The sequence below is a fragment of the Martes martes genome, assembly GCF_963455335.1.
Source record: "Martes martes genome assembly, chromosome: 8".
Taxonomy (NCBI): domain Eukaryota; kingdom Metazoa; phylum Chordata; class Mammalia; order Carnivora; family Mustelidae; genus Martes; species Martes martes.
The window spans coordinates 6609162-6679027 of NC_137895.1; the positions used below are offsets into that span (position 1 = coordinate 6609162).

Genomic DNA, 69866 nt, shown 5'->3' on the forward strand with positions numbered 1-69866 from the left:
CCATGCACACACACCCTATCTGTTCTGTTTCTCTGGAGAACCCAGATGAATACGGCTCCCATGACTCTTCTAACAAGAAATCGCCCAAAACTGGGGAGACCGACAAGTCACGGAGGCCAGGTGCCCCCGCCTTGAGCCAGGCCGGGCCGTGTTTGGGCAGAATCGGGCCTCGGGGCTCAGGGCAATGGTGTAGACGGCTGTGGCTTCCCAACTGCAGTTCTGGAACGAGTCCTGCGGACCGAGGGTCCTGGTCCTGGAGCCCCGTGCAGAGTGGGCCCAGCCCAGGCCTGCTGCTGTCCCCCAATGGGACGCACAGCCTCGTCGCCGTTAGACAGCCTTCCTGCTGTCACGTTCAGGGCGAGTTGGAAATACATATAATGTTTTGTGATAAAGAAAATAATCAGGGTATTTTTTTTTGTTTTAAGATTGGGTTTTTTTTTTTTTGGCTTTTAAGGTTGATTTACCGATTCCTCGAGATTGGGCCATCCTGCTTCGGGACCGTGAACCCTTTCCTGGGCTGTTTGGAGCCACTCCTGGTCCTTTCACTGCTCTTGGGCATTTCTTCACGTCCGTGGAAATAAAAGGAAATGAAACCAAAACAGTGATTTGACATTTGGAGGGAAAAGGCCCGGAATGGCAGGAGGCTGAAGTGACCGAGAACGTGTGTCCGCTCCTCAGGGGTTGACCTTTGTCACCCCAACACTGCTGGCAGGGACCCGGAGCCGACGAGGCGGTGTTCTCCCCAGCCACACCTTTTAGCGAGGCTGACGTGGAGGTCATGCACAGCCTGACTGGTGGTGACAGTCACAACCTGACCAGGCCCCAGGTGTTCACACGGGAGAAATGAAAACGTCTGTTCACACGGAAACCCAGACACGGACGTGTCTAGCAGCTTTGTTCATCATCGCCGCAATCCGAGGACAGGCCCCATCCTTCGCCGGGCGGAGGCACAAGCCAACCGTGGTGGGCCGCACAGTCACCTCAGCGATGTGACGGAATCATCTAGAATAAGAAGGAATCCATGCGACAGCTTTGGTGGACCTCGGAAGCATCCAGACTCGAAAGGCCATGTGCCTGCCGTGTGATTCCACTTCTCTGACACTCTGGAAAAATGCAGAAGGAGAACAGATCCGTGGCGGCCAGGGACTGGGGGAGGAGCTGACCGCGAAGGGACAGAGAAGGGAATTTGGCGGGAAGGGGGTGCGATGGAGTGTCCTTTATATGGACGGTGGTCGGTGGTTGTGTTTACGCATCTGTCAAAACCCCGAGAACGACACCGAAGAAGAGTGCGTTTTACTGCCTGGGAATTTAAAAATAAATTTTTTAAAGTTAAAAAAAAAAATCATTGTTTCCAAATAAAGGAAGAAGAAAGTTGGGATACATTCAAATTTAGGGATTTTCAAACACATCACATTTTGGCATTTTGGAGTTTTTTCATTGGAGAGGGAGGGGAACTAGGGGTCAGAGCCCGTTACTGAGCTCTGGTGGGTGGCCGGGCACAGGCTGGGGACTCGTGTGTGTTTCCTCATTTAACCCTAACAAATTCGGGAAGGCAGATTATTACCCCACTTGACAGATAAATAGACTGAGGTTCAGAGAACTGACTTACCCCCAAGCCAAAAGGAAGATAACAGAACACGGATTGGAAACCAGACCCGAGGGTTTTATGGGATAATGGGTATGTGCTCGCTTCTGTTTTCCAGGCTTTTTGTAATGTCATGTGGGCTTTATTTATTTATTTATTTTTAAAAGATTTTGTTTATTTATTTGACAGAGATCACGAGTAGGCAGAGAGGCAGGCAGAGAGAGAAGGGAGGAAGCAGGCTCGCCGCTGAGCAGAGAGCCCAATCGATCCCAGGACCCTGGGATCATGACCCGAGCTGAAGGCAGAGGCTTTAACCCACTGAGCCACCCAGGTGCCCCTATATATATTTTTAATTTAAACTCAACTAACATACAATGTATTATTGCTTTCAGAGGTACAGGCTTGTGGTTCACCAGTCTTCTATAACACCCAGTGCTCATTCCATCACGTGCCCTCCTCCATGCCCATCCCCCAGTTACCCCCTCCCCACCCCCTCCCCTCCCGTAACCCTCAGTTTGTTTCCTGTGATGAAGAGTCCCTTATTGGTTTGTCTCCCTCTCTGGTTTCATCTTGCTTTATCTTTCATCTCTCTTCCCCTAGGATCCTCTGTTTTGTTTCTTAAATTCCACGTATCAGTGAGATCATGCAATAATTGTCTTTCTCCGATTGACTTATTTCGCTTAGCGTGATGCCCTCTACTTCCATCCACGTCGTTGCAAATGGCAAGATTACACTTTTTGATGGCTGAGTAATATTCCGTTGTATATATGTCCCCCCCACTGAATGCGCCGGATCTCGTCTGTCCCTCTGTTCTTAGAAGGACAGCAGCCGTTGGCTTCAGGCCCACGCTAAACCCAAGAGGACTTCACCTCAAGACTTATCTGCCAAGACCCTTATTCCAAATAAGGTCACGTCCACAGGAGCAGGGCTTAGCACTTGAACATATCTTCTGGGAAACACAACCGAGCTTAGCTCCTCCATTCAGTGAGACTTTCTTAGTGAGGGCGGAGGCCAGGCTGAGCCTTGGTGCTCGCTGGGGGGTCTGCAGCCCTTCCTGCCGCTGGTCACCCTCAGGGGCTTGGGGAGGCGCCCCAGAGGTGTCACTCAGCAGCAGAGAATCACAGATGCGCCCTCGTTCACGAGCCCCATTGCTTCCCCCTCCTCCCAGCAATCTCCCCAGCTTAAAACAAACTGACCCGGAGAAACGAGGGGCGGCGTCGGGGGAGGCATTCTGGACTAGAAATGTGCCGGCCCAAACATCCTTTTATGAGTAGGGGGGGTTCTGCCAGTGTTTGCCTGCCCGGCATCCTCCCGCACCCCCAGGAACAGCCTCGATGTTATGGGGGGGACTCCTGTCCTCCCAAGGCCACTCGGCAGGGAGGCCGGGCCCCCACCCTCAGCTCCTAACCGTCTGCCCCCTCCTGTCCTCCTCCACTGCTGGGTGGAGCAGATCCTTATGTGGCCGTCCCCACCTGAGTTCGGGACCTGCCAGGCGCAGCCCCAAGCGAGATGCCTTCCAGTAAAGAGAGAAGGACCACCCTCTCGCAGTAGAAACAAACAGGCCCAGATCCCCAGCTGTGGCCTTGTACATGCGCAGAGTCAGGAGACCCACGGAGACCCACGGCAGGTGAGCCGGAGGCTGTTGACACTTTTGGGGAGAGGGACTGGGGGTGGGAGCGTGGGGGTGATCCGCTTTCCTCTATAAGCCTTTGTGTATTGCACTTTCCCAGCTCTGATGTCATTCTGGCTCGTAGCAACCCATGCTGGGCCCTTGGTGTCCTCCCTGCTCTGCTCGGCCTCCTCCCTCACCCTGAGCCCTGGTCCGGAGCCCTGCCACCCACAGCCCTGCCTTCTAGGACCCCTGGTTCTCTGGCCCTGAGGCCAGCACGCCCCCAGGTACCCCTGGTCTTTCCCATCCCTCGACCAGTGGACCCGTGGCCCTCCTCGATCGTGACTCATGAACTTGGCAGTTTCTCAGATCCCCGCTCTCTTCTCTGAGAACAGAGGGAAATGGGATTCTTCTCAAGAGAGAAAATGGTTGAAAAAATGCTCGGTAAAACTGGGATTTGTCAGCAAAGGAGAAAACTTCTTATTAAAGATGCCGGATGCAGAGCCCTTAACCCGCACTCTCCCCTTTACGGTCAGGAAGGCTGAGGAGGGCTGCTCTGCATCCGGGATGTCAGGACAGGGAGAGAAGGCTTTATCCTGCATCACCCAACACCCCACTCCTACCCCGTCCTCACTGACCTCCAGGGGGCACTAGATCTCCACCCAGTAAGGACAGGTCCCCTGCCTCTCCCCGAAACCGGCCCCCCCACGCACCCTGCCCGAAGGCTCTGGCAGAGGGGTGGGGGGCCGGGGGTGGGGGGTGGGGGGGAAGGGCTGGCACAGAGCAAGGTGTTCCCCCATGGCAGGTTGGGGGTACCCAATACCCCAATATATTATCAGGCTGCCACACTTCTAGTCCTGCAAGATTCAGAACATCCCTAAATCCTCCATTTTCGGAAAATGGATGAAAAGCTGATCAAACAGACTTTGATGCCAGGATGAAGGGCCGAGTCCTCCGTGATTGAGTCGGAGGCAAAGTGTGGGCTGGAGTTCTCCTCAGCGGGAGGAGGAGTCTCCCGTCATCTGTCAAGCCTGCAGGGGAGAATGAAACGGGGGCTCTCTGTCTCCTCTTGGAGCCTGGAGGCTAGCATGGCGTGGGCCGGCTAGGCAGGGCGCGCAGTCCAGGCGAAGGCAGGCTCAGGCCAGGGCGATGGGGGTTCTGGGCCCGGCTTGCTGGTAAACCATAGTCCAGCTTGGAATTTGGCTCAGAGTCCTGACTCAGGAATACCACCCCTTGTCCACACCTGGGGAGGCGGCTGAGCTCCCCGCCTTGCACCCAGCAGAGCCCTGCGGGGCAGTATTCCCCAGGCGGGAGCCTCTGCTCGCTGGGGAGGGTAGCCCCCTGCATACCCACGCTCTCTTACAGCCCACAGGCCTACTTTGCTGCTCCTTATGGCCCTTCCTCTTTTCCGCCTGGCCCAGCGGGGCCACATGCCCTGCTCTCGGGACTGCCTGGCTAGGAGGAAGGAAGGGCTCCGAGGGCCCTCGTGACTTGCCCAAGACCCCTCAGGTAGGAGATGGCAGGCCTGGGCCTTGAACCCAGATCCCCTGCCTGCACGTCCAGGCTCGGGCTCCCATAAGGCAGAGGCCACCCCACCTGCCGGCTTGTTCGAAGGTTGGGTCTTACTTAGGAGGGAGAGCGAAGACTGGCAGGGGTGTGGCTGCGGCCTCTTCTGGACATTTCTCTCTGGAACAGCCAGGTTGTGGCTTGGCTCCGCCTGCCGGATGCTCCTGCTTAGTCAGTGCCTTTTGGTAAAAACAAATCCTTTTTCTTTTCTTTTCTTTCTTTCTTTCTTTCTTTTTTTTTTTTTTGGTCACTGACTTGCAATATGTAATTGTTCACATGGTCTTACGTTTCTGTAAAGTTTATAAATGCTGGGCTTTTTTTTTTTTTTTTGAAGATTTTATTTATTTATTTGAGAGAGAGCATGAGCGAGGGGTGGGTGCAGAGGGAGAGGGAGAAGCAGGCTCCCCGCTGAGCAGGGAGTCCGATGTGGGGCTCGATCCCAGGATCCCGGGATCATGAACTGAGCCGAAGGCAGACGCTTAACGACGGAGCCCCACAGGTGCCCGAATGCTGAGCCATTTAAACCCCAGTGACGCCTCTTTCCATCTGACTCCCTTCCTCCCCACCTCTCGTCCAGGTGGGTGCTGTGGGATTGGCCATGGGGTTTGGGGGGCAGGGTGATGGGGGAATGCATTTGGCTCGGGCTGGTGGGCTATTGCGTGGTTCACTTGCCTCCACGGTTCGGTCACTGGGCAGTGGGGGGTACAGGGGATTTCCAGGAATATTCGCACCGATGAATAAAGAAGAGGGAATCCAGTGAACCCAATAGAAAAAGATTTACATTTCCTCCTTATTTGACACGAAATCACGCCCTCGAACAAAGACTATACAAAAGTCATTCTGGGCGCCTGCAAAGAGGGTGTCAGAGCCGCGCTGGGCGCCCCGCACTGTCCATCCCAGGAGCCTTCGAGATCCGTCCCTGCAGGAGAAAACGGGACGTGCCCTGAATTCTTCCTGCTCACGAACGAAGGAAACTCGGCCAAAGTTTGTGTTCTCTCTCCAGAAGGGGGGGCGTCACGGAATCCTCGTCCGACAAAGAGGCGATCAGAGGGAACGAAATCACAGGGACCATATTACAGAGGCCGTGAGAGGGTCATACAAAAGATCCCCTTTTCCCGAGTTGCTGGATTGTTGATGGTGTTTGTCAGTCTTCTAGAATTTGTAACCTGTGAGTTCTGTCCTCATTAGAGGAGGAAATTAATATTCAGTTACACCTGATGTGGGCTTTGTAGTTATGGATCTTCTGTTGTTGCAGTGAGAGCCCCTCGAAGCTCCGTAAGCCTCAGACCCCAACTTTAACTCTGCTGAAAACAGGTGGTTTGAAGGGAGCTTGGTCCCGCCACTGCCTCCCTGACTCTGGCTGACTTGTTTCTCTCGGCTTGAGTTCCCTCCCTACCCTGCCCAGCACTGAGTCGTGCCTCTCATGGCCATGAGGTCACGTGTGAAAAGTGCCCGTAGTCCTCCTGAATCCGTAGCAGATGCCGGTTCTTGGTCCCCTTCCCCAGATGTTTCCCTGCTGTCCCACGAGGATGGTTTCGGTTCCTCCCGTGGGGCACACTAAGTGTGGGTGGGTCGTCCTTGCCTATAAACTGAGCTTCCCAGAGTCTGAGAAACATTTTTTGTCTTTTTTTTTTTTTAAGATTTTATTTATTTATTTGAGAGGGAGAGAGAGAGAGAAAATGAGCAGGAGGGGGAGGGGCAGAGGGAGAGGGAGAAGCAGACTCTCCCTGAGCAGGTGCCCTGTGGTGGGGAGTGCCCAGGGCTCCATCCCAGGACCCATGAGATCATGACCCGAGCCGAAGGCAGACACTTAACTGACTGAGCCACCCAGGGGCCCCTTGGAAAGCCTTTTTCTGAATCAAAATCACCGTGGACTATCTCAGCCATGGAGGCAAGGCATTGGGCTAAGAGAGAGGGAGGACGGAGGGGAGGACCATCTTCCGAAGAAGTCTCTCCCCAGCCAGGCCGTCCTGGTGGGCCTCTTCCAGAAAGAGCAGGGCCTTGCCATGGGGGAAGCCAATGTCAGCACTGTGGGTTACCAGGAAAGAGGACCCACATCTGGGGGTTCCCATATTCCTGGGGCAGGAAAGGCTTCCTGGGGCCTAAAGGGGGTGCAGCAGACGGTCAACCAGCAACTTGAGGAAATGGGGGACCCAAAAGGAGCTAGGCGCTTTGAGGAGGCTTCTCAAGAATAAGGGAGGGACAGGGTCCCCCTGACCGCTGCCTTGGCCAGACTCCACCTGGGTACGAGGGACGTGCAGGCTGGACGCGACTTCTGTGGGGAAGGGTCTGGAAGGCAGCTCGGGGGAATGAACAGGACCAGGGAAGTCTCGGCCTGCAGAAGGGGAGGCTGGGGGACCACACGTCCATGTCCTCAGCGGTGGCAACAGAAGGGAGAAGGGCCTGTGGGAAAAGCCCCAAGGGGAGACTGTTCATCTCGGATGGGGCTGCTCTGTGCGGAGAGCCTCCAGGCCCTGGGGACAGGAGCAGAAAGGAGCGGTGGGGGAGGGCCAAGAGAGGGCCAAGCGAGAGGGAGGGGAGGTGGCAGGAGCCCCTGGCCAGGACGCCAGGAGGCCCGCTGAGCCTGTCCACCACCCTCCCCAAGTTCCCTCCACCATGTTCCCCAAACAGACGAGGCCTCCTGACCCTGCCCTCCCTCCCCCTCAGCTTCCGCACCACCGTGTCCCTGAGGGTGGTGTTTGTGACGGGAGGGGAGGGCTGGGGCAGACCCGAGCTTAGGAGCCCCGGCAACCCTCAAGCAGGCGCAGAATGTGACCGAGGGAAGAGCCCCCCTGAGAGGCCGGTTCTCCTGTCACTCCAGATTCCCACAGGTCAGCGAGTTCTGGCCTACGCAGGCCCAGATTCTGCTCCCAGACTCTGACGTGCACTTTCCACAAGTCATGACCAAAGTCATTCATTGATTAAGAACGTGATTAGAAGTCCCTGTGGGGCCCGGTTCACCTCTGCACCAGAAAAAGGGCCTCCCACGGGACCCTTCTCGATTTCTCATTCTTGCACTTGGGAGGTACCGGCGCCGCCGCAGGAGGAGCAGGTGGGGGGCTCGGGGAGGCGGCAGGGAGCTCACAGTCCAGCCAGAGAGTGCGGACACCCCCCAAGGTTGTCCCAAGGCAGCCCCAGCTGGCAAACTGGAGCCAGACCCCAGCTCTGCCCTCACGGGCTGTGCGATCGTAGAAAAGTGACTTCCTGTCTCTGGGCCTCAGTTTCCTCATCCGTAGGAGGGAGCCACAACAGAGCTGACCCGGTGGGGTGGCTGCGAGCAGGCCCGCATCCGGCGAAGATGACTTCCCAGTTCCTCCTGGGGATGCGCCCCCACCCCGCCCTCCCTCCCCCCTCCACCCCCTTACCCTCCCCCTTGCCTCCAGACACTGGCCAGGCCCAGCTGCTGCTGGCTGGATGCCCCCCTCCCCCCGTGGGTGGTGGTGTCACAGGAATCTGTGGGTGAGGAGTAAGGGGACCCTGACGTGGGTCCAGGTGACAAAGGGCCTCCTGGCTCCCCTTCGGTCGGCAGCATGGAGCAAGGAGCACAGCCCCTTCCCCTGGGGGCTCGGGGACACTCCCATCCCCTGTTCCCTGGGCGTCTCTGGAAGGTGCTGACACAGAGAGGTCTCCACCGGGCAGGGCTGCTGCCTAAGGAAGACTTTCTTCCCAGTCAGATGCAAAAAGCCTGAAAATACTTTCCTTTGGCCCTGGGTGGGGGTAGGGGGCTTTCCGGGAGCGGGGGCGTGGGGGGGGGCGCATGGGGAGGCTCCAATGTCACGGGACCACAGGCCCAAGGCTGCTGCTTTCTCTTCCTCCTCCTATCTGGACCCAGAACAGCCTGTGGTTACTGTCGATCCACGCGTTCTCTGGAGACTTCTGGTCCTAGAAAGACAGGCAGCATCTCTTGGGGGCTGCCGGGCGTTTTGTAGCACGGGATTTTCCCCCCAGTGACTGCAGGGAGGGTCTCCACTTCTGAACGAGCCGTGTTCCAGAGAAAAATCTTTCCACTCAGAAACCCTATCATAAATGATGCCAGGGCTTCCGTGAACCAGAGCCGGAAAGCAGCTCAACTCAGTCGTGGCTGAAAATCTGTACACGCGAAATGAAAACAGTAGAAATCGATACCGGTGGTACTACCAGTAATTTTTTAACAGAAAAATAAATGGTCTTATTTATCTGACCGTTGTCACTGGACAGCAAAGGTAGTTTCAGGAAAGGATGGGGAGGAGGGAGGCCTTCCAGGGTCCAGCTCCCCCGGGTCCCTCTCCCACCGCCGCTACTTGGGACCTAAACGCCCCAGTCCCTCAGGCTGGGTCATTCTCTCCCACTCCTGGAAGCTTCTCACTGAGCCTTTGTGAATGCCCTGGCCTTGGCGTCCATGGCAGGCTCGGCCTGGGTTCCCATGGGTTTGTGACTCAGGTGTATGGGAGTCAGGTTCTGCCCTAGATGGAGGGCAACGCCCCCGAGAGGTTTGTTGAATGAATGATAGAGGGATTCAATGTTTCTGCTGGGTCATTGGGGGTACTCCTAGACTCCTCTAAGAATTAGAGGTGCTGGCCTGGCTTTTTTGCTGTCTCTGGAACCAGGGTCTTCTGCCTGTGACCCAGGTCTCCCCAGGCATGGGGTATTTAGGAACAAAATGGCCTAGCTTAGTACACTGAAGGAAGTGGGAGGAAGAGAACCTTCTGGGCAGAGGGAGAGGGAGAGGGAGAGCAGGAGAGGCCAGAAGCTCTCCTGAGGAATGACGCCAGGCTGATGGGGGAATTCCCGGAGATTCCCCTGCCCCTGCCCAGCCCCCTGTCCCCAACTCTGAAGCCTTAACAGGGGTCAGATCCTAGACAAAAGTCCTCTCCTGTCCCTCCTCCTGTTGCCACTCCCCACCCTTCCCAAGTGTCTCCCGCTGCCCCTCCCGGACCTGTCGCCTTCCACAGGTTTCCTTATGGCTAACCACACACCCTGGGTGTCTGTACCTGCCCCATGGGCCCTCGCTGGACCCACGTTGCTCTCTGCCCGTCCCCCAAGCCCCACAGAGACCCGCACGAGAAAGAGGCTCAGTAAGGGTTGAAGGCAGAACAGCTGCTTTCAACCCACATCTACTTTCAACCCACATCTTATTCTTTGCAAACTCTTTCCCTCCCGTCACTCCCAACCACTTTTCATCAAATCCACGGTGGCTGAAGAAACGGCTCCCATTGGCTTAGAAGGTAAGAAGGTGGGGGGGCTTGTTCTCTATTCCCAGGACACCTGCTGGCCTTCCAAGGGAGGGGGAAGGGGCAGAGGGAAGGAGGGAGGATCAAATCTCTTTGAAGGGCTCCTCCTGGCCCCTTCCAAGCAGGCCTCCTGGAAGGCGGCCACCGCCCTGCCCACAGCCCCTTGGGAATGTGACTTGAAAGTGCTCCGGGCAGTTTCTCCAGTGTGAGAACTACGGGATGTTAAAATTCAGATGCCCGGGGCTCTCGGAGCTGGATCTCTGGGGTGGGGCCAGAAATCCGCATAATTACCAGCGGCCACACACAGCCCTCTGCCCACAGGACACTGAGGCCCTCTGGCTCATAAAACCACAGAACTGTGTGGGGTGACAATGCATGAATTAGCCTCAGGGGAGGCTAATTGTTTCCTTAATTGGCTGAACTCACTGTGGGAGCCCTGCTCAGAAAGTGTCCGGTTGTCACTGCAAAACCGTGGGACTGGTTGGCCTGGTGGCCAATGACTGGCTCCAATGGCTTCCCCCAAGCAGATTTTATAAAGTGTTCCCAGCAAAGCCGCTTGTTAGAACCCAGGGGGGCAAGCTCCAAAGGACGCTTCCGTCCCTGGGAAGGCATTGCAGAGAGAGCCAGCACACCCAGCGCTCCGTTCCCACAGGCTCCCTGCACCCCGCCCCCGGCCCCACTTGCCCCCAACACCCCCCTTCCCCCGCCCCGATCCGGCCACTGCATCACGCTGCTTCTCGAGCCCCCCACCGAGCTTGCTGGGTGGCAGCCTCAGGCAGAGGGAAAAGAAGGGACTGGGAGAGACACTTCGGATGAGCCTTCCCCTGTTTGCCACCAGGTGGCGCCATTGGCACAGGACAACCCGGGGCTGTCCCATGTGGCCAGTGGGGACCGGGGTGGTACCATTAGTTCAAGACCAAAGCCTTGGGTCCACCTGAGGACCTCAGTGAGGCCCTCCCCCGAGCCACCTGCTCAGTGCTTATCTCTCCCAGGGACACAGTTGTACCAGGATGCGGAGCCTAACAAGGCCTCGGCACATGGCAAACATGGTTAAATACTGAAAATGATGCCATCTTTGTTTTTTTTTTTTTTTTTTCTTCTCCCAGATCTTAAGAATTATTTTCCGCGTGGCAGGGGCTGAGGAGGGAGCACTGCGTCCTTGCCGCCTTCCCCCAACAGAACTAGCCGGGAGAGTCTTGTCTCACTCTGGGCATGTGTCCATCAGGAAAACCCTGGTCTCTGCCCCCACGTACGCCCCTCATCCCCTCTGTGACCCTGAATAGGTCATTTGCCTGATTTTTCCTCTTTCACTAATTCTGGATGATGAGGGTTATAATACCAGCCCTGCTGGGAGGATCAAGTGAATTTTGCAAGAGAACATAATGATTAAAAGCGCAGTCACGGGAGCTCACGTCCTTGTGCCACTGCCTACTTGCTGTGTGGCCTTGGGCAAGTGGCTTGCACTCTCTGATCTTCAGTTTCTTCATCTGTAACATAGGGGCAATAATAACAGTATCTACATGAGGTTTCCATGAGGCCTGAAGTAGTCAATACGTGAAAAGCCTTTAGAACCCTGTCTGGCACGAAACAAATATAAACAAAACAGGCAAAAATACTGTCTTGAACAGGGACGACAGTCTGGACGTGGGCAGCCTGCAGGGAGAAGGGCCTCCAGGTGGGTTTGCTCACCTCCAGTGACAGCGAGCTCACTTTCCTAGAGAAAGGAGCCCGGTCGACTGTGCGCCAGCCCAGCTCACGATTAGAAGGGTCCCCTTCAACTGAGTGATAGCTGGTTCTCAGGCTGGGTCGTGCCCCTGACTTAGTGGTCAGGTCCCCCCAACCCCCCCCCGGGAGTAGGCTCACTGCTCCCATGGGTGGTACTAGGAGGGGAGGGAGGCTGCCCTCCCAGCAGCCCTCTCCAGTGTGGGGGTGGGGGGGCTCGATAGAGCCGACGCTCTCCATCTTGAACACTAGGCCAGAGCGGAGGGTTGTTTTGCGGGGGGCCCCCAACTGGTGGGGTTCTCCTGGTTCTGGAGTCTGTGGGCAGAAGGGAAATGACGTCCTGCAGCTGGGGAGGGGAACACAAGGAAGACACGCAGCTCCCAAGCATGGGAACCAAAGCCGCCAGGCCAGGGGCCTCACGGTCGCCTGCCTGCTCACCTTTGCTCACTCAGGGCAGCCGGAAATCCCATCTGGGGCTTCTGTTTTCTTCTCTAGATGGGGAGCAACCTGACTTATGTTCTGTGCTTCCACTGCCCGGTACACAGTAGGCACTTAATAAGTGTGCATAGGAACTAAACTGAGAACAGAGACCAGTCATCTGGGTCCACTTTGGAAAGCTGTAGTCTTCGTGTGGGTAAGGCACCTCTGGACTGCCGGGGAGGTCTGCGCTCTCCCGTTCCCTCCTCCTTCAGGGTTGCCCCCTCCTCCATGAAGCCCTCCTTGGCACTCCCTCCTCCCTTCACTCTGAGTAAATCCCTTCTTCCTGTGCCCCACTCTTGCCTCTGTCCACACTTCTGCTATTAAGGCAGCCTGGACGAGTGGATGCGACCCCAGAGCCTGGGGTTATCCTCAGTCACTTCCTCTGGACACACTTCCTAGCTTTGTGACTACAGGCAAATTTTATTTCTTTTTATTTTTAAAAAGCTTATTTATTTGAAAGAGAGAGAGAGCATACGTGGGAGGGACAGAGGGAGAGAGAGTCTCAAGCAGGCTCGGTGCCCGGCAAGGAGACTGACACGGGGCTTGATCTCATGACCCTGCGATCATGACCTGAGCTGAAACCAAGAGTTGGAAGCTTGACCGACTGCACCACCCTGGTGTCCCAGGCAAATCTTATTTTAACCTTCCCGTGCCTCGGTGTCCTCATCTGTAAAATGGAACTGGTTTTGTACCTACCTATGGGATCGCAGTGAGGATTAAGCTGATCTGTAGATTCGGAGTGTCTTGGCGTTTAGTAATCGCTCGGAACTATGTTTCTGCCTGGTTGTGCTGGGATGGTTGCTCCTCACCCACGTGTGGGGCCCTCGAAGCTTGGGTCTCTCACTTCTGCATCCTCCTGCTGAGGCCAGTGCCCACAGCGGGAGGCGCTCAGCCAAATGCGAGGGGACAGACGGATGGACGCTCAGACGGATGCCTGGACAAGCAGGAGTACTGAAGTGTGCCGTCCCTTAGGGTCCTCACCCGCAGACTCAACTGTGAAGACGTGGACCGTGGCTACCCACTGGGGGTGCCCCCAGAGCCCACGTCCTCTGCCCCTTCCGTCCCTGCTTACCCGAAAGCCTCCCCAGGAGCGCGGGGGAGGAAAAGCCATCACATCCGAGTCCAGCAGCTCCCCTGTTCGGGGACCACGGCGGGGAGGACAGGTGGAAAGTGTTCATGAAAATGAGGTTTCTCGATGTGCTGTGGTTTCATTTCCATCACCTGGTTCTTGAGGGCTTGACAGGTAAGCCCAGCACCACACCCCCCCCGCCCCCCGGCTCCCTGCCCAAGGCGCATCCCTGCCTCTCCCTAGGAATCGCCATCCCACGGCAGCCTGTTAGGATCCTGCCCTGTGCCAGGCTCCTTGGTAGGCACCAAGCTTGGGAGGAAGGCACTTGACCCACCCTCAGCTCATCCAGCCATCCATTCATACACTGATATTTACTGAGTACAGACTAGGTGCCTGCACTGGGCCGAGTCCCGGGGTGTCAGAGGCAAAGGGGACAGAGGTGGCCCCAGACGGGCCAGAGATCATACGCCAGACCCAGGCCCTGAAGCTGCACAAATCCAGGGCTCCAGTGTGCAGATCCTGGGCGGCCCTGGGGTGCAGATCTGGGCTGCCCTGGGGTGCAGATCTGGGCTATCCTGGGGTGCACATCATGGGCTGCCCTCTTTAGGGGCTGAGGGCTTTGCCTGCGGAGGGGGAAGAGTGGCACCTGCGCGGGCGGGAGCGGGGGCAGAGCCCGTGTCCGAGTTCCGAGGAGGCTTGGTGCTCAGCCTCGGTGCCAAGCCATAAAGAGACTCCTAGAGGCACAGACCGATGCCTTCAGAACGCTCCCTCCGCACACAGAGGCATTAACGTGACGTCTATCACCATAGCATCGAGGTGCTTAGACAACCCGCTCCCCCCGGAGGTCGGAAACAGCGTGAAGCAGATTATCTGTGTCTCAGTGTGACATATGCGATCGTGTATCACTGACGGATCAACAGTCAGTAGCGCCGGGGTCCTTGCGGCCCCCCAGCCAGCGGGACCGGGCTGGCGTCCATGGGTCTTCCTCACCTGGTGGGCAGCCCTCCTCCTCCTTGCCGCCCTCCTAGGGCCGCTGGGGTCGGGGGAACATCTCTGGCTTTCATGGTGCGTGTGCAAAGCTTTTGGAAGGAGGACCAAAACCGGACCCTCCCGCGCCGCCGCTGGGGATTGCGTGGGGCAGGCTTCGCATTGCTGGGCGTTGAATTCTGGCCCCACGGAACTGCCCTGATCTCCAGCGAGGTGCTCTGCCTCTTGGAGGCATCGTTTTCTCTTCTGTAAAATTGGAAGAATCACATTTGTCTTGAGGGTTAACGGGCACTCATGGGGAAAGGAGAAGCGCTCATGTGTGCAGAAACTCGACCGCATTTCTCCCAGCCTCCTCTGCCTCGCGCTGGGTCCTCCCCTCCAGCCCCAGACCCCTGCCTTCTGCCTCCCCGAGCCTGCAGGCAGACATCTACCCCCTACCTCGCCCGGCTCAGGCCCAGGGCTGGGCTCCACAAGGCCAAGGGTAAAACTGGAGGCTGCTGGGGAAAGGGGGAGCCAGGCAGCCAATAATTAAGATGCCTGCTGGTGGGGGAGGAGTGAGCTCAGGCCAAGGGAAGCTTGGGGGCGGGGGGGGGGAGGGAGGACATTGCAGAGGAGTCAGAGAGGAGGCCACCACTGGGCCTCTGCACTGTGTCTATGGTGGCCCTCACCGCGCTGATGACCGTCAGTTGGCCTCCTGGCACCGGTCAGGGCTGCGAACATGGGCCCCTGCCCTCACCCTAGCTGCCTGCCCCTTCTCCATCACGCCCCCCAGCCGATACCCCAACTCCCACCTCCCCCCAGAAACCCTGCGCTGGGATGAGCACATGAATCCACAGGCCCCTGGATGATTTCTGGCAGGAAATCTGTGAACACAGTTTTAAAAGTCTCAGCGGTGAGCAGCTAAACCAAACTCCAGAGCTCCTCGTGGCCGTCCTGCGTCCCCTCTGTCGCCAAGTGTCTACCGATGGGCCACCAGCTCGAAGGGGACCGAGGAGGGGAGCAGCTCCCCAAGGCAGAGGGGCGCGTGCTCCAGACTCCTCGCCCCGGAGCCGTGCCCACTCCTTACTCGGAAAGTCCGGGTTAGGAAGGGGATCCAACCCAGTGAGGCCCCGAGGAAGCAGAAGCTTGGCTAGGGAGGAGCTTTGTGGGGACTCAAAGGGGAACTGTGGGGGCCGGCAGGCCATCCCCTCGGTGAACTTGAGACGAAAGAGGAAGAGCAAGCGGGAGGCCCCGATGGAGCGCCGGCCTCCGCGGCGGCAGGCCCCGCCGGACCTGCTCTCGGGCCCCTGGCGCCTGGTCTTGCTTCTGTTTCCCTGGACCCTGCGGCTCACAGGTACGCGGCCCGCCTCCTTCCCACGAGCCCCCTGGCCAGCACATCAGAGCCGCTTTCATCTGCCCGTGCGGCTAATTCCTGGGGACCTGTCTCGGGAGATTGGTTGGCCGGTTGAGTTTGAGCGTTGCAGACTTCACAGGGAAAGCCTTCGGGGATCCGAGAGATGGTTCGCTAAGGCCTCACCGAGGTGGCTTTTAAAGGGGTGCGGGCAGCGCCCCCCACCCCCGCCGAGGTAGCAGCCTGCCTCCCACAGCCTGACCCCTGGCCTCAGACGGGGTGGGTGGGCGTTGCTGCGGCCAAGGGCGTCAGCGCAGGTGTGGGGTCGGTGGGGAGGGACAGATTAGAATCCTAATCTGCCAAGCGGCAGGGCCAGCCTCGGCCTTGCTCCCTGTGTTATCCCGGGAGACCGGGAACACTGTGCCCGGGGACGCCAAACGGTCACTCTTGCCAGAAAGGGGAGCACGCCCCACTTCCTGACCTACAACCGGGGGCTGCCTCACGTTCGTTCGCAACCTGAGCTGACGCCATTCCCGGGGCCAAAGCCATGCCCCCTTTCCTGGTCCCAGGTCCCCTCAGAAATGGGGCGGCCTGGATCCAAGCCAGGCCCCGGGGTGTGTGGACTTGGAGCACCTTTATCCAGACGAGGACTGTCTCTCCGGGGCTGCCCACGCTGGGGTCCCTCCGGCTCGGTCTCTCCCAGGGCAGCCCTGGCAAACTCTTGGATTCCCAGAGTCCCCCCACCCCACTGTGCAGCCTGGGTGCTTTGTTTCCTATATTCACGCAGACTTTTATGAGGCTTCCGGGGCCTGCCTGCAACTTCTGCTTCATGCTCTGCCTTTCGTTTATGCCATAAACAACAACAGCTCTTCTTACTCTCATGAATTAGCCTCTTTGAGCACTTGCTCTGGGCTTTACTCTCACAGTCAGCCCCCCTCCAGCCACCCTTGGAGTACTGTCACGGCCGGCACCGCTTAAGGACAGGGAAACGGAGTCCCAGGGAGGCCAGGTAGCTTGCCCAAGACCTAGAGGGTGAGTGGAGGTCAGGTTTAGACCCAAGTCAGCCTGAACCCTAAGCCAGGACCCTTGCGTCTCCTCTCAGCCTTTCTTCTTTCTTAAAAGATTGTATTTATTTTTGAGAGAGAGACAGCAAGTGCACGCATGAGCGGGGGAGGGGCAGAGGGAGACGCAGGCTCCCCGCTGAGCAGGGAGGCAGAGGCGGGACTCGATCCCAGGACCCAGAGATCATGACCTGAGCCGAAGGCAGAGGCTTAACCCACTGAGCCACCCAGGCCCCCACCTCTCAGCTCTCTCTGTAAAGAACATTCCTCATAGAAAAATGTCACTGTCCTCCCCCCGGGAGGCAAGAGCTGACTGGGTACCTACAGTGGGCTTCCTGGGCTGGGCCCCTTGTGACGTCATGTCCTTTCACCCCGCACACCTTGCAGTCCCTCCTGCACCCTCCCCCCACCCCCTCCAGGTCTTAACTGTAAACAGCAGATTTTTTTTCTCAGGATTGCAGCAAAGTTTGTACAAAAGAGAAACTCTTGTCTTTCACAAGAGGTGACAAAGCCTTCTGGTCCCCTAGAACGTCTCGGAGCAGCAGACAGCAACGTCACTCCTTGTCCCGCCCTGCGGGTGCCTGGCTCACTCTCTCCATCTGTCCCCTAAGCCTAGGGACAGCGGGCCCCTTCCCTGAGCCACGGGGTGGTACAGGATTGAGGACATACACCAGGGCGTTCAGGCTGACTTTCCATCTGAGCTCTGTGATTCACCCCCAAGTCCCTGGGCAGGTTCCTAATGTCTCTGTGCCTCAATTGCCTCATCTGTTAAATGGGCACAATAGCAGTTCCTGCCTGGCATTAGGCCCCCGAGACAGAGTGGTTGGGGCTCAGAGAACGTCAGCCACCTGCCAGTCTAGCAGAGCCAATGGAAATCCAAGAGTCAGTTGGCCAGTTGGGTATCTTGCGAGCCCACGGGCTCCTTGGGCTCTCTCTGACCTTGCTGGTGGCCTCTGGCTCATTATGGGATGGCGTCTCAGGACCTCCCTTGCTCCCAGCCCTCCTCCTCCTGTCGTGAGCTGGGACTCAAGCCTGAGTCCTACCCTCCTCCAGTCTTTTGAGCTCTCTGCAAATTCTACTTTTCTCAAAGGGTCCGGCAGCCCCTTGTGGTCTCATGGACAGCTGCTCTCCCCCGGGGCTGAGTCATGAGAACCTGAGATTCGGCTCTCCTGGGAGCAGCCGCACATCGGCTCCTTGCTTCCAGCAGCCTCCAGTCACCTGCGAGGGCTCTGGGGCCAGGCAGAGCCCAGGTTCAAGTCCTACCTTCTTCCACTGACTGCTGCGTGACCGTAGAGAAGTTACTTAACCTTTCTGAGCCTCTGTGCTCTCAACAAATGTCAGTCCCCTCTCTCTTCTCGGCCTTTTCAGAGCTCTGGGCTGTATTTATTTCTCCAGTGTCCATGAGGAGGCCCCGTTCTGGGCACTGGCTGGTTGCGGGGGACTAGAGGTGAACCATCCCTACTCTCAGCCTGATGGAAACGCTGAGGCTTGCCCAGAGAACATGACAGAACATGACCCAAGGAGAGAGTTGCCGATGCAGGTTTCTCCCCTCCCCCTTGCTCTGGACTCAGGTGTCACTGCTCCTTTGTTGTCCAAAAGATGTTCGGGAGCCTCCCGCCTTCTTTCCCGCAGCTCCGAGCCTCTGTCAGGATTGGCCTCTGCTTTTCATCTTTGTCTAATCCCAATACAGAGCTCCGGAGGCAGGCGGAGAGAAGCACCTCGCCGCTGGAGGTGGGGCAGGGGGAGTGTTGGCGGGGGCAAGGGAGCCGAGCGGGGGAGGAGGCCGAGCAGGTGGGTGGGTGGCACGCACAGCGGGAATAAAGACTGGGAGGCCAGAAGGCAGAGCCAGGGGGCGGGGATGGGGAGAGGTTCAGTCTGACTGGGGAGGGGGGTCTCTCGGTGGAGCAGTGGGATAGGAATCCCACTGGGCTGTGTTCCAGGTAGACTGTAAACGCCTCTCAGGTCGGGGTTCAGATGCTCTTCTAGTTGGCCCTATTATCATTGCTTTCTCTTTTTAAGTTGTGAGCTCTAATACCTGTACAGAGCAGCACAATAAATATCATAAAACAAAGTCCCATGGGGCCAGCATCTGCTGCCCCTGGTCCCCCCGGCCACCACCTAGACACCCCTCTCTCCCATCCTGACTCTCGGGGCAATTGCTTCCCGGCATCTCTTTATAGTTTTAATTCTCAGTGTGTGTCCCTGAATGATACGGATTCATGTTCCCTGTCCTTGAACTTTGTATAATCACAGTGAGGCTGTGTATTCTCTCACGACCTGCTTCTTTCTCTCCGTTGTGTTTTGCAAGATCTGTCCAGTTGCCGGTGTGGCTACAGTCTGTGCGTTTTCATCGCTAAAGAGCAGGGGTCGTAAACAGCGGCCCCAGGGCAGGGGTGGCGGAGTGGGGGGGAGGCTCAATCCAGCCTCGCTGCCTTTTGGTAAGGCCTGCAAGGTAGGAATGGTTTTCTCCCATGTTTTTAAGGGTTGGAAGAAAAATCAAGAGAAGGCTATTTCACGGCACGTGACAATGATACAAAATTCACATTTCAGCGCCCACAAATAAAGTTTTATTAGAACACAGCCACGCTCATTCATTCGCGGGCGATCTGGGAGGCTGTCACCCTCCGTGGGCAGAGTTGAGCAGTTGGGACAGATACCCCATGGCCCACAAAGCAGAAAATATTCACCATCCGGCCCTTCATGGAGCATGTTGGTCAAGTCCCGCTGCGGAGTGTCCCACCGAAGGAATATATTGCAATTTCTTTCGCTATGATGGACGTTCTAGGCCTTGCCGTCTGTGGCCGTGAGCACTCCGGTGTGGCCTCCAGGCCCACGGGTGTTCGGGGCCTCTGGGAGCACGTGTTCCCGTGGAGGCTGCTTCTTCCCCAGCTGTCTGCCTCCCTTAGGGGGACTGTGAGCCTCAGGAGGCGGGAAACGCGTGCACTTTCTTGGTTCGAATCCTCGACGCCTAGCACAGAGCCTGGCACCCAAGGGATGCCTGGCGGACTCCAAAGACAGCGGCCTGGATTGAGCTCCTCAGCCACAGACAACCCCACGAGGACTTCCAAGAGGGCGGGGTGGACATGTGACGCCGCAGGGAGAGGCACGTGGGGCCAGGCCTACGAGGTGGGTCTGCCTGGTAGGGCAGGGGCCTGGGCCTCGGGCTCCTCTTGGCACAGGCAGAGCAGCGAGACCCTCGTGTCTTGGGGACGAGAGTGTGGATATGGGAATGCTGTGTCCCCATGGGCCCTGACACAGGAGAGTGGACCCTTGTTGTGGATCTAGGGGCCACAGTCAGAGGACTGGCCTAGGGCACTAGGGTGGGGGCTGGAAGCCGAGGAAGGGGACCTGGGGGCTCGCTGTCACCACCCTGAGATCATGACCTGAGCCAAAATCAAGAGTCGGACGCTGAACTACCTGAGCCGCCTGGCGCCCCCCGGGGACATGCCCTTTGAACCACTAACTCCCCTTTTCGGGACCAGACAACCTTTATATACAAGCCCAATCCCTCAAGGGTCCGTGGAGCACAGCTGCAGACCCCCAGGCCCACCAGCTGGCCCCTCACTGTGGTGGGTTTAGACAAGGCTCTCTCCCACCCTCTGGCCCTGAGTTACCCTTGGCTCTTGGCTCCTGCCTCCCACACCCCACTTTCCAGCCCTGCTAGATGACTGCCTACCCTGAAGCCTTTGCTCCCCTTGCCCCCTTTTCCTGGAAGGGGTCCTTTTACTTGCCCACCTGGTGACTCTAACCTGTTGCTCAAGGTCAAACTTGGCGACCTTCTCTGTGGTGCCCACTCTGGTCCACTCTCCCATGCCTCCCACAAACCCAGTGGCCAGCCCTGCCCCAGCAGGGTGTTCCCCTGTGGTTCTGCTCAGGAGCTCAGAGGCATGAAGGGCACGACAGAGCTCCCCTGGGCAGCTGGGGGTCCCGACAGCACCAGGGAACAGGTACCGAACCTTCAGAGGTGGGCTTTGTGCAAAAAGCCAGAGTAAGGGCCAGGAGAGAGGATGCTGGCCGGGGAGCTCTGGGGGGAGGAGGAAAGGTCCAAGAGGAAGACATTTGCAAGTGAGGGTCAAGGCCAGAAGCAGTGGGAGCCACAGCCTCGGCTCTAAGATCTTGGCTGACCTCCGCCTGCCATGGGAGGGAAGGAGGCTGACAGGAGGCAGGGACAGGGCTGGCAGGGCAGAGGCTGGGGAAGGAGAGTCTGGGGAGGATGGAGGACAGTGAGTGATTTCGAGCCCGGAGGGCACCAGATCTTTGGGGAGATAGAGATTTAAGAGAAGTCAGGATAAAAGTGATCTGGCGAAGGCGTCTATAAGAAGGAGTTAGCGTGTTGACAGCCAGAAGCATTTATATTTTAGAAGGAGGCTGGAGGGGGAGGGGTCCCAAGCCGTCAGAATGAATCACTACTGTGAGGGTTTTCGGCAGCTGCGGAAGACGGGAACTCTGTAGTGTTTCTCTTGTTATCTTTCTTTCTTTTTTTAGAGCGGGGAGGGACAGAGAGAGAGGGAGAGAATCTTAAGCAGGCTCCGTGCCCAGCGAGGAGCCCGACACGGGGCTTAATCTCACAGCCCTGAGATCATCACCCGAGCCGAAATCAAGAGTTGGACCCTTAACCGGCCGAGCCACCCAGGCGCCCCTCTCTTGTTGTCTTTCTAGCACAGAATGTGATCCTGTCAATCCCGGATCTAGAAGCCCTCAGAAGCTCCCCCTGGGTTTCCAGGACAACGCTTGCCCCGCCCCGTCTCCCTCCCACCTCCCTGAGCTGCCCCCCCAACCCTTATGCCTCCACAGCTCCTTTTGAGTCCCCCAGCTACCAATGATGACTTCTAGAAGCTTCATCCAAGAGCTTTTTGTGCTTAATCCGCCCCTCTCTGCACCCCTCCCCCACCTGGCTGCCTCCCACTCTTCCTTCGTGATCGGGATGTCCACAGCTGTGATGTCAGGGTGGCAGACCTGTGGGCAAGTTCAAGGTTTTTGATCCTTGGCTGTGGTGTCTAGAACTCCTACAGTGCGCACGTTTCCTTTTTGTAATGGGGGGAGGGGCTGAAGAATTATAATTAAAAAAATCAAAGACCCAGTCCCAGAGTTGCCCCTCCTGGATTCCTCTGTTTCTCCCAGCAGGGCTGGGTCCCCTGCTCTGGGTTTCTGCAGGCTCTGGGACTTCCCTTTATCTCCCCACGTTCCAGCTTCATCAGCGAGCTCTGTCCGGTGGCAGGGCCCAGCCCTCCCTGGCCGGACTTTGCGTGGGCGCCCCCTGCAAGGGGGTGCCCTGGTGGGGTCTCCCCCCCCCGCTCCATTTTGTCCTACACCCATCCAGGGACAAGGACCAGAACCCCCATTGATCCTATCGTCATCTCCACCCCAACCCGATGTCCTTCTTTGAGGGCAGGGGTGGGTATGAAGGGAGAAACTGAGTCTCCAGCTGTCCCAGGCCACACCCTCAAACAAAGTTGGAGAAACTTGCCTTTTTCAACCCAAAGGAGAAGTGATTGTTATACAAATGCCGGTTAATACCCACAAAGCCTCTGCGTTTCTGGGACCAGACATTCGACCTTCTGCACTCGGTTTGTGTCCCCGCGTGGCCACGGTGCTCCCGGGGTCTAGAGTCTGGACGCTTTAGAACAGAACGCAGGCAGGGCGGTGGAAATGGCCCCCGGGGCCGGCCACGTCCGTCTGTATCTTTGTAATTCGAAGGTGTTGAAAGATGTGACAGCCGGCCTGATGGCAGTGTTCTGAGGGCACCGGCGCTCAAAGCTTCAGGGTACACACTCTCTGTTCAAAGGTTGCCTTCCAAGGCCTGCTACACGCTTCTCCCTCATCAGCCACTTGGCCACGCGCCGTTGTTTGATGCTCGGGTCCTGAAGGACTCCCCCGTTTTTCAGTGGTGTCCTGGGATTCGTGCTCAGGCAAATGGCCGGAGCCCTGTGATAAAGCCAGCAGCCCCACATCTGTGGCTTCCCAGCAGCCCTTCACATGGGCCTTAAAGGAAAAAAAAAAATGGCCTGGCTCTGAGAGATGCCAGAATTAAATTAGAGGGCGAAACTCCATGCCTAAAATAAAGACCGTGGGAACTGCTTTCTTCTGTAGCTGGAGAATCAAAGTACTTTCCTTTAAAATCGACCGAAGTGGGTATGGATACCTTTGATCAGCCCGTCTGGACTCTCACCCCCTTGGCTGCCGAGGCTGGGGGCCACAGAAGGGATCGAGTTCCAGGCAGAGTGGACAGCTGGGGCAAGGTCTGGGCCAGGTGGGTCAGAGGGGCCGAGAGGAGGCCAGGGCAGCTGGGGAGAGCGGGAAGGGAGTGCCAGATGCCAGGGCTGGGGGGATGTCATCTCTGCAGTGAAGGAGGGACGCTGGCTGGCTCTTTGGGCACTCGGTTGGTGCTGACACGGGACCCGTCTGTACACGGTTTGTGGGACCACGTGCTTCTGCTCTGGGAGCCGCAGATCTCGAGCTGGATGACAGTAGCTGTCCCTCTAAAGCGGCAGGGTCTGTTCTGGTGAGGACCTTTGTCCCCATATCCTGCCAGACGACAAGTCTGTCTATTTCATGACCCAAATCTAGAAAAATGGCCTCTGAATTTGTAGCTCCCTTTAAAGGGGTGCAGCTCAGGGTGACTGGGTGGCTCAGTTGTTAAGCCTCTGCCTTCAGCTCAGGTCTTGATCTCAGGGTCCCGGGATTCAGCCCTGCATCAGGCTCTCTGCTGAGCCGGGAGGCTACTTCTCCCTCTCCTTCTCCCTCTCCCTGTGGCTCCCCTGTTTGTGCTCTCGTCTCTCTCGGTCTAATAAATAAATAAAATCTTAAAAAATAAAGGGGTGCAATCCTTTCATTTGAGAGATGTTTTCTTTGTTTTGGTCCCAGATTTTAAAATTGTGGCATAGGGCAGTGATGAAGAGTTTGGAGTTAAGGACCCAAAGGGACCCCGCTTGCAATCCCATCCCCGCCCCTCACTAGCTGCGCTTCTGGGTAAACCTCTTCCTCTCTCAGAGCCTCGGGTTTGTCCTCTGCAAAAGGGGAGTGTGCCCCCCGCCCCCTGCCCCACAGTAATGCATTGTCATCACACAGCTTCACAGCAACGCCTGCCGGAGAGTCTGTGTGGGGCAGAGGGAGTCCTGCAGGCCAAGAGGGTGACCCCCAGTCCTGGGAGAGGAAGGGACCAGGACGGCATCCTGAGCAAGGGGAAAGGCCCGGCAGGCCTGGCGTCCGCGGGGGAGCGAATGGAGGGCAGCTCGGCTGGGCTGCGTAGGACCCGGAGTCGTGGACTGGATTCTCCAATTCAAGAACTTGCAATTTTTTTTTAAAGGTGACCCAAAGCGAAGGGATGCGGGTTAGAGCACGACCCTGTCTGAACCCAGTTGTGCGACTGTAACCGAAACCAGAAGGTCACGAAAAGCGCCGTCGTTATGCACAAAATGCTGCAAGGTTCTATTTTTTTTAATTGCTTGTCCTCACCATGTAAATTGATTTCAGACTCCTTCCTGGGTCTCCTCTGGGGTGGGGGGCACCGCAGCAGCAGGGTCAGTCAGCAAGGGTCAGGATCAGACTACCAAGGTGGTCTGGGGTTCCCTGGAGAGCAGCTCCAGGAAGCTCTCTGCCTGGGGGCAGGGTGCGGGGCGGGGTGCTGGGATGGGAGTCCAGATTCCAGAGCAGGGCTGCAGTGCGGGGTGCCCTGTGTAGGGGTTGGAGAGGGCAGATGGGGGGCATCCTTTCTACATCCAGCCAAGTTCTTTGATTGTGAATCCCTCCCCCCAGGGACTCGGCATGGGGTCCCTGGGCCAGGGTAGGACTGGGGCCCCTCCCTACCGCTCTCAAGACTACAGTGCAAGTGGCCACAGGTTCAAAAAGTGGGCAGCAGACAAAATCTTTCCCAACAAGGGCAACAGATAAGGAGTGAGCGGGGAGAGCAGAAGGAGGTTGCTGCTGGGGGGAGGGTTCTCTCTGCTTGTTATGCTGGCCACCCGGCGGGGGAGCCTGGCGCCCCAGGCTTGGGTCTGCACCCCAGGGTGTCCCCCACTCCCCTGTGTCAGGGCCAGGGCCAGGCCCCGAGGCGGTAGACCCGTTGTCCTGCAGAGGCCACCCCAGGCCGCGTGTGTCCTGCCCTGTGGGCCTGGTACTTTCTAGGCAGAAGGGCCAGTCTGGCGTTTGCTTTTCTAGACTCAGCGAGGACTCGGGACTCCTCTAACGTCCTTGCCTCTTTTTTGTCGCTGTGGAAAGGCAGCCTGGCCTCCCCCTGGAACTACCCTTCGAGTTCTCCCGCCTCCTCCCGCTCCCTTCTCTCCCTCTCCTACCCTCGCAGGAAAGAGCAGGTGCTGGGGCAGGTGGGAGATCCCGCCTCTCCACTCCCCTCCCCTCCTCGAGTCTGCCCCATCTCTGCCCACCCTCCACACGGCCACCTCCAGGCCCTTCGCCCCCTCGGGCAGGGGGATCTGCGAGTTGAACGAATTCATCTCCCCGCAGAAAACAAGCCAGGCTCCCAGCAACGCTTTCCTCCCTGTGCCTGTCCTGGCCTAGGCTGCCGAGGACTCACCCGCCTCCTGGAGAATTATCCAAAGAGCAAGTTCCTGTTGCTTCTGTAGCCCTTTTTGGCCTTTTGTCTTGGGGACACGTCCGCCGGCACCTGGAGAGAAAGTCTGGGCTGGGCTCTCCTGGCCCCGGTAACTCACAGTCAGAACCAACTCCCAGTTCTTCATAGCACCGACCAGAGTGGGAGGCGGGACCTGCATGACAATAAAGGGTCAGGGCCCTCTTCCCCTCTCCCCTACACCCCGTAGTGGTCCTTCCCCACATATCAGCTGGGTGGAGATGGGAGAGGGAAGGAGTGGGAAGAGGGCAGAGAGCCCTGCAGGTCAGGTGCTGTGGACAGCTGGCCCTGTCTCTGGGGCCTTGCAGGGTTTGCAGTGGACCCCCTCGGGCATGCTCGGGGGTCACTGGGGTGTGCCAGTCGGGAGTCCCAGCCGGAGGGGCCTGCAGGGGTAGCTGCAGCATGGGAAGTGGCCCTTTGGGGGAGCGGGGGGGACTGCAGCATGGCCTTGCTGGGCAGGGAAAACCAGGTCTGTCTCAACCCTCTGGCCCCTTGTCCTTACCTGGGATGATGCCATGACCCCTTCCTCAGCCCGCCGCGCCTCTGCCCTGGCTGCCATGTGTCAGGGGAACTTCAGCCCTGAATCAGAGCTCCTCCTTCTTACAACAGTACAGAGCGTTGTCATTAAACCACAACGGAAACCCCACTGTCATGCCCAGAGACACCAAGGACCCGTGACATCCTTCCCGCCCAGCTCAGGGGAGATCCCTGGGTCCCAGCCCAGGGGCTTCTCCAGGTGCGAGCACCGTCATAGTCATGCAGGACAGCGAAGCCGGTCCCCCCAGTCGCCTGGACTTCCAGCCCTGTCCCTGGTACTGTCAGTGCCTTTCGCTCTTTGGTGGAAGGGCGATCTCTTCAGTGACTCAGCATGAAGCTCAAAATATCCACACAGTGGGAGCTCCAAGGGACCGGCTGATTGAGAGGACCACCTCCGTCCCGTCCCCAAGTCTTCCAGAGGCCCTGGCCTCACCTCCCCTGGGGACCCAGCACTGGGCTCAGCGGAAGAGCCCAGAGACCAGTCCAGCCTGGCCTCATGCCAGCCCCACACCCCGGTCCCCCGGGGGCCCACGCTTGCCTTCCCCAACAAAATACACCTGGCCTTTCCCCCCGAGTCACTCCAATGTGCGATCGTCTCCCGATGAACAACCCGGCCGTCGTGTTCTTGGCTGCTTCCTGCTGACCTCAGTTTAGAACTGTCCGCTCGGCTGCTGGAGAAGGAAGGGGCTAGGGGACGGGGCATGCTGAAGCTGTGGGGGCTTGTGTGCTGACGTCTGGGGGTGCGAGGGGACCCCTGCTGCTCGGGCCCAGAGCCTGCGGAAGGATGGGAGGCCCAGCCCGGCCCGGCGGGCGCCCGTGTTTTCCTAGGAGCCTGTGATGAGGAGGGATGTCCAGGTGTCCAGGAGGGAGGCTCGCACAGACACCTGCCTTCGTAACGGTCATCAGACATCCTGGTTGTGGCCCAAACGGCTCCCTCTGTGCTGCTGGAAAGTTGCTCTTGGGGCGTTTTTTTGTTACCGTCCGTAGAAACTTGACAAATGCTTCTCCAAGCTCTGATTCAGGGCAAGGCTCTTCCCTCCTGATGGCTGGCATGGCTCCTCCCGTGGGCTGGGGAGAACCCTGGCTCCCCTCCGGGGGCCCACTGCCGGGAAGCTCTTCTTCCTGCCAGAGAGCATTTCTTTGTCTTGTCTCCTGCCTCCCCCCTCTTTACTTCTCATTCTCCAGCAGCTCTGGGTCTTCTCAGGCTGGTGCTTTTATCCGATGTGGCTTCTTGGCCTTTGATCAGGAGAGCGGTTAGGGCTTGTGGGGTCTGGAGTCCGCCCGCCTTGGGCAGGGTTGTAGCTCCACGCCATCCCTGCTGAGAGAGTGAAAGCGAGCAGTTGACCTGCCTGACCCTCGGACTCTTCCTCTCTGTGAAGTGGAGCTCTTACACACTTCGCCTTGGGTGTGTCGGGAGATGGAGAGTTCTATGTGTGAGGCACTTGGCACAACGCCCGCACACAGCGCCTGCATGAACGGTGTGAGTGTGAGCCGAGGTCCTCGGGAGGAGGTAGAAGGGACTGAAACGACCCGGAGGGTAAGCGCCCACTTTCTCCTTTCTCTTCCCCCACAGGAGGGCAGTCCGTGACCCAAACTGGTGCCCCCATTTTGGTCTCTCTGGCCAACAAGGCCATTTCCTTCGACTGCAGAATCACGTACCCGGACAGCCCCAAATTCAGGGACTTCACAACCTGGTACTTTCACGTGGACCTCCAGAAGCAGGAGAGCCCCAGGGAGCAGATGACATGCTCACCCGACCTGGCCAAGGAGAACCAGACGCACACCCTGCAATGCCGGGTCACCCTTACGCTGCCCAGCGCGTCGGCCACTGGTACCTACTACTGCTCCGTGGACTGGCAGGACTTGAAAAAAATCAGCACAGGCGTCTTCATCCTGGTCAGAGGTGAGGCTTCCTGCGGGGTCCAGGGGGCTCACACAGCAGGTCTGGGGGCACAGGGTCTAAAGCGGACAATAGGCGCCTGGGAGGCTCCGTCGTTAAGCGTCTGCCTTCTGCTCAGGTCATGATCCCAGGGTCCTGGGATCGAGCCCCGCATCGGGCTCCCTGTTTGGCGGGAAACCTGCTTCTGCCTCCCCCTGCCACTCCCCCTGCTTGTGTTCCTTCTCTCGCTGTGTCTCTCTCTGTCAAATAAATAAATAAAATCTTACACAGAAGACATTGGGAGATGAAGAGAAGGGAGTTGGGGGAATTCGGAGGGGGAGATGAACCATGAGAGACCGTGGACTCTGAGAAACAAACTGAGGGTTTTGGGGGTGTGGGGGCTGGGGTGAGCCTGGTGGTGGGTATTAAGGAGGGCACGTACTGCATGGAGCCCTGGGTGTGGTGCACAAACAATGAATTTTGGAACACTGAAAAAAATTTAAAAAAGAGAAAGAAACATGGAGATCACTACCAAAAAAAAAAAAAAATCAACAACAAATAAACCAACAAATAAATAAATAAAGCTGTCGTATTGATCCAGGGGAATATCCGTCTCATTGACCAGCTTGGGTAAAAGGCAACCGTGTCCTCAGGGAGCCCCTGACCACGCAGGTGTGCCGACATCTACCTTGATTTGGGAAGGGCAGAAGCCTGGGTCGTGGCTGTGCCTCCGGCCACCTCTGGCAGGTGCCCAAGAGAAGTCCCTGGCGCGCTGGTCTCAGCATTGCTGTAGTACCGGGGGGGGGGGGCGATGGGGGGGTCGGGGGCTGAGTACACAATTGGGCTCATGAATGTTTGTGTCTGGAGCAGCACTTGGCTCATGTAGGTATTTCTGGGAAAGGTTCCTAGTTTCATCACATCCCCAAAGGAGTGATGACTGTGAAAAGTTACCATCAGCAAAGCCGTGAGGCTCTGACCTGTGTCCGTGCTTCCCACCAGGAGCGGCGGGGGTTCGGGGAGCTGGCTGGCTCGGCTGTGGCTCTGGGCCCGGGCTTTGTGGCAACACCCTGCCCATCAAGGGCTTTTATGGGGATGAACGGGATCCTGCATGCAAGGGCTGGTGTCTGCTACTAGGAAATGTTTGATTAATAACAGACACGGACGCACCTGGCACGTGGTTGGCACCCGGCCCTTTCTGCCAGCAGATGGAGGGAGGGAGGGAGGGAGGGAGGGAGGGAGGAAGGGAGGGAGGCATAAAAGGAGGGCTGGCCCAAGGGAAGGGGCCGGGCTGGGCCCTTCACCTGCCCCTGGTGAAGGCCGGGCCCCTGCTAGGCCCAGGCCACCCCCACCCCCGCCCCATCACACCTGTCCCCGTGGCCGCCGTTCCACATGCGGAGCACAGAACGCCCCGAGAGATGGTGCGACTCGCCCAGGGTCCCGCAGGCAGCTCTCGGGGGAGCTGATTCACCCCCAGGCAGGTGACCCAAGAAGCAAAAGATGGGTTCCTCGCCCTTGACAAGAATCAAGGCTGCCAACCTAGAAACGGGCGTGGCCAAAGCCAGCGTGGCAATGAGCACCTTGCTGGCAGCGGGGGTCTGGGGCGCTCGTGGTGGGGTGCACCCCTGCCTTTCTCGGGGGACTAACCCTCTGCTTCCCCGCCCTCCTCCCAGACGCAGGGTACCGAGCCCCCCCGCGGGGCTCCCGGCTGCTCCTGCTTTCCAGCTTCACGGGCCTCCTGACCGCGCTGAGCGTCTTGGTCACAGCCCTGCTGCTCTGGAAGAAGGTAGGGGATCCGCACACACGGCAGCGCTGCCCGTCCGGGCCCTTCGCTGTGGCTTCGGGAGCTTCCCCAGGAGCGGAGGGGCCGCCCGCCTGCCCCGCACGGCGCGTCCCAGGGGCCCGGGTGAGGGCTGCCAGCCGTGGTCTTCCTCGTGGCCTCCCTGCACCTGGACCCCTCCTCGCTCCCCTTCACTGCCGGGCCCGGGCTGCCCGCTTGCCACCACCAGGTCACCTTGGATCCCACACAAAACCAGAGTCCACCTGCCTTTTCTAGGTCACAGCTCCTCCCGGATGTTTCGGTGCAAGGCTCAGTCCCCATGTCTGGCTCTTTTGAGTCGGACCCACTCTCCTGGTTTTTCCGGATCCCCAGCACCCCGGAAGGGAGGAGGAAGCGTTTCCTAACAGCCGCTGTCTACCAGGCACCCTTGCCCTCCCCTCTGCGTCCCACCGTAGCTCGGTGAGGGACGTTTCTTCCCATTTTACAACTCTGGAAAGCGAGGCCCAGAGAGGTGGCGGCTCGCCCGAAGTCTCCCGGCAAGCTTATGGCAGGGGCGGGGGCTGGAGTGGCAAGTGGATGGGGCGTTTGGTCCAGGTCTGTGCCCGGCCGACTCCTGTTTGGGCTGTGGTGGCACCAACGCAGGGAGGGTTGTCTCCCCCGTGGGCTCTTGTCACTCTCCTTGTCACCCAGTCCTGGGGAGCAGGTTCCGTAAGTACCCTGAGGACAGAGGCCGCAGTGAGCTTGTCTCCGTGGCTCTGTGCAGGCCCGCGCGTGCTCAGTAGATGTTTCTTGGGCGGTAGAATGCCTTCCCAGTGGGTGCCAGGTTCTGCCCAGCTCAGGGCGGGGCGGAGGGGGGACATAGATGGTGGTCAGGGCCCCAGACTGCAATCTGGACCCTGTGTCCTGGCTCCTTGAAGGCCTCCATCAGAGCAGCTCGGGCCCGTGCTCCGCCCTCTCCGGACCAGGAGCTCCCCCACCCCTTGCCTGCCTTCGGGGGCAAGTCTGGGGAGCAGCCCCATCAGCGAAGGCCCTGAGTGTGGCAAGAGGGTTCTGTGCCACCGTGGGGGCTCCTCGGGTCAAGAGAGGCTCAGCCCCTGTACCCTGCCGGTCCCCATCCACACCCCGGGAAGGGCCCCCTGAGACGGGATTTCATGCGTTCACCCATTCAACCCATATGAGGACCTACTCGATTCCAGGCCCCGTGGAGGCCCCAGAGCCATAGCAATGACTAAAACGGGTCCCCAAGAAATCCCTGCCTGCGTCAGATTTGCATTCCAGCTGAGGGGAGGCAGACCCTAAACAAACAGAGAAATAAATAGCCTAACGGATGTGATGAGTGTTGGGGGAGAACGCAGCAAAACGAAGAGAGTCTTGAGTGTGGGAAGGAGGGAGATTGTGGTTTTCAGTAAGGAGCTGGGGAGGGCCTCCCCACACCGCACCCGGAAGGAAGGGGGGCGGGCACACGTCAGGAAGAGTGTGTGCAACAGGGGAACCGCAGGTCTGGGTGCTCTGAGGCAGGAGCTGCAGGGAGGCCCCGGGTGAGTTCAGGGGCAGATCGGGGGAGGATGGTGGCCATGCAGGTCAGGCGAGGCACATTGACTGGGTTTACTCTAAGTGAACTGGGAGGCCCTGCAGGGCGTGGGGAGACATGGGGCAGCGTCAGACTGACCCCGATGGACCCTCCGGCAGCTGTGAGAGTCGGGGGAAGGGAGACTCGGTGAGGAGCTACTGCGGCAGTCCAGGCAGAGGTGACCGAGGCTGGGACGAGGGTGGCTTCTGGGGAAGGGGCGAGAGAGACAGGTTGGAGGCTCAGACCCCGGCCTCAGTTTCCCACTTTGCCTCGGGCTGGAGCTCCAAGGTGATAAAAGAAGGTGAACATGGCCACTTGGCCGGCACTAAAACTCTGGAGGCTGCCTTTCCTGCCATCTGTGAGCCGGAGCCTGGTGACAACTTCAGCCACCGTTCTAGTTCCTCTCCCGTCCTGTGATCCACGAGTGTGGGGCATGACCGTGGCGTGACCCATTCCTAATTTGGCTCATCCGGCCGACAAGCCACAGAAGGAGTCCACTCCGTTCCACCCAGGAGGAGGCTCTGCTATGAGGTCCCCGGGGAGGCGAGGACCCCTCCATGGGCCCTTGGCCCCCTGCCTCTGGCCTAGTCACAGGGACGACTGAGCAGGGAAGACGGAAGAGGACGGGAAATGCTTCACTGGGCCTCCCATGAATCCTGCATTTAGGGCAGAGGCCCACCCGCCCCTGGGCCCTTTCCCTCCCTCAACCAACATGTGCTGAGCCCCTACTTTGCACCCAGCTTGGCTCTCACCCCCCGGGTATTCCTTCCCCCGCCCCCGCTGCTCTTCCCATGACGGTAGCGGAAGGACGGCTCTGGACTTGTCACTCAGCAAACATCAGCTGAGCGTCTAGTAGGACATGGGTGTGGACACAGAGGCTGTGTGTCGGGCAGGGGCGATGAAGGACCCCCACTCGGGCTGTGGACCCCCACACCAGCTTGTATGAGAGACTGCACGGGTGCCTTCTGCAGGCCGGAAGCCCAGCAGGTGAGGGGCAGAACCGAGTCAGGGCGAGACCTTGACCCTGAGCCTCCACTCCAGCCACCGCTCTGCAAAAACTGGATTGTAATGGGCGGAGCTCGGGGTCCTGCCAGGTCAGGGAGGCACCTGGAGCAGAGTAGGTGGTCAGTAAAGTCCGGGGAGGAGGGGAGTTGGGGGTAAGACTCAGCCCGGCCCCACTTCCGAGCCCAGCCCCTCCCCCTCCTGCGCGGCTTCAACCACTCCTAGCCTCTCCCTCCTTCCAGGAATAGCTCCCGAGTATCTAGAACGTGCCAGGCACCGGGCTAAGTGCCAGACACAGTGGAAAGCAAGACAGAGGCAGCTCCTGCCCTCTCACCAAGCTACAGCCCTCTCCGAGCCTTGCTCTCCTCCTCCAGGAGCGGGGATGAGAGTGGACCCCGCCTCGCCTGGGAAGGGTGGAAGAGAGCATTTTCGAGACACCAGCTGGGGCGCCTGACCCACAGTGGGAGGGTGGTGTGGAGATGCTTCCTGGCCTCCCTCCCTGCACGTCGGGGAGGAAGGGCTGGTGCAGGAGCCTGGCCTTGAAGGAGAGAGAAATTAGAAGGCCAGAGGCCAGAGATGTCCCCAGAGCTCCCCGGAACTGGATCCAAATTTGGGGTGCGGGGGTCTGTGGCTGCCGCTCCAGCGTGGCCGGCCCCTGTAGCTCTGCCCCTCACAGGCAAGCGTGGTTTGAACTGAGTGAAAGAACAGAGCATGGGGGGGGGCGGGCGGGGAGGCGGGGGACCCCAGCCAGTGGCCAGGCCAGGCAGTCAGCCATGGGGGCCAAGAGGAGAAGGCCAGGCAGGAGGGGAGGCACGGAGGACACTAGGAGCCCAGGCGGCTGCAGATAAATGAATCGAAGCCGGAGCTCCTGGCCCAGAAAAGGCAGATGATTCCTGCCATGAGAGCAACCAGAGGGCTCCGCGCCCCCAGCCTGGGGACGGATCAAGGCTGGCTTCCCAGGGCAGGCAGCCTCTGACTTTGAGGGCCTCATCCCCTAAGGGCACCCTCCTCCACTGTACACGCCTTCCCTTGCTTCCTGGACCCCCAGGGCAGCCCTGTGCGAATCACCTGCGTCTTTGTGACCTCTACACAACGGAGCGATCCCCACTCTCTACACTGGGGTGATGTTCCTCCCGGCTGATGCTGCTCGGGCCCCTCCCTGAGCCCCAGAGCCCGTCCACGGTGTGAGCCCCATGGGCATCCGCACCCACGGCTCCTGACACCACTCTGTAGCTCCCAAGCCTGTCCTGCCTTGGCGGATGGCACCATGCCCCCAGACGCTCAGGCCAGAAGCCTCCGAGCTGGGTGTGGCTCCTCTCTCGTCCTCCGCAGGAAGCCCCGCCCACAATCTGTCTAGGATCCGGCCCCTTCTCGCTCACTCCTTACCCCAATACAGGTCTCCCTGTCCCACTCATGTCCCCTCCAGCTCTGCTCTCCATACCTGTGCTTGTGTCTTTGTCACTGTTTCCCCCACCATAACTTAAACCCCAGAGGGCAGGGACTGAGTCTCCCCCCTTGCTGGGGGCTGGGGGATAGCCTGACACACACCAAGTGCTCGTGGGAGGGATGGCTTAGTTAAGAGAGCGCTGAGACTTGGAAGATGAGTCGTAGCTGGCCAGGCTGTGAGGTGGACTCCCATTGTACAGAGGGGGAAACTGAGGCTCTACAGGTTTCCTGAGCTGCTGGTGGCCACATGGATTGGTTTGTTCGTTTGCAGATCATAGTTGGCAGGGCAAACGTGAGTGGCAGGGAACAAGGCGCATGGGGAGGGCAAGGGTGGTTCCAAGGGGCCGAGCGTCTCACCCCTGCAACAAAATGCACCCATCTGATTTTTTGAGAGGGGCACCCCCGGTGGGCCACAGCCCGGGCCTCCTCTCCCTGCCACTGCACCACCCCTGGAAATCTGCCTCGTCCTCTTACCGCCCCTCCCAGCTCGCAGCCACATGCAGGTCTTGCTAAATCCAATGTCCCAGGGAGGACACGGTGGACCCCACCTTCTGGGGCAGTGCCCTCCTTGACAGCCTCCCGGCTCGGCTGCTGTCACCTTTTACTCCCATCGGTGGCTTTCTATCTGATGGTCCCTCCTTGAGGATGTCCCTGATGTGTGACATTCCTGCCCCCATATGATCTGGTGCCTTGTCCCCATGGCCTGTGGCCTGTGACACTTTCTCAGACTCTTCTGTTTTCGGGAGATAGGGCAAGCGCTCAGAAGTCTGCCCCAGACCTGTGGCAGTCGTGGGGCTCCTTCCCACAGCCCCACAGTGACACTTACCTCCCGGCAGCCCCACCAGCGTCAGTAGGAGCACCACGAGGCCGGGCCTGGGTCTTGCTCACCACGGGGTCCAGAAGAGCCCCTGCCCATGAGCTCGCACCCACCAGCCTTGACAGTGTCCAGGCCACCAGGCTCAGTGCAGGGGAGAAGCACCAGCCCCCCAGCCGTCTTGAGGTGAGCCACAGCCTCTGACTGTGACAGACGCCTCCAGAAGCAGGTGGTGCAGGGGAGGGACACTAGATTTGGAAGAGGACAGCGGGGTTCCATCCAAAGGCAGCCATCCGACTAGCTGGCCAGGCCTCAGTTTACCCCTCTGTAAAGTCTACTTCCTCAGGCTATGAAGAGAATTAAATGAGACTAAGAGCGTGTCTCATGGGTTTTTTGTACACGGTCAAGTGCCACGTGGAGGCCAGCACCTCTCTAACGGGCTCTGTGGCCTCAGGCAAGCCTCTTGCCCTTTCTGAGCCTTCTCGTCCTCAAGTGTGGACCAGAGATGGGGTGACGACTTGCCTCGCAGGTTTGTGGAGAAGCGCATGGGAGAGTTCGGAGAGAGCCCTGGCTGGCATCCGGAGAGGCCCCCTCTCCTGGGCCCCGATCAGGCTGTGACCGGGGTGGTTCTGGCTTCTGCCTGACGGTGAAGTAGCTCCAGAGAGCTAATCCGGCGTTCACAGGCAGGGGACGGGCAGGCGGCCAGGAGTTTTAATTAGCCCCGGCCCCGCCATGAGGCTGTCGTGGCTCTGTGGTTGGCAGAGTGGTGCCTGTGAGGAGGGGGATGTCTGGGTGGCCTCCCTCCGCCTCGGAAGGAGCTGCCTGTCTCCCGGAGCCCGGGGCCTCCCCACGGGCCCAGCACCCCTGCCTCCGCGGCCAGCGTGGGCTTCCTGACACTTGCCTCTCCCGGCCTCTCCTGCGTGAAGCTCGGATGCTTTCTGCCATCCATGCTGTCAGCTGGACCCCCCTGACCGGGGAGGTTCCCCCCACCCCCCCCCTTGACCCTCCTTAGGTTCCTCCATTCCTTTAGGCCTTAGACACGCTTTTCCCTCTCCCCCCTCCCTCTCTTGCCAAAGGAGTTTCTCAGCCTTTAAGTTTTTTTTGTTTTTTTGTTTTTGTTTTTTATATTGTTGTTTTTTTTTTAAGATTTTATTTATTTATTTGACAGACAGAGATCACAGGTAGGCAGAGAGGCAGGCAGCGAGAGAGGAAGGGAAGCAGGCTCCCTGCTGAGCAGAGAGCCCGATGCGGGGCTCGATCCAAGGACCCTGAGATCATGACCTGAGCCGAAGGCAGAGGCTTTAACCCACTGAGCCACCCAGGCGCCCCATCAGCCTTCAAGTTTTAAACACCCCTTTCTGGGGCGCCTGGGTGGCTCAGTCAGTTAAGTGTCTGCCTTCGGCTCAGGTCACGATCCCGGGGTCTTGGAATTGAGTCTGGCGTCGGGCTCCCTGCTTGGCGGGGAGTCTGTTCCTCCCTCTCCCTCTGCCCGTTCAGGCTCCCGCTCTCTCTCTCTCTCAAATAAATAAATAACCACCACTTTCTGCCAGGTGAGGCCTTTGTCCCCCAGAGTGTGCCAGGGGCTCTGTCCTCTCGGTCAGCACGTGGACCACGCTTTAGTCAAACGGGGTTCATCGTCCATCTCCCCGCTATATCCTCAGTCCCAGGAAGGCGGGGCCGGTGTCCGTCTCTTCGTAGCACCTGGCTAGCCAGAGGTGGCTGACAAGGTGTGTTGGTCGGCCAAGGGCCACCTCATGCCACCTGAGTGCCAAGCACTTACCCCTTCATCACCTCCCTGAATCCTTGTGACAACCTCACGAAGGAAGGTTCCGGCTGAAGAAACTGAGGCCCAGAGAGGGGAAGGGGCAGAGGGGGACTGGACATCTGGTCTGGCTGGCACTCGCTCAGGACCACCCCTAATGGTCAGCTCCGCTGCCGGGGACCCTGTCACCCTGGCCCCGTTGTCACCGTGACCGTGACCCACCGTGGGCAATCCCATTTCCGGTCTGTGCAGACAGATGAGTGGCGTGACGTGGGTCTCAGAGGCATTTGCCACACGTCCTTGGGGAGGGCGGGGAGGCGGTGCTGAGTGGCCCCCCGGCAAACGGCCATTCCCTGCCCTGGGGGGTCTGTGGGGTGGGAACCACCCATCCCCGGCTCTGACCGCCCTGACTCCTTTCCTCACAGAAACAGAGGCAGACTCCTCGGAAGCAGCCCGCCCAGAAGGGCTCGGACCCGGGCACCCGCAGCCAGCAGCAGCCTCTGGACGAGTCCGTCTACACGGTGAGTCTCAGCGCCGGGCTCCCTGCTGGGACAGGTTCCAGCCGTGTGAAACTCCGAGCCTCCGGTTTCTTGTCCGTAAACTGGGGACGAGCATTCCCACCTGGTGGAATTTCTATGAAGATGAACACGTGTGCGGCCCCTGGCCCCCGGCAGGCACGCAGGGGCCCCCGGGCCCCCCTCCCAGGCTCGCCCCTCCACTTCTGGAACAAGGGGCAGCGAGGGATGAGGGGAGTTTCTCCATCTGACCGAATGACGTTGAGCAGCTCACCAGCCCCTTCGTGTTTTGATTACACAAGCAGCATCACAGCGACAACAAAACATCACAGAAAGAGGAAAAGGTCAGGCACCATCACGAGCCCTAACACACTCGATGCTTCTCAGTTCTTCACACCTCCCTCCCCCCGCACGCAGGCCTTGTTTTCTATCCTTAACCTCAACCAGAGACACGGGCCGGGATGCCAGGTCATAAGCATTTCCCGCCGCTGCACCTGTCTCGGCGCGCTGGGTGTGAGCCCGCCCACCGGCCGGGTCGCGGCCCCTCGGCCCAGCGGCTGCGAGGGGGACAAACATTCTTTTCCGGTTCTATTTTCGTTCCGCAAGGAGCATGCGCTCACTGTAGAGAAGGTGAAGAATGAATGCCACCCCGTGTCAGCTGGGGTCTTAACTCCGTGAGATCTAGAATCACCAGGTTAGGAACTGGGCTCCTCACCTGGCAGGTGCCAAGTCTGGCTGGGGACGTGCGGGTTCCCCAGGGGCGCGTTCGAGGGCTCCCCCTGCACGAGGGTTCTGCCTGTCTGTGCTGTCACTGTTCCTGTCCCCACCACCCAGACATACATGAGACTTGAGTCCACACACGGGGCATGCGGGGTATGGGTGTTTACTGAGGGTGGGGACCGGTGGCGAGGCGGCAAAGGGACTGTCGCTATAACACCAACAACTCCAAACAGATCATAACGCGGCCAGCCCTCAGACAGCCTTCCCCTCCGCCCCTGGGAATTTCCACCAGCCACTGCTTCCCACGTGGCCTCAGACTTCCTCATATTCCCTCTTCTCTCCCAGCAACTCATGGTATTTTTCGTGTGAGGACTTCTGGTGTCAGCTGTTGAATAAAAACATTTCTCTCTCTCTCTCTCTCTCTCCACAAACACACACGGGCACACACGTGAGATCTCTCTCTCTCTCTCTCTCTCTATATATATATATATATATATACACATATATATGTAATATGTGATATAGACAGATATATCTATAGATATATAGATAGATCGATCTATCTATATCACATATTATATATATACATATACATATGCATATATATAAAGAAAATAACCATCATCCTAAGCCTATCTTCTTCCAGGATAAATACTAGTAACATTGACTTCTATACCTTCCAGTCTTTTTTCTATAAATACGCACAAAGAGACCCATACACACACTCACAAGTACTTTTTTTTTCTTTTTGGAGTAGTACAGCTATTTTTGTTCATGTTACAATATCTCACGAGCATCTTTCTACTTGAATAAATACCCTTCTACAAGAGCAGGTTTTTTTTTAAGATTTTATTTATTTATTTGATGGAGAGAGAGAGATATCACAAGTAGGCTGAGAGGCAGGCAGAGGGGGAGGAGGAAGCAGGCTCCCTGCCGAGCAGAGAGCCCAATCGATCCTGAGCGGGGCCCGATCCCAGGACCCTGAGATCATGACCTGAGCTGAAGGCAGAGGCTTAACCCACTGAGCCACCCAGGCGCCCCTACAAGAGCATTTTTTTTTTTAAGATTTTATTTATTTGACAGAGAGAGACAGTGAGAGAGGGAACACAGGCTGGGGGAGAGGAGTGGAAGAAGCAAACTTCCCACTGAGCAGGGAGCCTGATGCAGGGCTTGATCCCAGGACACTGGGATCATGACCTGAACCAAAGGCAGGTGCCTAACAACTGAGCCACCCAGGCGCGCCTACAAGAGCATATTTTAATGGAAGAGACTCACTCCTGCTTGGAACGTCTTTCCCATGTGTGTTTAGACTTCTCTGAGGCTTGGGCAGACTCCTGTGGAGTGTGGGGAAGAGAATCGAATTCCCTGCAGAGTTAAAGGGCAGCTTTAAGAGTTCCTAGAACAATAAAGGAGGCATGAAGGGAGGAGATAAGAAGGACATTAATGACAGGGATGATGGCATCAGGAGGCTTTGTTGAGTTCCTGCGACGTGCCAGGCACTGCGGTAGTCTACCCCTGTTACCTCATTGATACTCATATTAGGGATTGAGGATACAACTGTTGTCCCCGGTTCAAGTTTATTTTTTGATTGTCTATTGCTGGCATGTAGGCATATGACTGGTTTTTGTATATTGACTTTATACAGAGTGACCTTGTTGAATTCATTTATTAATCCTAATAATTAGGATATAATCTGCAAATCCCTTTGGATTTTCTGTGAACCCAGTCTATTCATGTCATCCATGAATAAGGGAAGTCTCATTTCTTCTTTTCCAATCTTCATGCTTTTATTTCTTTTCTCTTCCTTTCTCTCGCTCCCTCAGACCTCCAGTCTGACGATGAGTAGGAAGGGTGACAGCATCCTTGTCTTGTTCCCAGCCTCCAGAAAAGGGTTTTTGTACCTTCTACCTCTACTTTCTTTGGATGGATCCTTGGATCACTGATTTTTCTATCTTTCTTCTTTTTGAATCTGTGCATCAAAGGCTATGAACTTCCCTTTAACTACAGCTTTAGCTGCATCCCACAAGTTTTGATACATCCTCTTTTCACCAACTTTCAGTTTAAATTTTCTGTTGAGAATTCCTCCTTGCCCCCATGGGTTGTTTGAAAGTGTTTTTGCTTCATTTTCAAATGTTTAATTACTTTTTAGTCATTGTTCTGCTTTTTATTTCTTGCGAATTCCACTGTGATCAGAAAATATATTTAGTATGATTTTAACACTTTGAAGTCTTGAAACTTGCTTTGTGGCTCAGTGTGTATTCTGTGCACACTTGCAAAAAGCTTGCACTGGGCATGGCTGACTAAATGTTCTATGTATATCAATTAGGTCAAAGGGTTTTTTTTTTGTTTTGTTTTTTTTTAAGATTTTATATATTGATTTGAGAGAGAAGGGGAGAGAGCATGAGCAGAGTGAATGGGGCAGAGGAAGAGGGGGAAGCAGACTCCATTGGGCAGGGAGCCTGATACGGGCCTCGACCCCAGGACCCAGGATGCTGAGATCACAACCTGAGCCGAAGGCAAATGCTTAACTGACTGAGCTACCAGGTGCCAGTCAATTAGGTCAAGTTTGTTGATCATGTTGTTTAAAATATTTCATCCCCTTACTGATTTTTTTTTTTGTCTATCAGGTATTAAGAGAAGTGAGTTAAGTCAGTCCATATGATTACAGATTTGTTTATTTCTCCTTTTAGTTATGTCAGATTTTACTTTTTACTCCTATGGGAAAATGCTCATGATATACTGTGACGTGAAAAAAAAGTTGTGTCATTCGAATTTGTTTTTTAAAAGTGATCTATTAAGGAGCATGGATTTGTAGTGGGCCAGACAGACTGGGGTTCAAAGCCTCGTTCTTTTGCTCACAGATTCTGTTACTTAAATTTTCTGAGTCTTGGCTCCATAATTTGTAAAATAGGGCTTAACGATAGAATATTGCATTCACAACTTGCTAACATGCTACAATTTCTTCCATCCTGTATTTCTCAAGCCCACATCCCTCTCCAGTGACCCTGACCTTTCTCCACGACTCATAAGAGAAATGTCATAACTCGCTGTCTTCAGCTTCTCTCTCTCCTTTCTGGCTCATTCAGTCGGGCTTTCTGTTCATGTATTCATCAAAATCTGCTCTCTCAAGGTCACCTTCGACCTCCACATTGTTAAACCCAATGGCCAATTCCTGGCCCTCATCTTCTTTGATGGATCAGCAGCATCTGACACTATCAACCTCTCTCTCCTCCTTGACGCACTTTCTTTACTTGTTTCTGGAACATTCCACACCCTCCTGATGCCCCTGCACCCGATTCACCACCAGGCCTCCTTAGCTTTCTTCAACTGGTTCTAGGAACCAGTGGAACTCTGACCTCTAAACATTGGAGTCCAATCCCGGGACCCTTCCTCTTTGACCTCTGTCCCTTCCCTGGGGATCTCATTCAACCGCAAGGCTTGAGACCATCAATATTTTGACAACCCCCACATTTCTGTCTCCAGCCAGACACATCCTCTGAACACCAGAGTCATTCCATTCGAGTCACTGTCTTCACTCTCAGACCTGCCTCCAATTCTTTACCCACCGAGGGACCTCTACTCATAGTCCCCATTGTAAGGGACTGACTGCTCTATCCTTCTAGTTGCTCAGGCCGAGCATCTGAAGTGGTCCTTTCCTTCCCTCTATCGCTACTCACATCTGATCTGCCGGCACATCTTTTTTTTTCAAAGCATATCCCTTCCCACCCCTCCAGCACTAACGCTGGTGGGAGCCAAACCAGCCATTTCTTGCCTGGAGTCCTGCAATGTATTTCTGATCAGCTGGCCTTTTTTTTTTTTTTCCTTTTAAGATTTTATTTATTTATTTGAGAGAGAGAAAGAGCATGAGCAGGGGCAGAGGGAGAAGCAGACTCCCCACTGAGCAGGGAGCCCAACATGGGGCTTGATCCCAGGACTCTAAGATCATGACCTGAGCTGAAAGCAGTTGCTCAACTGAGTGAGCCACCCAGGCACCCCTGGCCTATTTTTTTTAAAGATTTATTTACTTATTTGAGAGATAGGGAGAGCAAGAGAGCGAATGTGGGGAGGGGCAGAGGGAGAGAGAGAGGGAGAAACTTTAGCAGACTCTGTGCTGAACGTGGAGCCCGATGAGGGGCTTGATCTCACAACCCTACGATCCGGACCTGAGCTGAAACCAAGTCGGATGCTTAACTGACTGCGCCATCCCACCACCCCTTCGCTGGCTTATTATTACCCTTGCCCTTGGGCAGCAGCCAGAGTGACTTTGCCCGACCACAGACTATGTTCAGTCCGCTCAGAGCACTTGCTGAGTCCCGGTCCTCCGAGTAGCAACCACCAAGCTGGGGCGAGCGTGATATGGTCTAATGAGGGAAACCACTCAGGAGAGGAAACGGGGAAGGCTGGGTGAGCCGTCAGACCAAAACAGAGCTGGTCCTGAGTAAGGAAAGTGGGAAGGACGGCCACAGGGAGGCCCCGATGCCACACTGTGTAGGAAAGGCTCCGCAAGGCTGGGGAGTGCCCACGGCAGAGGAGTCTTCTGTCCCCCGGCGCGGGGGGCTGTGCTGCCATGCCCACTGTGCACAGGGCTTCTGGCCTCCATGCACCCATGATGATGGGTTCCAGAGCCCGGCAGCTGGGACCTCTGGTCCGTCCTGGTTCCTGCCGCTGGAGCTCTGGGAAGCACATTCTCACAACAGCTCGGGCCTCTGGGGGTCCCCGCCTCACTCAGAGTCCACCTCAGAGCCCCAGCAGAGCTCCCCGGGCTCCCCACACCCCATCCCCATTTCCCCCTGTTATCTGCTGGCGCCCGTTATCCTGGCTTCCTCACTGTTCCTGGAGCACCAGGCGTGTCCTCACCGTGAGGCCTTTGCTCGGGACCAACCTGTCCACAGCCGTCGGTGGGGCTGCCCCCTCACTCCTCGATGCTCCGCTCCGAAGGCGCCTTCGCAGGGAGGCCTTTCCTGAGCTCCCCTTTAAAAGGGCAAGCTTCGGGGGCGCCTGGGTGGCTCAGCGGGTTAAGCCGCTGCCTTCAGCTCAGGTCATGATCCCAGGGTCCTGGGATCGAGTCCCACATTGGGCTCCTTGTCCAGCCGGGAGCCTGCTTCTCTCTCTGCCTCTGCCTGCTGCTCTGCCTGCTTGTGCTCTCTCTCTCTGACAAATAAATAAATAAAATCTTAAAATAAGAAAAACATAAAAAAATAAAAGGGCAATCTTCCCACCCCCTCCAGGCCCCCAACCGCCCTGTCTTCCTTCTCGTGTCCCCCACAGCCCTTCCGTCCCCCTCTTACTTCCGTGACTGCGGTTTGTCCCACACAGAGTCGGTGCTCAGCATTCGGGGCCGCGGGGAGCAGCGGAGGGCCCTTCCTCCGTCCCAGATGCCGGGGTTTCCGCGGGGTCTCCGTGCTGGGCACACGTGGGACGTGAGCTTCGTGGCGTCGCCTGCTCGCTGCCGCCGGCGGACCTCGCTGACACACCACCAGTGCCCGCCCTCCCCACCGAGCAGCCTCCGGGGGCTCCGTGCTGCCAGCCTTCTGCCCTGGCCCCAGCAGGGACAGCTACCCTGGCCCTGCCTCCCCAGACTCCAGTCCCTCCCCAGTCCAGGCCGCTCCCTTCAGACGTGCCAGGACACCACCCTCCTCCCCCGAGGGCCGCTCCTTTCCGAACAGCTCCCCCGGATCAGCCCCGTCCGCCCCCGCAGCGCCTCGTACAAGTCTCTCTGTGCAGGAGCGAGAGCGCAGCTCTTCTGCTTCCTTGGTCAGGGGAGGGACAGGTCTCACGGGGGCACCAAGGTCTAGAACCCTCAGGGTGGCGGCCCGCGGCAGCTGACTTCGGCTCTGGCTTCGGCGGGGCTAGAGGGAGGCTTTGCCGCTGACTTCACACTCTGCCAGGGCTGACAACCATTTGGGTCAGCACTGTCGCCCACGGGGCTGCAGGAGCCAACAATCTTGGAGGGTCTGGGTCCCAGGCAAATCGCCCTAGCCCGACCCAGCCCAGCCCAGCCCAGCCCAGTCCAGCCCCAGCCCAGCAGAGCCCAGCACAGCCCAGACTAGCCCAGCACAACCCAGCACAGCCCAGACTAGCCCAGCCCAGCCCAGCACAGCCCAGCCCAGCCCAGCCTGGTACAACACAGCCCCGCGCAGCCCACTCAGAGCCCCGGGCAGTCCTCTGGCCGCAAGCGCACCCTGAGGGAGGCAGTTCCCATCACCGCCAAGGCAGGCCAGGAGGGTCCAGCACAGGGCCTCAGGGGGTGTCCTGTTGACAAGGCGGCCAGGCACGTCACAGCCCAGAGATGTGGGTCACACCCTGAATGCAGTCACAGCCCGGTAGGTCAGGCCTTGTCCAAGGCTTCGCTCCGCAGCTGCTAATCGGCCCACAGCCCCCGCAGCCCCCCTGCTCTTGGCCCCGCAGCTGTTCCCGCCCTCAGCCTGGCCAACCGCCAGTGTGGGTCAGAGGCCCGTGGGGTGCCCGGGGCCCAGAGAGCCCCTAGCCACGGCCCGGCCTGGCCCAGCGGGAGCACGCAGAGCTGGGGCGGGAGGCCCGAGTCTCGATCCCGGCCCCGCCTCCAAGAGGCTGTGGGACCTGGGACAACTTGGAGCCTCTCTAGGCTAATGTGGGACAGGAAGCCCGTGTGAGCCAGACACAAGGCAGAAGGGAACCACCTGTGGGACCCCAGACCGGCTCCCCCACCGAGGGCTCCGCAAGGAGACCCTTCCCTTCACTGACCAGACACGTGAGCAGACACGTCCAGCAGGAGGGCCGCCAGCCCCGTGGAGCTCCAGGTCCAGGCACCCCTGCCTAGGGGTGGAGGCGCAGGACTGCCGAGTAACAGATGCCTGGTCTGTGTGCCAGGCTTGCTGGCCGTGGCTGGTGCTCTGGGCAGGCGTCAAGACCCCATCGGCCGGAGCAGACCCTGGACGTGGCCTTCCACCAAGGATGGGGCTTCTCCTTCGGACAGTCCTGCCCGCTTCCCTACCTGCAGGGAGGTCGGAAGCCCCTCTCCCAAGACCCACCCTCTTTCCGACTCAGGGCCCCTTGAACTGAGCCCCGGGGCTGCCGAGCCACCTCTGTGCGATGCCCTTGAAGTGAGGGTCTCCCCAGCGGGTTTTCACGCACTGCTACCTCTCCGCGCCTCCCTCCCCCCCTCCCCACCCCCTCCCCTTGCCTCAGAGCACCACCTGTCTCTCCAGCCTGCCTCGGCAACCCCTGCTTGCCTGTTGCCAGGGAAACCACCTCCTTGGCAACCAGCCGGCATCCATATGACACGTACACGCGGGAAGGGAAGGTTCCTGCCTCCCGCTTAGGCTGTTGGTGGCTCTGCTCTGACAACTCCAAGGAGCAGCATTTGCTTGTCGCCCGGGACCCAGGTGCCTGACGGAGTCTGAAGGAGGGTCCAGGCTGGGGCCACAGAGAGGGGATGGGGGCATCAGGCCCCCCTCCCTGACAATCATTCAACTGATGATCATTCAACAATTATTAAGCGCCTACTATTTACAAAGCCCTGTGCTGGGCCCTTCACATACAATATCTCATTTAATGAGGCTTCGAACCTGCAAGATCGATATGATTATTCCCATTTTGCAGATCGGGAGACGGAGAGAGGTTCAGGGCTGCCCTGGGCTGGCAGGTGTCCGAGCTGAGAGCCGAACTTAGTCTTGTCTGATTTCAAAGCCTGGTTCTTTCTACCATCCTGAGGTCTCTGATCAGGCGACTCATAGGGGGGCCAAGAGTGAGTGTGGCCACAAGACAGGCAACCCCAGGGGCGCCTGGGTGGCTCAGTGGGTTAAGCCTCTGCCTTCGGCTCAGGTCATGATCTTGGGGTCCTGGGATCGAGCCCTGCATCGGGCTCTCTGCTCGGCGGGGAGCCTGCTTATCTCTCTCTCTCTGCCTGCCTCTCTGCCTGCTTGTGATCTGTCAAATAAATAAAATCTTAAAAAAAAAAAAAAAGGCAGGCAACCCCATGGGCAAGGATCTCATTGACCATTGTCCAAATGCGCCAAGCAAACTGTCTGTTCAGTGACCCAGAGGTGAACCAGGTACAGCCTGATGGGAGACGTATGTGACCCCAGTGGGTGCCTAAATCATCCGCGGGCACAGGCCAAGGTGGGGTGTCAAAGGAGTCCTAGAGGGAAGGAAGGGTGGCCAGGACCCTCACAGGGGAAGGAGCTTTGGCCCCGGAGGAGTGAGGACAGATCCCAGGGGGCCATCCTATTGGAGCCACAGCCACAGTGTCATGGCTGGGGCTGCTGGCAGCCACGTTCCTGAGGGCCTAAGGACAGGCAGGGACTGTGGGAGTGGGCCTAGGCTCCTCCTTTAGCTCCCCAGTAGAAGCATGGAGAGGGCTCACCTGGGCTGAGCACAAGACTCTAATAGAGCCTCAAGATGGTATGAAGCAGGTGAGGGGGGCCCAGAGAGGGTCGCTTTGAGCAGGCGGGGACAGGGCAAGGAGTCTCCGCGAGAGAGGAGAGCAGGTGCAAAGGTGCAGCGGTGTGGCTGGGCGGGTGGCAGCCCCCGCACAGGCTCCGGCCCAGAGGACTCCGAATGTTCCCTGGGCTCCTGCAGGCAGGGGCGGATCCACAGGGAGGCCTGGCTGCTGGGCCACGGTCCCTGCCCTTCAGTCCACATTCCTCTGACCCTCACCCTCTCCTGCAGGCCCTACAGTGCGGAGACACTGAAGTCTACTCCTGCATCCAGAACGAGGCCAGCAGGCTGCCGCCCACCCAGGTAAGCCTGGCCCCTTCTCCTCGTCTGTAAGGCTGGGTAAACAGGACCACAGGAGGGAGCTCCCTGCAGCTGAATCCCAGCTCTCTCCCCTAGGCAGGCGGCCTGGTGGTTAGGGGGGCTGGAGGGTCGGAAGCCGTGCTCCACGCCTTCCTAGCTGTGCAGCCCCGGCCCACTGAGCCTCCTCCTCTGTAAACCGAGGAGCCTCACAGCCCTCTGCTCCAAGATCTGCCAGGAAGGTTAAATGTCGTCCTGGGACCAGTAGGCCCTTGGGCAGTGTGAGCGGTGTCTACACTGGCCAACCAGGCAGGGGGTGTTGCTAGGCTTCTAGCTGTCCCCAGGCTGACACCGGCTAAAGTGGGAAGCTAAGGTCTGGCCTGGTGCCAGCCTGGGCTGGCCTGGTCAGGGCTCTGTTGTCATCATGATGGGGGCCAAGTCATAGCACCTGATCGTGATTCCCTCTTAAACCTCAGTTTGCTCATCTGTAAAGTGGATGAGTAACATTTTCCTGCAAAACCAGCTGCCCTGAATTTAAATGAATTCTGGGTGAAGTAATCTCCGCCAGAGTTTTGGGCACGTAAAGCACAAGGGGTTAGCAAGCCGCTGCAGGAGCCCACGGGTGGTGCGTGGGACCACGGACACCTTGGAAGAGGCATCAGGAAGTGAGGGGGCCAGTACTCGGCCTTCCCCAGCTCAGGGGGCCCAGGCTGGCATTGTTTGTTGACTCTCCTCTTCTCAAAGCCCTTTCTATGCTCAGGCCTGAACTTGACCCTGACTGGAAGCAGGGCTTCCCCAGGCTGAGACCCCCAAGGATGTTTGGGCCTTCCTAGTCACTGTCCTCCCTGTGCCGGGCCCTGAGGCACTGCCCGGGCCAGTTGGATGTGGCCTTGTCTTCTGGGAGCCTCAGGTCTGCAGGAAGAGGCGTTGACCCGACAAACAGAGACGGTGGCCGCCCCTGTGAGGGGTGGGCTGCGGGGACGCTGGGGCTGGGGGAGGGGGCACTCAGGGATGCTGAGCCAAACGTGCAGGGTGAGGAGGAGGTAGTTGGGGAGCAGCTGGGGGTGGGGGAGTCCCCCAGATAGGGGGGAGAGCTTGTGAAGAGGCCTAAGGGCTGGAGGGCAGGGAGCAAGTGTGGGTGGCGTGGGCGGCCGCGGGGACAAGGACAGCCCTTCCTGTCAAAGCCATGCAGGAAGCTGTCTGTTGACTTCTGACTAAAACTGAATTAGTGCAACTTTATTCTCCTCCGATTGCTTTTTTTTTTTCTTTCTTTCTTCTCCCAGGAGAAACCGCAAGGATTTACAGATGACAGCGAATTTAACATGGTCTATGAAAACCTCTAGAACGAGAACCATTGGCCCATCCGTCTGGGCCTGGATCCAGGGCGCCACACCCCTCCCTCCAAAGGACTGGCCCCACACCAGGAGCAAGGCCCCGGGCATGCCCCATCACCTCGACCCCACGTTCCAAGCCTCGGTCTGCCCCCTACGCACCCCCATTCTGTGCCCCAGCGATACCCACTGAGCATCTCACATCTGGCCTTTACCCTGGCTCTTCCTCTGTCCGCCAGCCCTTCCTCCATCACCATGGGCTCTCTGGGACCTCCCCCTCCCCAAGCCCTCCTCACTTTCTCAGGATCCACAGGCTCACTCACCACCAGCCTGCCCCGCACGCAGACTCTAAGGCCAGCCAGGGCAAGGGACCCTTGTCCCTGCTGTGAGCACGAGCATCACAAATGGCCCCTGCCCAGCTGGGTCAAAGGCACAAGGCAGCCATGCAAGTTGGGCAGGGGCTGGGGCGGGGGGGGGTGGGCAGGGGGGTGAGCAAGAAGGGAGCTGCGCAGAGGCTGGGCTGGGCTCGGGGACAGGCCAGGGAGGCGGCTGAGTGGAGGTCATCAGGCTGGGGGCCTGGAGCCGGGGGGCGAGGAAGGAGATCTGACACGCTTGGGACAGGGGACGGGGAGATGCTGGCCGAAGGGGCTGAACCGCCTGAAGTGCCCCATCCCCCCAGCAAGGACCCCGAGGTGGTTTCCCATCAGCCTGGCCACCTGCACTCCGCGGTCGGTCACCCCGTCCAGGCCTCAGCTGCTCCTCCTTCCCCAGAGATCCCGTCTGGCATGCCTGGACCCCCCCCCCACTCCTCTCTCGGTCTGCCTCCTTCCCCCGGCCCAGGCCTCTGAGGAGCCCTCGTCCCACGGTCCAGCTGCAGGGCTTGGTGCCTGGGGCTCCTCCGGCAGGTGGACAGCTGCTTGGTGGTGCCGGAGCTCAGGCCCTGTGCAGACGGGGGCCCCTTGGGGCACGGAGCCATTTCTGCAGCCCCCAGAGCTCGTTCCTCCCTCTCAGCAGCCCTGCTGGAACCCATTGCACAGGCAGACAGGGCTGAGGGTGGGGAGTCACCCAGGCCGCGGGCTCAGCTCCTTCCCTCCCCTGCTCTCCCTACCACCCCCCAGCACTGCTTCTACTCTCTCATTTGTAAAACCCTCCCTCCCACCCCCAGGCTGCCCCAGAGGTCCTTGAGGGGCCCTGGCCCACAAGCATGTCCAGGGACCATGAGGGGCCCAAGGCACAGGCCCTGACCCTGGCCCCTGAGCAGTACTGGGTCACCCATCTGTGGGCATCCAGACAAAACATCTATGGCACCCGAGGGGCGCAGCTGGTTTAGAGGTTAAGCCTCTGACTCTTGGTTTCTGCTCAGGTCGTGATCTCGAGGTCGTGATCTCAGGGTCGTGGGATCGAGCCCCGCGTTGGGCCTCATGCTCATTGTGGAATCAGCTAAAGTTTCTCTCTCCCTCTCCCTCTGCCCCTCCCCCATGCGCTCGCTCTGTCTCTCTCAAATAACTAAATCAATCTTTAAAATGAATAAATAAAAACCTGCATGGGATCACGTCCCTTCTCGTGCTTGGCAGTTCCCACCGTCCCCAGTTCCCACCTCGCTGGGAACGAAATCCTAACCCCTTCCCGCCGCCTGTGAGGCCCTTCAGGACCAACCTGTCACCCTTCTGCACACACAGCCACTGCCAGCATAGTGGCCGAGTCTGGTTGGGGCAAGACGAGGAGGGTGCTGAGGTGTCCAAGGGCAGGCAGAGAGGCAGGGAGGAGGAGGGAGAGGAGGGTCAAGCTGGACGGGTGAGGTAAGAGATATCCCGGGACTCCCAGTGTGGAGCGAGGAAGACGGAGCACCTGTCCCTTCACCTCCAGGGCTGAGAGCCCCAAGGGCTGGTGCAGGGGTGAGGGGTGGCAGATTCCTGCAGGGGGCACAGGGGACAGTAATGGAGGCGGAGGAGCCAGAGAGGGCTTCGGACTGAGCTCCTTGAGGGCAGGCCTGTGTGGACTCCGGGCTCGGAGCAGGCGAAGGAGGGAAGGACGGAACTTGGGAGCCCTGTGGGGCTGGGATCTGCTGAGCTTTCTGGAACCCCAGCTCTGCCTCCCAGCAGCCGCGCCCTCCTGAGCCCCCCGTGGCGGGGACAATCGAGACCTCTCAGAGCGGCTCAGAGAAGACAGATGGGGAAGTCTCTGCTCAGCGGGTGTGCGTTTTCCTCTCGGCTTCTCCTCCAGGAAAAACAGGCGATGGCAGAACAGTGTGGAGGGGGTTCCTAAACAAGGGGCCCCGGGCTCTGTCGCCCCCACGGGGAGGAGGATCTGAAGAGGAACAGGTCAGGCCCGGGTGAGGGGAGCCTTAGACCCGAAGGCTGGATGGCGGCATCCCCGACGGTGGGTCCCAGGCCTAGGGCCGGTAGAAGTCCCCTGCGGTCCCGGAGGGCAGGCCCCGGGCACCGCTCCTTCCCGCCCTGACCCTGCCACAAGGCACCGCCTCGGAGGGGCAGTCGGGCCTGGCCTGCCTGGCCCTGACGGGGGTTTCCTCCCGGCTCTCAGCCGGGCCTGCCCTCCCGGGTCACCGCCGCAGAGCCTCGGGCGCCTGGAACCGGTCCGCTGCTTCCGACCCCCTCCACCTCCGAGGGCCTCTCTGGGGCAGCCCCTCAGACGGGCCCGCGCGGCCCCTTCCCTCTGGCTTCAGCCTGCAGCCCCCCTCCTGCTCCCGCTCCGCTCAGCGCCTGCTGGAGAAAATCATCCCTGGAAACCAAGCCCAGGAAACACAAAATAGGTGTGGGAGCGGCGGCCCCTCCTCGGCAACAATTTCCAGAGGATTCTGTGGAGCAGAGTTTCCATGGGAACACGTGCGCTTCCACACAGAACCTCGGCGGGGCTGGGGTTCCCCCTCACAGCCCAAAATGCAGGACCAGGGCCCCTGGGGCCTCGGCCCCGCCCAGCCGCGGTCATGGCCATGGTCACGGCCCCCCTGCCCTCACCAACCTGAAATCAAGCTACTGGCAAATCTGCCTTTTCTTTTCTTTTCTTTTTTACATTCTAATTTAAAGGCGCACTCCATTCTAAGGATGCCTTTGGGATTTCCAGGATGGATTTTTATGTAGCTCAATAGTTTTCTTGGCAGACCGCTCAGCCGGGAGTGGTGGGCTGTGGCCCCAGCCCGGCCAGGCTGATAAGGCAGTGTCTCTCTGTCCCTCTCCATGCCAGGGGACATCACTCACCCACCTGAGGCGCTTCCTCCCACCCGGATTCAGACTCCATGTGTCGGGGGCACTAGCAGGAGGCGTTGGACCACATTCCTCACCAGGCCCCTTCCTTGACCTGCCGTCCTAATTTACCACCTGCGAGCCTTGACCGAGTGCAGGTCGGGTCCCTACTCTGCACTTGGTATTTTGCATGTGTTTATCTAAGCAGGTGACGCAGACATAACGGGCATCACGCAGGAGGTCAAATTTCTTTCTTTCTTTTTTTTGTTAAAGATTTTATTTATTTGACAGGCAGAGATCACAAGCAGGCAGAGAGACAGGCGGAGAGAGGAGGAAGCAGGCTCCCTGCAGGGCAGAGATCCCAATGTGGGGCTCAATCCCAGGACCCTGAGACCATGACCTGAGCCGAAGGCAGAGGCTTTAACCCACTGAGCCACCCAGGAGTCCCAGGAGGTCAAATTTCCTCTCCTGCCAGTCACTGCCTCCATCCCAGGCCCCTCCAGAGGCCACCCCGGGGTCATTGGGGTGTGTTTTTTTTTTAGGCTGTTTTCATTGTGTCCACAAACAAATAGGCATAAATATGAACATATAAACTATACAGTGATTGCGGGGGACTTCTGAAAGCTTAAATGGGATCGTTCCATAGGTGTTGTCTGTGCTGGCTTTGTTCATACAGCCCCACGTGGTGGGGATCTGTCCGTGACAGCGCACAGAAGCTGCCAGACTCCTTAATTACAGCAAAGGATTCCGCAGTACCCATGGACCCTAATTTACCCAGAGCCCTATAAATGGCCTTTTCAGTTGTTTACAATTTCCAGCCTCACAGAAGGTGCTGCAAGGAACATTCTTGGACATAATCTGCAGAACTTTCTCTGTGGGAAATGACGGAAAGGACTCGCTGGGGCCCCGGGTGTGGACATTTACTATTTTAGCAGATGCCGTCAAGTAGGCACACAGAAGGTTTGTACGCGTTTCCAGTCTTTAAGGCTTCTATCTGCACTATCTCATTTAATCCTGAAAACCCCCTGTGAAGTGGGGGGCGGGGGGCTTGTCTCCCCATCTTACCAAAGCAGAAGCTATGAGAGAGAGAGGTTGAAGGTCCTATAGCCCAGAAGGGCAGCCCTGGGCTGGCTCCCACTGTGTGTGGTCCTTCGGGCTCCATGGGTCAGATCGGGGGTGGGGTGGGGTGGGGAGGGGGTTGCACAAAGTGTCTTGGATGGACTCAGTGCCCCCAGGGCTGAGGAAGTCCTTGAGGGGACAAATTTCTGCCCGAGATAGACTGTCAGCATTACATTGCTCAGAATTGTTGGGGGGTGGGGTGGGGGTCCTCCTTCCCTGCTGTTGGTCTATCTTCTTGGGGTCTGTAGAGGTTGGTGGACCTGGGCCCGCCCAGCAGACAGCACGCACTGTGGGGCCTGGCTTCAGGCAGCCCAGACATTTGGATCCCTCGACTCCCCTGAAAATTTCTGGGCACAACACGCCTGGAGGTGTGAGCCGCCTCTTGGAAGCTTTCTAATCCGGGATAATGCTGCTGTAATTGGCAGTGGTTTGCATTTACAACCCTCTTGTTACCTGAAAATCTCCTTGCGATGGCTGTATCTGGAGAGGGTTTAAGTTTACCACTTTGTGGACCTTGAGGGCCGAGGAGAACAGACGTTTTCTCTGTGCCCCTTCACCCACCCCATTCCGATACCCCAGTGAGTGCCACAGACAGGCCCGGGGGCCCCAGGCTGGCTGAGCTCATGGCCTTGGTTCAGGGCACAGCCCTGTACCTGGCTCCCCACGGGAGCCCCAGGTTGATTAAGGGGTTGCTTTTCTCCCCAATTCTCCCTGCTTCCTGGGTCCAGCCCACTCATCTCGTCTCCCTTCAACCCCCTCTCCTTCTGGCCCTTCCCAGTCTCTGCCACCAAACTGATCTTTCTTTTTTTTTTTTTTCTTTTAAAGATTTTATTTATTTATTTGACACAGAGAGAGAGAGAGAGAGAGAGAGAAACAGTGAGAGAGTGAATATAAGCAGGGAAGTGGGAGAGGAGAAGCAGGCTTCTTGCCGAGCAGGGAGCCCAATGCAGGACCCGATCCCAGGATCCTGGGATCATTACCTGAGCTGAAGGCAGACACTTAACCACTGAGCCACCCAGGTGCCCCACCAAACTGATCTTTCAAAAGCACAGATCTGACCATGCCTCTCCCCTCTCAAAACCCTGTAGTACCTTACATTTATTCATTGCAACAAAGGGGCCACGATAACGCAATAGGGGTAGAAACAGTCTTTCAACAGGTAATGCTGGGAGATATGGATGTTCCCATGCAAAAGGATGAAGCCAGACCCCTACCTCACACCCTGTACAGAACCACGCAGTGGCTTCCACTGTCCATGGGTTGGAGCCTTGACTCTTCAGCCCTGTGCTGAGATTGGGATAAGAGACAGATGCTTCTGGGGCACCTGGGTGGCTCAGTCGTTAGGCATCTGCCGTCCGCTCGGGTCATGATCCCAGGGTCCTAGGATCGAGTCCCACATCGGGCTCCCTGCTCCGAGGGAAGCCTGCTTCTCCCTCTCCCACTCCCCCTGCTTGTGCTCCCTCTGTCACTGTGTCTTTCTCTGTCAAATAAATAGATAAAATCTTAAAAAGAGAGAGAGAGAGAGAGAGAGAGAGACGGATGCTTCTGTCCTCACATTGTCCATCAGCCTCATTTCTGACCCACTCCCACCGGCCCAGACACAGCTGCAGTTCACGAGATGCCAAGCTCTGAACTTGTGCTCCTCCCATTTTCTCTGTCCCAAGGCCCTTCACTCCATTCTTTGCCCACTTCCTCCATGAAGCCTTCCTTCAACACCACCACCCCACCCCCCCACCCCCACCCCCCACCCCCGCCTCCGCGTGTTTCTCCTTAACTCATGGGAGGGGCTCAAGAGCCAATTGTTTAAAGAATAAATGAACTTTTACCTTGGCTGGCGATTTAGTGCCCATTCTTGCTGAAAGAGGAAGAATGATTTTATTTTCCAGTTTCCAGAAAGTGATCTCCAGTACGTGACCCATTTCACATCGGTGAGAACTGAAACAGACATGATGCTCCATCCGTTCCAGGAGAGGGAGGCCAGGCACGCGCAGGGTCTGGAAAGCTGGCACCGGCCCTCCGGATGGGAGGGGGCGGGCTCTGTGCGGAGTGGCTGGAGGCCCAGGCACATGAGAAAGAGAAAGGTGAGCGAGAGCGAGAGCGAGCAGCGGCCCCAGGCTTCACCTCCCTGCTCCCAAAGCTGTCAGAGGCTCGGATCGATGACACGTGCCTGTGGAACTTGCTTCGGAGGCCGAGAGCCCTGTTCGGGTGGTTCTGTTAATTGATCCCAGAAGCCCCTTGTCACTGCCAGGGGATGCTTTAGCCGGCTCAGCAATGTTCTGACCGCCGTTCCTCACCTCACCAGATGGCCGTTCCTCCTGCCTCAGCTGCCTCGAGCCCTGACCATGTAGGATCTGGGATCCTCCGAGCAGCCAGCAGCACTGATCCCACGGCGGGGAGCAGGGTGGGAGCCCAAAGAAGCCCCTTGGCCAGGTCCGAGCCACCCAGACAGTGTCTGGATGGGTAGGGGAGACTCAGGCTTTATAAAAAGTCCTCTACTCTGATCTCTCTGAACTCAGCCTCAAATGCCCCCCACCTGCTTCCAACGGCCTCATGGCCCACTGCCTCCTGCGGGCGGGGAGCCTGAAGTGCTGTATATTGGGGGGTGAGGCCAGGACAGCTGCCCCTTGACCCATTAGGAAAAGTCTGGCCAGGTGAGTCCTGGGGGGAGGGAGACTCTGGAACCAAGTGACTAGGTCCAGAAAAAAAAAAAAAAAATGCTGTCTGTGTTGATACAAAGTGAGCCCTGAGCTCCCATACCTCGGGCCTCCTCAGCCTTGTACAGTGGGTTACCTTGCCTCCCAGGATATAGTAAGGAAGCCGAGAGAGGCTGAGGAGAGTGAACCCCAGACTGGCCTGGTCCCGCGGCTGGCGCTCCCAGCCCACAGCTCAGCGCTACAGGGCGCCTCCGTTTCTCTGTCTTCTCCCCGGGTTCAAGCCTGGAGTGGGAGATCGCAGAGAGCTTTAAGATGCTCCAAAAAACAAAAACAAAAAAACCAAACCAAAACAAAAAAAAAACCCCAACAACGACAACAAAAAACCCTGCCCTTGCCTTGGAGGAGGGGAATGGCTGCTAGTGGATATGGGGTTTCTTTCTGGGGTGATGAAAATGTTCTAGCATGGGATAATGGTAATCGTTCCACAACCTTGTGAATATGCTAAAAGCCACTGAATTGTACCCTTTAAAATGGTGAATTTTATGATATGTGAATCGTATCTTAATAAGACAAAACAAAGCCAGACACTGCTGTATTTCATCACTTTCTGTGTCCCCTGTTCATGACCCCCAGGACAGAGGACCAAGCACACATCACACATGCATGTGTGCATGCACGCGCGCGCGTGCGCGCGCGCGCACACACACACACACACACACTTCCCCCGGAAGGCACCCGAGTCCACCACCCTCCAGCCCTCCACCCCAGCCTGCCCGCCCCAGGTCCTGCCCTTCCTGCCTCCCTCTTACACAAGGGTCTTTCCAGACTCTGACACATGGAGTTCTCTCTGCCCGCTGTGTAATTACATGCCTGCTACATTCTCATCCGGAGCAAGGCACTGTCCCCATTTTATAGATGAGGAAACAGAGTATCAGAGAGATGTAGCCTCTTGCCCAGGTCCACACAGGGAGGTGGGGGGGGGGTGAGGAGGGGGGCAAGTGGTAAGACCGAGATAGATTCAGGCCCAGCGGTGACTTCAGAGCCTGTGATCTGAACCTCTTTGCTCAGTGGCCCTCCGCCATAGGCTGAATAGTGGCCCTCCTTGAGATGTCCACATCCTAATTCCTGGAACCCATGAATGCCACCTTATACGGCAGAGACCCTGCAAGTGTGATTAAGGATTTTAAAATGAGATTATCCTGGTTATTACAATTGGCAAGTGTTCTTATAAGAGGGATTATGGACGGAAGGCAGAAAGCTATGGGAGGACGGAAGTAGAGAGATTTAAAGTTGCTATACTGTGGACTTTGGAGGAGGGTGGAGGGAGGGGCCATGAGCCAAGGAATGCAGCTCTAGAGCTGGAATGGGGAGGAGGCAGATTATCCTCAAAATCTGGAAGGATCACGGCCCTGCCAAGCCTTTGGTTCCAGCCTGGTGAAACTGATTTTGAATTTCTGGCTTCCAGAACTGTCAGAGAACAAATGTGCACTATTTTAAGCCACTGAGTTTGTGGTACCTGGTTATAGCAGCTATAGAAATCTACTACGCTTTCCCTTCTAGAAGGCCTCATTCAGCCTCCCAGGCCTGGTGTGTGGCTCCTTCCTGCTCTGTGCTCCCTGTGGTCACTCCTCACAGCTCTGACCCTGGAGGTTCTTCTGCTGCTCTGCATTTACCCCAACCTTGGCCATCTTCTCTTGCTCCCCACACTGGCATTGCCAGGCTGGTGTCATCCTCCAGTTGCCTAAAAGTAGGCACCCTCTGTGGGGCATAGCAGAGGAAGAAACTGAGGCCCAGAGAGGGACAGTGAAAGCCCAAGTTCACTCAGCTAGCAAGAGGCGAGGCCAGGTTTGAACTTTGGACCTGGCTGGTTCTAGAGCTGGTGCTCCTAACAACTCCTCTCCCAGTGGACACTGAACGAGGGTCCCTGAGCTACCCTTGATAAGCACTCCTGGATGAGTGACAATACATGTCCCTGAAAGGCAGGCAGACACCGAAACCCAAAGAAAATATCTTGTCGGAAGGGCTATGGGAGCCCCAAGGAGAGTAAACCAAGCCTGAGCTAACCAAGGAAGGCTTCCTGGAAGAGGGGACCTTGAAGGATGAAGGCATTCCAGATTGAGAATATCATGAGCTAAGGCCTGAGGATGAAAGGAGGGATGGCAGAACATGTGAGGTGTCTGAGGGAGCCTGGGGAGGTGCCACCAGGCCTAGATCATGAAGGGCCTTGGGTACCAGACTGAGGTCTGAAAAGCACACAGAAGTTGGGGAGCAGCAGAGCAAAATCCCCTACACTGTCCTTTAGGAGGCAACTCAAGTAAATGGCTCGGGGGAGGCTGGTTTGTTTCATTTGGAGGCTGCGGACACCAGCAAAAGCCTTGGGACTGGGACTGAAGCCAAGGAGATACAGCCTGGGGCAGGGGACAAGACTCTAGAGTCACTTCGGAGGAGAGGGGACAATAAGACCTGGTGCTCTACTGGCCTCAAGTGTCCATGCCTCATCCAGGGGACAGAGGCTGACTTCAATAAACACAACCAGAAATGCAGGAGTGGAGCACCACTGTAGGGAGAAATCTGGGCAACAACCAGGAGGAGGTGTCCTAAAGGCAGTGAAGAGAATGGATCAGGATTCAGGGGACAGGTTGCGATAGCAGACACATGATGAGCAGAAACTGGGAAGGCTAAAAAAAGAAAGAAAGAAAGAAAGAAACTGGGAAGGCTGTGGTGGGCATAGCTTTAGGGGGAATGAGGTAGTCAGGGAAGGTGTGGCAAGAAGTGACCAGGGCACCCATGGTCAAGGACTCTTAAGGAAAGACCCTTTCCCTCCTCTGCTGCTGGTGCCTCAGGGTACCCACCCCAGCACCCACCTGGGCCCATATGGAATTGGACCTTTCCTGATGGGCTTCACTTTAGGGAAAGCTGATAGGAAATTCTAAACCAATAAGAGCAAATAAATGAGGGGTGATTACCGACAATAGAAGAGGGTACACCACGGGGTGCCTCCAAATAGCATTTCCTCCAGTACATTTTAAGTGCTTTATAGGTCATTAACTACTTGACGGAGAGAGCCTGACACTTAAAGCAAAGAATTCTGCGCCTCTGCCAGGGAAAATCAATCAGAAATGAAGATTGAGCATTGCTGATGTTAAAATGTACTGGGTGGGCAAAAGGGATTCGATTTACACATAATGCTAAGGCCCTCTCCGTTGTGTAAAGTGGGGCACACTGGTATTTTAGGCCGTTTATAAGTCCCAAACTTAACCCCCCCCACCGCCATTTTTTGTTGTTATTGTTAATGAAATATTTCAAAGACACGGAAAAGTACAGAGATGAGCTTAACATCTGAGCCCACCACCTAACTCCGTCAAATAAAACATTACAGCTACGGTTGAAGTACCCACTTGTTAAAAATGTAACTTGCCTCTTCTTCCTGTCTTTTCAAATCCCTTCTGTCTTCCAGCCCCACCTCAGACCGAGGCTGACCACCCATCCCTGCCCAAGACATCGCTCCTTCCTCTGAAATCTGACTGTAATTACTGCCTCTTTAATTAACTTGGCGATTAATCACCACCTGCTTGTGAAACAGCTTTTATTGTCCTTGTCCATCTCACATGTGGGATGTGGATGGGGGTGGGGACCATGCAGGCAGGAAAAGGAGGGACAAGCAGGCTGGGCAGAGTCTGCTGGAGAGAGAGGCTTGAGAAAGCCTCATATCAGAGGATCAGCTCACTCCTGGCTCAGAACAAGCAGCCAGGTAACAGGAACTGAGAGGAGCTGAAGATAAGACCCCAGAAGGCAGTGGACACTAGGAGGATCACCTGCCCTTGCTGTCCCCTCCGACCAGAACATTCTTTCTTCATTGAGCCTTGTTGCAGGCGGAATTGTGTCCTCCAAAAAGAGATGTTGAAATCCCAACCTGTGAATGTAACTGATTTGGAAATAGGACCTCTGCAGATGTAGTGAAGTTGAGATGAGGCCATACTGGATTAGGGTGGGCCCTAATGCAATGACCATTGTCCTTATAAGGGATCCTATGAAAACAGAGACACAGGGAGAACTCCCTGTGCCATGAAGCCCACTCCTCTGCATGCCTGAATCTGGCCATCCAAGGATCTTAGGCAGCGTGTCTCCGTCAATTTTTTAAAATTGTTTTTTATTTTATTTTTTAAAGATTTTATTTCTTTATTTGACAGAGAGAGAGAGAGGAATCACAAGTAGGCAGAGAGACAGGCAGAGAGAGAGGGGGAAGCTGGCTCCCCACTGAGCAGAGAGCCTGACTTGGGCTTGATCCCAGGACCCTGGGATCATAACCTGAGCCTAAGACAGAGGCTTAGCCCACTGAGCCACCCAGAGGCCCATGTTTCTGGTCAATTAATGCTCTCACCCAACTTCAGAAGCAGCTCCTACACCCTCTTTTATGGGAGGAAACCTTCTCCCCTATCCCGTCTCAGAGCCCACCCTTCAGTCAGAAGGATCAGTCTGGGGGGACACCTGGGTGACTCAGTCAGTTAAATGCCTGACTTTTTATCTCAGTTCAGGTCTTGATCTCAGGGTCGTGATTTCAAGCCCTACAGTTGGGTTCCACGCTGGGCATGGAGCCTACTTTAAAAAAGGAAAAAAAAAAAAAAAAAAGGACCAGTTTGGGATGCAGTGGGGTTTCCCAAGGATTCCCTTCCCTAACAATAGCAGGCCTGGTCAAGTCAATTTCCCTGTGGCTTCCCCCAAGAAAAATCCTCCCACATGTCCCCAAACCCTCAGAGATGGGAAAGGTAGCCTGGTTTGACCAGAGTGCTTTTAACGTCCCCTGTGATTTGTGGGGCAGGGGGTGCCAGAAAAGGAGAGGAACCCAGAATTTAACACTGCCAAGCACAGTGCTGCCTACAGCATATTCACTGAAACAACTTCCAAACCACCTTCTGCAATCTATCTGATCTTTGGACAGGTGTGAAACTGAGGCCCTGACTGTCCACAGCGCATCGCTGTGTAGAGATCTGAGGTCCAGTGGTGTAAGCGCGTCTCAATATCAGCTCAGCCATCACTCCCAGGTGACAGCATTCCTCTGCACGTCTGTCTCTCCATTCTTGAAGGAGAATGATGATACCATTCTCTAGGGATGTTACCAGCCTTAAAGAGAGCTCTAAAAACCTGTATGCACATTTTCCGTTAATTCGATCAACAAACACATTGTGAGTACATCCTGCATGCCAGGCTCTGGGGGTACAGTGGTGAGCGCCGCGTACCCAGGGTCCCGACCTCAAGGAGCTACCTCTTTGGTCGCCAAAGGCAAAGAAATGCAGCTACACTCGGGTGGTTAAGTGTTACGATGGGGTGCACGGAAGCAGCGATGAAAAGGCTGCGGATCTCAGGAGGGCCCAAAAGAGCAGCGGTGGCCGCAGGAAAGAAAAGGCGAAGAATGAGACCCGCAACCCCCACCCCATTGCCTGAGCCCCTTCTTCATCTCAGCCAGTCAGGCCTCAGCATCGCCGGCCGGCCGACCAATCAGCGCTGGAACAGGAGCGCTGGCTGCAGGGCCCCGGCTTCCCGCGGGAGGGCCGCTGGAGCCCGCGCGCCCCGCCCCGCCCCGCCCCTGCCCCGCCCCGTCCCCGCCCCCTGTCGGCCCAGGCCCCGCCCCGCCGCGGCCAGGAGCGCCCGCCTGGAGCCCCCGGGCCAGCGGCCGGCCGCTGGGGCCGAGTATTGTCTCAAAGGCCGAAAAGAGAGGAAAGCGGGGAGACCGGGGGGCAGCCACGCGACTGGGAGAGGATTTATAATATTTTCTTTCGCTGTCGACAATATTGCAAAATGTATGAAAGGGACTGCACGGCCGGGACCGGAGCGTGAGGGCGCGGGCAAGGTAAGCAGCCCCCCGCCGGCTTCGCGGGGTGCGGGGGCACCGGGGGGAAACGCGCCACCACCCCGCTCACTAAGCGGCTGTCGCGGGGTCTGCGTCCTGGGTCGCCCTCTGAGCCTCGTGAGCCTTGAGCGGTGTAGACGCGGTCCGGGAGCTGGGGCATGTCGGAGGCGGCGTGGACGCGGCTCCTGAGCCGAGGAGTCTTCAGTGACCCGGGGGCTGCCGTGGCGGTGTAGACGCGCGCAGGCGGTCCGGCGGAGGCGCCTCCGAAATCCCGAGGTAGTCCAGGCGGTCCGCGTAACTCGCCGCAGTGAGACGGTGGAGACGCGGCTCTGACCGAGGCACCCCGCAGCGCTCCGGAGGGGCCTGGGGAGCGCCGCAGAGCCGTGGGGCGGTGTAGACGCGCGCGGGGGGGCGGCCGCGGAAAGTTTGCCGGAGCGCGCGGGGCGGGCGCGCGGGGGGGCTGAGCGCAGAGCGAAGCCGGCGCGGGGCCCGGGGCGCGCGGCCGGAGAGTGTCCGCTGCTCCCCGCCGCCGGAGCCCGGGGGACCCCTGCGCCCCGGCCCAGCTGCCGCCGCGGGGTGCAAGGGGGGCGGGCGGAGGGAGCAGCTGAACTGAGCGCGGGCAGGAAACCGGAGGAGATTGACTTCGAGCCTTTCAGACAGGTTCCCGAAGCGCCCGCGCTGTGCCCGCTGGAGCCCGGGGGTCTCTCCAGCTCACCTGGGAGGAATCTGAGGGGCAGAGGCCAGCTTACCGACACGACACACGCTGAGGGGCCTCAAACCCGGTCTGGTCCGAGCCCGCAGCCCAGCTCCTTCTCTCCTTCCACTTCGCCTTAGTGAGGAGAAAGGCGTGGGGGGAGGGGGCGGGTGCAGATGGGACTTGGGGGTGGGGTGTAGGGAGAGGATCGGGACTCCTGGATCGGCCTCCCGGATCGGCCTCCCGCTGCCTCTCCGTGGATCTGGGGGGCCCTTTAGCACTGGAGAGGGAGTGAATGGAGGAGGGAAGGCAGGGGTGGGGAGGAAGCCTATTGGGCAGGTGATGCTAGTCCCCGCCTTCCTGATGCTGTGCCTGGGGCAGATGGAGTGGGACAGAGTACCTGTGTGACAGTCTCCTGTAGGGGAAGGAAGACCCCGAAACCCAGTTTCTGCCACAGGGGGAAGGCAGAAGGAAACCCAGAGGAGGGAAGAGATACCAGGGTGGCTCTTGGGGAGGCCCAGTCCCATTTCCCACTACTCCCTGTGACTTTTGCCCCCAGTCTTACTCCCACACGCCCCCTTCTCTCTGATTCCTGCACCACAGGTCCTTTGCACATGTTGTGTGTTTTTTGATCAAGTACTCATCGTAAATCCCAGGCACAGGTGACTCAGTGGTGAACAAGGCAGACCTAGTCCGGGACTTCCAGACCAGTGCAGGGACGCAGATGATGAATAATAGTCCAGAAGGGAATGGGGCAAGGGAATGGGAGGCAACCTTGGGTGGTCACTAGGGAAGGCTTCTCCGGAGAGGTGACAGTGAGGGATTCTGCCTCCTCAACCTTTGGGCCCCAGTCACCTCCTCCAGGAAGCCTTCCCTGACCTCACTGTGCTGACACTTCCCCTGTTGACAGGCTGTCATAGCCTGGGGAGCACTCCTGCCATGGACATTTTAAGGTCATTATTGGGTCAATATTTGTTTCCCTCCATCAAATGTAAGTGTCACGAAGGCAGGACCCAAATTTCTTTTGGGTAGACAGTAGACAAATTGAATAAAGGATGGGTAGAATTTCCCCCAGAAAAACAAGGGACCTCAGCCAGGTCGGGCATCCAGATGGCAGAAACTTCCCTCTCCTTCCCTGGACTGAGTCCTGGGCGCCACACCCCATTTGCAGTTCACAGAAGCAAAGTAAAAGAAACAGCAGGCCTGGTGAGGAAGTGAGCAGGGAGAGGCCTGGCACAGATGGCCCGCTGAAGCTCCAGGGCTGTTCCACTGGAAGGGAAGGGACCTGCAGAGGGGGAGGCCAGAGGACATGCGCCTGTCCTGCTCTCTGAGCTCAGACCAACCTAGTCCTCAGTCCAGACTCCGTCCCAGCTCTGGGACGCGTGATTTCCTTCAAGTGCTTCTCTGGACAAGGTGGTGGCCAGCAGGGTCCCCAGATGGCCAGGGTCCAGGGCCATAGGAACCGCCTGGCCTCCCCTGCCTCTCTCCCAGTCTGGAGCCGACAGGCTGTCTGTGGCACCTGTCTGCCCCAGAGTCAGGCCTCTGGGCCACAGATAGCTGTGAGGAACACGGAGGTTCCCCACCCTTCCCTGAAACTCCTGGCGGGAAAGTAGGACTCAGGCTTCGAAAGACCAACTCTTCTTAATTTTCGTGGTTTCCACACTCGGTGAATTTCTCCCTCCCCTGGCTCTGTGAGACCTGTGGGCCTGGCACTTTCCCGGTGGCAGATTAGGCTCTCACAGATGCCCAACGCTTTCAGCTCCCCCCTCCCATCCCGCCCGTCCACCTCAGGGAGATGCCTCCATGCTCTGCTAGAGAGAATGTCTGCGAGCTTTACTCAGGCTCTGGCGGGGACCAAACAGAAGCGGCCTCCCCAGCCAGCCAGCCAGCCAGCCCTCCTGACTGGAATTGCTTTAAAAAATTAATTTGCAATGATTTGCGTCCTTCTGTTCTGTGGGGATCACCAGCATTTTAAAATATGTATTTAAATCAGAGTCACTGCTCCCAGTTAAACCTGAAGCATCTCCCCCCCAACCCAGCGGAAAGAACCCTGGATTTGGAGTTGGCACAACTCAGAGGTTCAGGCCAAGTTCTGCTAATGACAAGCTGTGTGACCTTGGGCAAATTACTTAACCTCTCTGCGCCTCCATTGGCTCCTCTGGTAACTGAGGTTAATGATAATCCTTCCCTCACAGGGTGTTGGGAGGATTAAATTAGATAACGTTCAGGGAAGGGCTGTGCAATGCCAGGCCTGTGTTTTCTGTTCCCCGGTACAGGCTGTCCCGCTAATTAGCCTGGTGACCTTGGGCGGGCCACTCAGCCACTCCTGGCCCTCAATTTCCCCATCTCGAAAGCATAGGGGTTGTTCTAGGAGATGAGGCCACAGAGTGCCCCCCCCACCTCCATCCCCGAGCCCCACCACACCGTGCACCTCCTCCACCCCCTCCACCCTCTGCCAGACACCCTCCCCTTGGCCACCCTCTTTTGCATTATCCAGGCGCTGGGTTCTAATTGGAGATGGCCCCCCTCCCCAGCTGCCTCTCCTCCTGGCTCCCTGCGAAGCCGAAGCCGCAGGGTTTGGGCCCCAGGGGCCTGCAGTTCTTGGCTCATTTTCAGGAGCAATTAGCCGTGATGTCACAGGCCTCCGCGGTGGTCTCAGTGGGCGTGTGTGCCTGGAAGCCCAAACGCCACTCCGTCTGTGGCCGGTGGGACTCCCCCAGGCCAGGGGGTCCCCACTGCTAGCTGAAGGGAGGCAGCTTCCCCGGCAAAGCCATTTCCGTACTTTATGACTCCTTGAAGCCCTGAGCCTCAGTGTAAATTAGTTCTACCCTGTGCTTTCGTTGGCACTGTCTGTTCCTTGGAAGCGAGGGGCTTTGTCAGGAAGAACAAAGCTGTTTGGTGTTTTTCTGATTTGGGGGAAGCGTGCTCCTGGGGGAGGGCTCATCGCTTCTCAGTGTCAGTCTGGAGTCCTCGATTCTCAGACCCGCTGGTTTTGTTTTGGGGTTTTAAGTCCTGTGGCTTAAGAGTCACGTATGTCTGTGTGAGTGTTGGCTATAGGATTGCTTTCTTCCTCTCTGGCTTCTATAGCGTATTCCGTGGAAGCTAATTCCAGGGACTGAACTTTTCAAATCACTGCTTCAACAGCTTTTAAAAATCTGGACCTAGTTACCCCTGTCATCCATGTGTAAAGATTTAGAAAAAAATTCCCAACCCGAGGGTGGGCAGCCTTGAGGATGCACGGCTCCTGGCAGCGTGCACTCGCCGTAGACTCGAGGTCAAAGCCGAAATGCCGGGCGCCTCTTGGGACGGGAGGTAGTGGGGAGCGTGGTCTGCTCGGTGCCAGACATCTGGATATTTAGAAAACATCTGGGTGGCTGGATTTTTCAGATTTCTGCCTGACATTACATATCACAAACATTGAGCCTGCCTCCCGTCCCCCACCTCCCTAACACACCCAGCCCCTTCCCCCCCCAGCCCCCCTTTCCTGACGGGCAAGAAACATCCATTCTTTCCAATTCCCCAGCGTTTCCCCCCTACCGGAAATCTGATGGGCTTATGACATCATGGCTGGCTGCTGAGCGATGAGTGGATGCCACAAAGAAATCCGACATATCAGATGGATTCTGAAATCAGTTTCCCTCTGGCTGTAGTAACGGGAGTGAAGTCAGGAGAATGTGAGCTTTGTTTAAAAAACAAAAAAATAAAACTAAGCCTTGTCCTGTATTAAATACAGTCTTTTTTTTTTTTTTAAAGCAAACGGACCTTTTGGATATCATCCTATTTTAATAGAAATGCTGGTTTTTATGAAATGAAAGCGTCTAATAAATCAGACCTAATGCAATGTGTTCGCTTTCGGTTGAGTTTTTGTGTGTCCTTATTCACTAATAAAGGAGGAACTGGGAATGGTTTCTGTCCCTTCGTTATTCAAATGGGGTAGTTTTTTTGTTTGTTTGTTTGGGTGTGTTTTTTTGTTTTGTTTTGTTTCGTTTTGTTTGGGTTTGAGGCCAATAAAATTCACCGGGCAAATTACTGGTTTATGTTTTTCCAGGAATCCATTTTTATAGAGTGACCTTGGACCTGACCTGGTCTGCAAACATTGTATTTGCCTCTGCTGGTTTTTCTGGCTGGGAAACTGTAAAGACGATACAGTTAAGCCTGCTTTTCAGTGTCCTCTTGGCAGGGCAGAGCCAGAAACAGGGAGCTGGGAACAGGGTGGTTTTGGGGATGAAAAACCTATTTGAAAGGACAAAGTCAGGAGGGGAGCAGACAGTAAAGGGGCAGCGTGGGCGTGGGGGAACCCACTGTCTTCCCTGCCCCTCCAAAGAGGACCTCAGAGCTCAGAAATAGCTCCAGACGGAGGGAGCTGCCCCCTGAGGCTGGCCCAGGTTAAAGGAAGCTCAGGTTTGGGGGTGCTATGCCCACCACGCCTCTGGCGCCAGCATTTGGAGTCTGACAGATCTGCGTTGGAGTCTCCGCTCCCACTTGGACAAGCTGTGGGGCCCTGGGCAAGTCACGTCATCTTGTAGTCAGTGCCCAGCCCCCCTGACCCCCCGGCACAAGGGCCCCACCGTGTGTGCTGGGAGAATCCGTAAGGCTGGACAGTCCCAGATGCCCGGCCACTTTGTAGGGCTCCAGGGACAGCCTTGGAGCCAAGCGAAGCCAGTGTAGATTCTAGTCTTTACATCCTGGTTCTGCCAGCTACTATCTGCGTCGTAATAATAGGGCCAACCCCACACATGGGGCCATCGTGAGGACTGACATAGTGAGCGATCACCAGGCCTTAGCTGTTTTTACGAGATGGGGCCCTGAGCCCTGCAGGCGGGTTGCACGGTAGGACCGTTGGGCCCGGGATGCAAGATGTGTCAAGCTGAGCACAGGAGGAGGATAACCAAGGGCTGAATGGAACATTCTTCATCACTCTGCACAGAACTTTCCATGGGTCCCCTATGTCCATGATTCCTATTTTAGAAGCAAAAACAAAGACATTAAGCATCTTTGCCCAAGGTCACGGAGCGCAGGTCGGAGCCAGGGGGTGGGTTCCTGCACCTGCCCATCTCATTCCTGCTCCCCTGGCTCTGTCGAGCCTGCCTCCACCTGCTCCCACCTTATCCCCGAAGCCTGAGCACTGCCTTCCAGTGGCTGCCCCGTCCCTGCCAAGACTCTTCCACTGCCCCATCCAAGAGACCTTCCTAGGTTACCCTCCCGCCGTGTCATCTTTGGCCCCTCTCAGGGTGTGGCTCTGCTCTGGGCCCCAGGGCCCTTGTCTACCTCCCCTAGAGGCCAGGAGTGGGGCTGTGGCCAGTTTTGTGTCCCTCACAAGGCCCCGTGGGCCAGGTCAGCAGCCATTTACTAAGGACCTACTATGTGCAAAACATGGGGACTCATACGATTGGTGCCCACACCCAGCTTGGACTTCTCTCCTGATCTACAGACCCATGCCGCTGATGCCCTCTGCCACATCCCCATGTGGACGGCCGCTGGGCCCTCTCCCTCCGAGGTCACCCCCAGAAACCTGACCCACCACCACATCTTCCCCATCTCAGGTAAGAGCACCTTCACTTTCCATGCACTTGCCCAGGCCCCCCAGCCCTGCAAACACTACTGATGCCTCCCCTCCCTTTCTCTCCTCTCTCTCTCCCCTGGGCTCCTCCCTTATTCAATCCATCAGCAAATATCACCGGCTCTGCTTTCAAAATATTATCAGCAAGTTGACCATGTCCACTGCCACTGTATGTGTGTAACTGCCTCCTCGTGGGTCTCCTGCTACTCCCTGGGGCCCCTGGCTTCCATTCTCGGCGCAGCAGCCGGAGTTATCCTGTTAGAACTTAGGTCAAATTCTGTACTCCTCAGCCCAGAACCCTGCAATGGCTCGGTCAGGGTCAAAGCATGTCCCCTGATTGATCCCTCTCAGTTCCCATCACCCTCACACCACTCGTTGACCTCCTTGCATTTCTTCCAACATCTCGTGTATATTCCCCCCTCAGGACCTTTGCACTTGCTGTCCCCTCTCCCGGGTATGCTTTTTCCTCAGATGTTTATATCACTTTCTCCTTTGCTTCAGAGATCTGATCAAATGTCACCTGCTCAGAGAGACCTTCCCTTACCACGGTCCCCCATCCTTTTCCTACTCTAGTGTCCTTTCCCCGCTCTGCTGCTCCTCACAGCACTTATTCCCACTTAGCCTTATAATATACATACGTATTACTGGAAACTAACTGTGCCAGAGCCGGGCCCTGCCGGTTTTCTCACTGCTGGTTCTCCGTCAGCATCTGCCGAATGAGCACAGAGATGGACGGACACTATGCAGGGACAGCATGTATTGAACACCTGGCCCGTGCCAGGGGCAGCAATGCCTCCTGCGAATAAGACCACCCCCCACCCCATCCCACCCACCCACAGAGCCCTCATTTGGAGAGACGGACACCAAGCAAGAAATCGCAAAGTGGGTGGAGTGGGGTGGTGCTGGAGAATGAGCTCAGAGGAGAAATTGGTCTGGCAGTCGGAGGTTGCTTCCTGAAGGAGGTGGCCAGAGGGGGAAGAGGAATTGGAGGAAGAGGGGTTGGGCGGACAAGTAGGAGTGCACTCCAGGGGCTGAGGACGGGACTGGGTGGGCACAGGAGAGTAAGTGGGGCCTTCGAGGTCAACGGGAACCTGGTGGGTGGAGAGAAGGGCTGGTTTTCCAGGTTGGGGTTCCCCGAGGGGGAAATGTACCCGGCATGTATGTGCACAGCTTGGCCGGCAGGGGACAGATTGGGGAAGGTCTTAAGTGCTGCCTGGAGAGGGGTTAGAAGGAGGAGTGGAGGCTGCGTTGGAATCCCCGCTGTCCCCCTGCATCTCTGTGATCCTGGATGCGGAGCTTCTCCTCCTTTGGGCTTAGCTTCCCATCAGTGGACTCCTTAGCACAGCCTTTCCTGCAGCACTGTCCTACTTTACAGAGAGGGAGAGACTTAATTAAGCCTGGAGGGACCCAGGGTAGAGAGAGGTCTGCCTGGAAGAGCATGGTAGGCAGGGGAAACAGAATGTGCAAAGACGTGGGGCCTCCTCCGGGCTACGTTTCTTCAGTCCTTCCCTCTGCGAACAGAGAGGCAGGGAAGACAATGATGGGGGTGGCCTGGCTGTCCCCAGTGGGGGCCTGAGGCACCCCCGTCGCTGCACTCAAGGGTCTGGCCGCCTCTAACCTCATACCCTCCTGAGTGCTGCAGCCCTGAGAGACGGGCCCTTCCTTGGAGCTGGAGCTTCCTTTAAAGAAGGAGGAGGAGGAGAAGGGACGCCTGGGGGGCTCCATCAGTTACGCATCTGCATTCGGCTCAGGTCATGATCCCAGGGTCCTGGGATCGAGCCCCCTGTCGGGCTCGCTGCTCAGCAGGGAGCCTGCTTCTCCCTCCCCCTCTGCCTTCCACTCCGCCTGCTTGGGCTCTGCCTCTCTCTGTGTCAGATCAATAAATAAAATCTAAAAAAAAAAAAAAAAAAAAAAGTTGGGATTACAAAAACCTCTTTTAAAAAAAAAGCAGAATTGTACACTGAAATCCCCATTCATGACAGACTTCAAATTTTCGTCTCTTCCCCCCACAACCATGAGGTGGCTCTGATCAAGGCCACTCCCTCCTTTGGAGAAGGTGAGTCAGGCCTCTGGAAAGCCCCCTGAGCCTCTTTTCTTGGCTGGAGCTTCTCTGAAGACTGGATGCTCCTGGAAAACTCCCAGGCTGTTGGCTCCCTGAAGCCTCATGACCGCCCCTCACACAGGGGCTGTTGTTATCCCCATTGTACAGCCTGGGAAAGTGAGGCTCAGAGAGGAGCCCTCTCCAAGGGAGGCATGCTGCTTAATTGGGGGGTGTCCTGCTATATTCAATTTCCGAAGGCTGCCCAGGCATGGGGGCCTGGCGCCCTGCGCAGCAGACCACCGGGGGCTCTGTTGGGAGCTTCAGGTCGCCCGTTTCAGCCCACACTGAGAAGAATGTTCTTTTGGGTATGCCCAAGACTGGATCTTTGCAGGAGAGAGGTCCCCATCATCACTGGAGTTCCAACAACCTCTGCATTTGGTGGGAGGGAAGATTAAGGTCAGAGGGGCTGTTGGACTGAGCAGTTCAAATTTTTTTGACCTCTCCAAGCCTCAGTTTCCTGAGCTGTACAATGGGAATATTAATACCTAGCTGTCTGAAGTAGTAGTCTGGGAATACCGTAAAGCACCCACAGAAGGTACCCAGTAAGTGCCACTGTCCCCTCCTGGGACTCCCAGACTTCTACAATGGCCAGGCTCTGAGGTCAGAGTGCAAAAATGGCCACTTCACCAGCCCCGCCTCTGTCTGGGGAGCCGAGGGGTCCGTGCAGGGCTTGAACTGTCCCAGGCATCTGTCTCCCATCTCATCTGTCAGATGGGCTGGGCCATCTGTGGGGATGGGATCCCCACAATGACTTTGGAAAACATGGCCTTGAGGGCAGAGGGGACCTCTTGCTACCACAGACTTCCCAGCCTCCAGGAGGGGCCGGGTTTACTTTTTTTTTTGGTCTCTGTGAGAACCTCACTGCTCTAATTACAGACCCACCCAGGCTCAACTCGGAGCCTCCCTCCCCCCCAGGGCTTCCAGGTTCCTGGCTCAGAAGTGGCTCCATGCCAGGAGCCAGAGAGCTGGGGGACTGTCACCCAGATGGGCTCAGTCATGATGCCCCAGGCAACTGCTGTTTGTTGAGCACCTACTCTGGGCTGGGGACCTTCCTCACCTCTGCTTGAATAATTCTTGAGGTGGAGCCTACAATCTCGTGTCACAGGACAGAAGGCCGTATTTTAGGGAGAGGAAAAAAACTGGGTTGAGCGGCACAAGAGCCGGAGTTCTATCCCAGGGTATAAGTGTTCCCAGTCTATGCCCTGCCCTGTCTATACCCCACCACCCCTCGAGCAGGACGGTGGGAGCAGCACTGACTTCAGAGCCCTGGGGTGTGATGGGGGGACTCTGAGCTGTGCAGGCGGGCACGACCCAGACTCTGCCCTCATATCTTGGCACATTCTGTTCCCCCTGCTCACCATGCTCTTCCAGGCAGACTCCACCCTCCCCTGAGCCTCTTGGGGCTCAAGTCTCTCCCTC

General features: G+C 57.3%; 1 protein-coding gene across 1 annotated transcript; it reads left to right on the plus strand.

The window, feature by feature from the left end:
- Window positions 1-15461: 15461 nt before the first annotated feature.
- NFAM1 (NFAT activating protein with ITAM motif 1) lies at window positions 15462-47354 on the plus strand (the record flags this gene model as incomplete). Its single annotated transcript, XM_080811850.1, has 6 exons — window positions 15462-15561; window positions 27314-27643; window positions 29290-29402; window positions 36416-36511; window positions 45875-45946; window positions 47224-47354. 6 exons carry the CDS (start codon window positions 15462-15464, stop codon window positions 47281-47283), a joined length of 771 nt encoding a protein of 256 aa, XP_080667976.1. The 3' UTR covers window positions 47284-47354.
- Window positions 47355-69866: the final 22512 nt, after the last annotated feature.